A 72,089-nucleotide genomic window follows, 5' to 3' on the forward strand; every position below is an offset into this window, starting at 1 on the left:
TCAGTCTCCTTTCACGAGTTTGAAAAACCACTCCCAGCCTATGCCTTCAACAGGGACACTGCAGGGAAGCAGTTCAGGAAACACTAGAGTCTTTCCAGGATGGACTGACTGTTGACAGAAGACAATAAGAGCAGTTTCCATTCTCCTTACTCTGGGAGTGTGTGTGTGTGTGTGTGTGTGTGTGTGTGTGTGTGTTACTGTTTCCTTTTCCTGGAAATTTTTATTCTGAATTTGATCCCAAATTTGTCTTTTTCAGTATTTCACTTTTAAGATATAAACTTTGTTATGATTTGTTTAGACCACTCGGGAAGGGAGTGGGAAGCAATGAAGAGTTCACCCATTGCACCCTTCTGACCCAAAAATCCTGGTTTATGTTTTTAAAAGGTCTCCCTTGCTGCTGTGTGCAAAGCAGACTAGTGTGGGGTAGGTTTAACTGCAGGCAAAAGCATTAGGAGGCTGTTTCAGGTAAGAGACCAGGGTGGTGAGGGCTTGAATAAAGGCCGAGGAGTTGCAGAGAAATGGACAGATAAGAGAGATATTTTCAGTGTCAAAACAGCAGGATTTGCTAATAGATTAGGTAGAGGCAATTATGGGGAAAGAATCCAAAATGATTCTGTCTTAAGAAAATTGATTGGAGTTGTGTCTTTTACCAAGATTGAGATGATGAGCATGTTGTTTTGGTTTTCTTTTTGTTTTTGCAGTGCTGGGGATTGAACCCAGGGTCTCTACTGAGCCACACCCATAATCCATAGGTTGTTTTGTGTTTGTTTGGTTTTTTTTTTTGTTGTTGTTGTTGTTGTTCAGTTAGCGAGTGCTAATCAAGACTTTCACTTTGGAAAGAAATCTTTGGGATGCCCATATAGAGATTTGAATGGAGTTATGAAAAGACAGCTAAGCATACAAATTTGGAACTCAGGTATGGAACGGCTATAAATTTAGGATTCATTATTCATCCTGTCCCCAAACTTAGTGAATAATAATCATTTTATTCTGTTCAGAGATTGATTCTCTGTTACCTGAGAATTCTCTGGAATTTCAGCGAGAGATGACTCAAATGGCTGGAGCATGAAGGAGGATCCAAGGTGGCTTTTCCCTCAGCTGTCTTGTCCCTAGGTCGAAAGACTAACCAAAACACTAACATGCCACCTCTTCAGCACAGCCACCTTGGGATGTGTAGTCCATCTATTTCATGCCCACTTAGGGTTCCAGGCCCAGGCATTTCCAGTGACCAAGGCCATGTCCTTGCACGTCCTAGCTTGGGAAGTCACACAGCATCCCATCCTCTGGGCACCAGGACCTACCCAAGTTCAAAGGAATGGACATCAACCCTAACTTCCTACTTGATGGAGTAGCAAAGAATTTAGAATCATGCATAAAACTGTCACAACTTATTTATCATCATCATCCAGCTCCCTCACTAGAAAGAAAGCTCTATGACACAGGGATCATTGTTTTGTCCACTGCTATAGCCTGACATAGTAGTTACAGATCTTTGGAGAAACAAAACAATAGGATACCTGTGTGGTGTATGTAGAGATACATAAAGAAAGACTTATTTGGGGAATTGGCTAATGTGACTACAGAGGTCAAGTCGTCCCATGTCATGCCATTTGCAAGCAAGAGACCCAGAAAACTGGTGGTATAATTTAGTCTGAGTCTGAACCCTAAGAGTCAGGGGTGGGGGTACTGGTATAAGTCTCACAGTCTGAATGTCTCAGAACAAGGAGGTGTCATGTTCAAGGACAGGAGAAACTGAATATCCCAGCTCAATAAGAGAGAGTAAAAATTTGTACAGCCTCTGCATTTTTGTCCTTTAAGGGACCTCAGTGGAATGAATGTTGTCCACCTACATTAATGAGATGGATCTTCTTTATCCATTACACTGATTCAATGCTGATCACCCTCAAAGACACACCCCAAATAATGCTTTATCAGCTATCTGGGCATCCTTAGCTGAGTCAAGCTGATACATAAAATCACACCTCAAAATACAAGCAAAGATGTGTATTTGTTGAATGAACAAGTGAGGGATATAAAACTATGAAACCTGATTAGGCAGAAAGTATTAGAGGAAAGAGTACAAACCTCCATAACAAGCCCTCAGGGGTATGTCACCACTTAGGGGTCTGATAAAGGAAAGGTAACAAAATTCTTTCCTACAGAGAATCTGAGCCCTTCAGTCAGTCAAGGAAATATGGCCATCTAGAATCCATGCTTCAACCTCTGCATAATGCAATATCTGGGGCACTGTATTCTCTAGCCTCATAGCCTCAAGTGCCTCAAGTGCCCTTCCTCACAACCACAGGCTATGCCACCAGCATGTGAAGTTCTAGGCCCTAAAGGCATTTCTTCAATTTTGGATTGGGATGGACCAATTCAAATGTATGGATTGAGGAGACACACATGAGCAAAGAGACTCCTTGTGTTTCTAGATAAAATCTGGGGAGAAAACAGATAGGATGTGGAAAGGGGACGAGGATGTCAGGGCCATCTCTCCTCAACTACCAAATTCCCTGACACAAATCTGAGAGGCTGAGAATTCAAAACTTGAACCTAGCCTTCCATGTTTGCTTTAAAGATGTACATATATCAAAGTAGGGTGCCAGAATATATTTTTACTTATCAGTTGATTAGTTTGATGAGTATGCTAGGCCAGATTTAATATAGCAGTTTGCCTAATTTATAACTTTTAATATTTAGATATATATAATTTGTAGGTAGACATTTGTGAAATTATACTGGGTCCTATAACTGTCAGAGCTGGATATAGCTAGATGGAGAATCTGCAGTGGAAGGGACAGTATTGCTATATCCAGAAGACAGAATATCAGAGACTCAACTCCAATCCACGTAAACCCTTACTGCACTTGCAATTAAAATTTGCTAAAATTAGATTATGTTGCCACCAGGGAAACTGTGAGAATGCCCTAATGAAATCATGATCTAAACTTCCAGGCTTTTCCAGATATGATTAACGAAGAGGAAGAATTTAGAATGCTTTCCTATTTAATTAGAAATTTTATGAACTAGGAACCCTCATTTAAACAGCTAGGCATAAATATCAATCCCTGCATTTTGAGAGGATACATAATTTAAGTTTTAAAATTCAGAAGTCGAATGTTTATGAAAATCAAGTCTATATTACATGCTGGTAGAGCTGGGCTGATCACAGAGACCCCTTTGTCCACAGGAGGGTCTAACACAAGCCAGGTTTACTTTGAAATGTGTTTTCAGCTGAAAGTTATTGCAGTGGGTTTTGCTAGAATTGCAAATTAAATTTCAGGGGAAATGATCTCTACCCAGGAACGACATGCCATACAAAAACTCTTTGATCCTATACCTGCCACAATTTTAACTACTTTCTTTTTTTTTTTATTGTGGAACTTTCCAAACAGAAATATAGGTTGTACAATTCAATGATTATCATCATTTCCTTCCATTTGTTCTGTTTGGTGATAACTCTACAATAGACTCAAATACAATCCTACTCTTTACTGAAGGCACTGACGGGTTTTTCTTAGTTGGTTTTGCTTTTATTTCTTAACTTTCTTTATGTGGCTACTGAATGAGATTCATGGGGTTTTTGTTTGTTTGTTTGTTTAATCATCCAGAATGATGAAAACTTGCTCCCCAGATGGACATCTGCAGATAAATAAAGGCATTCATCCTTAGTTATGGATTTTCACAGCATTCATGTTGGCCTCCCTTTTCCACCCATTATTGCACAAATGTTTCCATTGTTAGCCAGAAAGGAAAATGCTTGGGGGAAGAAATGGAAAAGGTGACATCAATTTAACATAGCCTTTTGGAGTTAGCACAAAACGACAGGACAGCAGGAAGCAGTTCAAAAGCTTCCCCTGACAAGAGAAACTAAATGATTCTGAGAGCTGCTCCCAATCAGGCATGGTATTGACAAGAGACCCACTCCAATAATGACCTATGGAAGATTGCATTCTGGCCGCACACAGTAATTTGTTTTTCTAACCAGGGCATAGTGGCGGGACATTGGAAGACTACAAGGTCCCTGTGTAAATGGCAGTCACACTGCGAAAACCAAGGACTAGCCTCTTCTATTGATTTAGTCTGCTAAAATAAAACCACTTAACTGGGTCTGGTGACAGTGACCTTCCCAGGTCTCCATTACTGTGACAAGATGGTATCCATAAGCTCTTCCACCAACCTGGTCCCACCCTGTTCTTCCCACCTGTCACGAAGTGTGGTCTTTTAGCTGTGACATGTGAATGTCTTTCCCAGAGAGAAAGTCTTCATCACCTTCAATGTTTGCTAATGAATGCGGATGGAGGGGGCAGGCAGGAAATGGGATAGGCTGCTCAAGTTCAAGCAGAATTTAAATCTGAAATGAAGCCATTAGGGCAAGAAGGACAGAAAAGGAAGGAAGGGTGTGGAGATTCAAGAGGACCTTTGGCTTCCTGTATGAGACTGATTTCACCCAGCCGTGGGGAGAACAAATGTGTAGTAAGGAAAGTTCCATAAGGTCTTCTGGCCTCCAGGGATGTCTGAGCCTGCCAGGGCAAGGCCTGGTTCTTTCAGGTAAAGAAAGCCTATAATCTTTTCAGCGGCTGCAAGGGCTCAGACAGAGCTCTGTGGAGAGGCGTCAGGAGTGTCCTTGTTTTCTGCTTCATCCCTCAACCCTGAATGACTGAGGGTCTGGCCTGCACTCCGGACTATTTGGAAGCCCAGAAACTGAAAAGCCCCCAAGGAAAAGACCTGAGAAGGTCATTCATGGAACTCTGGCAAAAGGCTTGGTCAACTCACAAAGGCTCCTTATAGGGTTTGGGAGACAGGCCAGGGAGATCTAACAGAACCACCTCCCCTACCCCTGGCAGCTTGTCACTATGCCACATCCCTCCCTCCACCCAAAGGAAGCCAACTCCTTTCCTTCATCCTCCTTCCAAAGGCTTTGCATCTCAGAGGAAATGGTGTGGCATGCTGGCTCTCTCTCTCTCTCTCTCTCTCTCTCTCTCACACACACACACACACACACACACACACTCTCTCTCTCTCTCATATCTTTCTTTTCATTTTCTCTTCTTCCCTGATTGAATTTGCCTATACTTTCCTTGTTTCTAGTGAGGTCACATGCATGTTCATTTCTGGATATTTCTTAAATCAGAGGCCAAGGTTATTTGCATATATGGAAGAAAAGATTCAGTTTTATCATTCTATTAACTGTGTACCTGGAAAAGTGGGTATTTCTTTGCAACTATAGGAATGAGCTCAGTTCATTTTCTACCCAGCTTCTAAACTCGGTCCCCATGCATGAGACATCACAAAGAAAACCCATCACAGATACCCCCACCCAAACACCCAAAGTTACATAGTTATTAAATCTGTATATTATAAACTATTAGAAATAAATGTAGCTACCTCTGCTTGGTTATGCTTTCCTGGGGTATTGCTGTTGATGGCAAGATGTTTCTCCTGAGTGCTGTGGGAGAAGGGTGGAAAGGGGATGGGAAGCTTTAACATGTGGTAGATGGGAAGAGGTTTGGCCCGGGAGGTGCTCAACTGCAGCTCCAGTTTTTTGTGGAGCCATTCTCTGAGAAGCCACCATGTCACACTGAATGTTACCAACAACCTAAACTAGATCTATGGTCAAGGACTTTATTATAGGTAAGAGCCTGAAAATATTTAAATACATTGCAATTGTTCCATGTTGGCATTTGTTTATTTTTAAAAATGTTGCCAGTCTAAACAAATGGAACAGCCTAAGTAAGTAATGCTCTCTAGTTTTGTGACAAATCTATGATGTAAAATAAATCTCAAATTTGAAGAAAAAGTGCAAGGATTCAGTAAATTCTTCCAGTAACTAAGTTCTGACTAGTTACTAAGAGTAATCAAGTACAATTCCTAGGTGAGTGCTGTGGTCTGGGTCTTAATATTTGGGTCCTTAATGCCAATTCATTTAATGTAATCTTAATCTCCAGTGTGATGGCATTGGAGGTGGGGCCTCAGGGAAGTAATCAGATTGTGAGAATAGGGCCCTCTTGACTGGGATTAATGCTCTCATAAAAGAGCCAGAGAGACCCTTCACCCTTTCACCCTGTGAAAACACATCTAGAAGCTGCCAATTATGAACCAGAGAGTGAGTCCTCTCCAGATACTAAATCTGTCAGTGCCTTTATCTTGGATTTCCCAACCTCCAGAAAAGTGAGAAATGCATCATGGTTGCTCATAAGCCACCAAATTTATAGTATTTTTACATAACAGCTCAAACTAAATACGACAGTGAGTAAGGAATACAGCAGGATCTGGGAGACTTCGGCAATTGGAACTTTCTGTGCTGAAGAGAAAGGACATGGAGAAAGCAGCCATAGTGCTGTCCTCCAGGGGCACCAACAAGGAAGGGGCTTTTAGAGAGGAAAGAATAGATTGAATGGGTTACTTCTCTCAAGACTATAAAAAAAATGACTTAGAAATGTGACAAAAGACACCAGGACAAACCAATACTGGAAAGGCCTCATGAGAAACCTGTTCTGGAAACTGGGCATAGTGGTATACACCTTATAACCCTAGCTACTCAGAACCTGGGGACTGGGGTGAGAGGATGGCAAGTTCAAGGTCAGCTTGGGAAACGCAGGGAGACTCGAAGGAAGGAAGGAAGGAAGGAAGGAAGGAAGGAAGGAAGGAAGGAAGGAAGGAAGACAGGGAGGGGGAACAAAAAGAAACCTGTTCTGTTTAAGGAACTCCTTGGTGACATGGTCACATATTGCAGTCTTTAATTAATTAATCAAGTCTTTCCTAAAATTTCCTTTGGAGTATGGGTGGGTGATGTGTCCAGGTCACTGGCAGTTGGAACTTCTCAGCTCAAACAATATGGGCTGGTCTCATGTCAAAGAATTACGAAGAGATGAAGAAATCAGAGAGAAACTCCAAGTGAAAGAACTATGTTATGTGAAGCCTCTTGCTAAACAGAGGCCCTATTCTTTTTTTTTTTTTTTTTTTTTTTTTTTTTTTTAGTTTTTTTTTTTTTTATTGATTGTTCAAAACATTACAGAGCTCAAGACATATCATCTTTCTCCCACTCACAGTCAACCCTTTCTGTGGAGCTTCTCTGGCCCTAAGGGGTGGCTGGGCTGTTATAGTAAACTGCAACTCCTCCTTTCCTGCCCAAATTCTGAGAGCCAGCAATCAGTCTCTTCCCATCTTCCTGTACCTGGATGAAGTTAGGGATCATCTAAAGAAAGTTTTCTGGGGGTGATGCTGTAAGTAAGAATAAAGAAACAGAGGAGAAATGTTCCTTTCTATTCATCCCACAACCTTTTCTTGCTTTACTAGGGTGTGGTTTCCAGAGTAAAATTTAACAGTGGGGCTAATAGAACTATATATGAGAATACAAGTGAGGTCATAAATGACAAGACAAAAATGCTACATCTAATGAGGCATGCACTAACTCCAGATGAGGGTTCCAGTTTGAGAAGCTGGAGCTAGGGGATGAGACATGGTCTAATGAAAAGCTCTGCCTGGAGGGCTGGAGCCTGGGAGGGAACTCTCCTTAGCAGAGTAAAATAGCTACATGGGGAGGAAACTTGCCAAATAAATATTTGGGAAGTTTGTTCTCTGAGTACGACAGAGATTCTTCCTTCACTCCCCTATGAAAGCTTTAGTAGTATCTTTATGTTCAGTAATGCTTCTTGCACGAATAGATTATCTTTGGGTAATTTCAAGTGGCATTGAGTCTGAGGTCCAATTTCAAAAGGAGCATCTTCTTGACTGGTAAGCTCCTCCAAAACTCCATTAACATGGAGACTGTCTGGCTGCATGCATAAATCGATAAGCTACTCCTCTATGGACCCACAATGCTGGGTTATGACTTTGTAACCCTTCTCAGAAAAGAGGAAGAATCTAATTCCTCAGACTTGTGACTTGCTTTGCCAATGAAATATAGTGGAAAAGATGGTATACAAATTCTGAGCCCAAGTCTTAAGAGATTGTGCATGTTTGTTCTTGGTGCATATGACTTTTCTTGTGCCTTCACCTCCACCATGAGAATTTGCCCAGATTGCTGGAGGATAAGAAATAATGAAAGCAAAGTTGCCCCAGCAAAAGGTAGTCAAGTCCCACACATGGGAATGAGCCCAGTCAAGACCCACATAGCTAGCTGCCTAGAAAATCCGTGGGAGCATAAATGCATTGCCGTATGCCGCAGAGGTTTTGTGTGTGTGTGTTAGGTGTTGTCCAGGCAACAGAAGGCTGACAAAGGAAGCAGAGAAAATGTATTTCATGTGCGACATTCTGGGTATCAGATCAGCAGTGAGGAGGAAAAGAACAAGAAACCGGGCTACAGACCAGGCTGCAGAGGGCTAGCTAGATCAAGGGCTAGGCAAAAAAGAATATCACCTGCATTTGGATGCTGGAAGAGAGGGTAGCGCAGGCAAACATATATCTGAAGGAAGTGGATTGGGCACACAGGACTCAGAACTGGACCTAAACATGGGAAAGTATTGACTGTGACCTTAAGCAGGAGCATGATATGTGTTCAAACATATCATAGTTGGGACCTGCACAGACTAGACCTCTGGGCTTCTGAGGTATAAATGGAGGGTTGGGGGTCCAGGCAGACTGTCAAGCAGAAGCAAGATCAACAAACTGAGGTCAGGATTAAAAGTTAAGGAATCGGAAGCTGGGTCTTCTATACTCCTGGCTTACATCCATGATTTCAACATACTTCAAATTGAAAATACTCAATCTGGGATGCAAAAAATTTGCAACTGCAAAGAACATGCACAGGCTTTTTTTTTCTTATTTTACAAGCAATACAATATGACAACTATTTTTGAAGCATTTTCATTGTATGAGGTATTATAACAATCTAGAGATGATTTAAAGCATGCAGAGATTTAATGTAAATACCTTACAAAAAATGCCATTTTATATAAGGGACTTGAGTATCCACAGATTGTAGTAGTATCCAATGGGGGTCCTAGAGCCAATTTACCCATGGACAACTGGATTTCATCAGTAATGTAGATGGTTTTGTTTGGGGTCAGCTCCAGGGTTCATGAGTTCAGGGTCTAAGCACTGGGCTGATTAATGAGAGTGTGTGATGTCAGGGTCCCTAGCAGGGAACATGGTCCTGAAGTTTTAAGTCCATGTGCATGTGAGTAAAAGTCTCAGGATCTGTCTACATAAGGGGCTCTTAACCCTTCAGTGAATCACTGGGAATCCCAGATCCACGTAAATCAAGGCGCCAGGCTTTGCCCTGGACCTCCTAAATGAGACTCTCTGAAGGTGAAGATCTTACAGGTTTCTTTTGCAAAACAGGTAAGAATCTGATCCTGAAAGAAAGAACCAGAAATGGACTTTGGGAAGCCAGCACCTTTGGGAAATGAGATCCTAACACTGGCTCAAGGACCTTGTAGTCTGCAGAGAGATGGTTACTCATGGGGAAGTCAAAGAAGTGCCAAGAACTGGGAGGCTTCTGGCACACCTGTGTTTACCTGAGTAAAATCAATTAACCACTCAAATATTCCCTGTAATATTCACTTCACTCATAATAAAGGTCAAACCTGCTTTTGACACATGATAAATAATTTCAAATGCTAAAACTGATTTTAATACCAAAATATTTGGAAAAAGGGGTTATTTTAACACTAGAACTAGTAAAGGGGAATTTTTTTTTTAAAACTTGCAAAAAGCATACCTCTTGGAAAATGTCTCAAAAACTCGTTACGCATACATGCGTTCAGCTTTTGCAGACAAATTTTCTGAGGAATCCTAGACAATTCCCTAGCAGAGAAGGCGTCTGATGCGCTAGAATCCATCTGCATCAGAATAAATTATTTCTGTATCTCATTAACATGACAAAATTGAAATACTTATTAGAAATTTGGTTAAAGTATGAGAATTCCTCAATAATACAAATCCTTTGTAGCTTCATATACTCTGAAGCTATTGACCATAGTGATTTAAAAGAACAGCAACAAAATTACTTTTTAATTGTCTGCATTGATGATTTGTTAAAGGGTGTATAAAGGAAAAGCAAACTGGTTCACATAATGTGTATATAAGGAAAGCTCATGAATTTAGTTTGTGGCCTTTTATATTTTGTTCCACTTGTAACACTTCATGGCACTTGGCTTGCCAGACACTGCTATAGAAATACTGATTTAAGTAGTTATCATAATAACCCCCTGAGGAAGGCATTATTATCATGGCCTTCATTCTGGGGGGATCGGAGGCTCAGAAGTTGAGTAACTTGCCCTAAAATTTCCATGCAGATGGAGCCAAGCTTCAAACCAGGTGTTAGACCTGCTCCAAGTTCTGAGTTAACTGCTACACAATGTCCATTATCTTTTTACCTCTTACCTACAAGAACATAAAGACAGTTGGGCACAGTGGCACACATTTATAATCCCAGTGACTTGGAAGGCTGAAGTAGGAAGATCACAAATTCAAGAATAGCCTTAGCAATTTAGTGAGGCCCTAAGCAACTTAGTTAGACCCTATCTCATGATAAAACATAAAAAAGGCTGGAAGTTTAGCTCAGTGGTAGAGTACTCTTAGATTCATTCCCTAATACAAAAAATAAAAATAAAAAATAAATAAAAAGGAATGTAAGTACCGAATCAAGAGGAGTTATCTATAAATCAACTACCTAGAGAGGATGGTATAGGAAAAATGTTTATCTGGGCTGGGGTTGTTGCTCAGATGGTAGAGCACTTGCCTGGCACAGGCGAGGAACTGGGTTGGCTCCTCAGCATCACCTAAAAAATAAAACATCTACTAGAAAAAATATCAAGAGAGAGAGAGAGAGAGAGAGAGAGTTTTTTTCTTCCTGCTCCATAAGAATAAATGCGAGACAAGAGGTTCCATGCCAACTTCAATCAGTCACTTTTCTACTGGAGTCTGGGGGATCTCCTCTGCTCCTCAGCTTCTTCCTTCTCTCCATTCCCCACCCTACTTTAGTCTTCATTTACTTTACTCAGAGCCCCAATTGTTCCCCTGCCTCCGGTCTGATCCATTCTAATCTTCCTGAGCAGACCAGTTTCTAAAACACAAAGCTGTTGTCTACTCTAACTCAAATCTCTTCAATGTCACTGCTTTATGTTGAAGAGTCAAGTCTGATACAAAAAGTGCTTGCTTCCTACTCTTGCCAGTTCATTATCCTATTCCAAATCCGCCACAATAGGTGGTTTCTTTCTTCCACATGGACATTTTACCAAGCCACATTTAGCTGTCTACCATTTTCTCTCCCCTGATTATTTCACTCCTGGAATTTCCTCCCCCTTCCAATGACAATTTGAATCACCAACCTTAACCTAGCTACTTCTAAGATAGCCTTCAAAGCCCAGCTCACGCATCATTTCTTCTTCCTCCTTGCCCTTTCTCAATCATGTGTATACAGACACAAGCATTCTTATCCTGCACCTTATCACTACTGATTTGTACCTACAAAATCCCTCCTCTAAAAACTCTTCAGCTCAGAGATACTCCATGTGAACTTCATAGTAACATCACAGGGAGCAACTTCTCAGACCCCACTGAAGACCTAACAAACTAGAATTTCTAGGTTGGGGTCTGGTCTTTTGATTCTTCTGTGTGCTATCAGTACAGTAGCAATGCACTGAACTTGCCACCATCACACACACTGCCACATCTTATTGGTTTCTGACTCCCTGGTCAGCACCTTTGACTGTCTGGGATGAGGAAAAGGATCAATAAAAGATCAATGAATGAATGGATGGTGAGTTAATCCTCTAAATGATTCATTAAATCTTTCTCTTCTTCGAAGCTAAATTATGCAGGAAACACTATAAATATTCTTTGGTCCACTAGCACCTACACATATTCTTAGAATTGGAATTTGCCTTTAAGAGTTGAGATCTATGACAATTTTTAATTTTGAACTGGTTAAGGATCAGTGTATTGGGCCAACATTATAATAAGGGATACTAAAATAAAGTGAAGTTAGAGCTGTTCAAGACAAACACAAAAACAAGAATTCCGTAGTATGCACAGAATGTCTCTAAAGTACATTTTCATCTATTCTACAGTATAGCAGAAGGTGGTGCCCTCTGCTTCAAGTTTTAAAAGATTATGTGAGCTACCTTAAATAATCAATATCTTTCTATATACTACTTTTTGCACATAGTAGTTTAAGAAGGAAAATGAAAATTGGAAAACCCCAAGAATGCTATGTATCAAAATATTATCTCAGACCTTTTTAGTTCCTCTCATCAGTGTTCATGCTACATGTTGCTCAGATATATTCCAGACCTTCATGTTAAAATTAATAAGGCCACTGATGTGACTTTAAAAAAAATCACTTTTCTAAATACGATTTCACTCCTTTAAAACAACTGATAAAACAAATGATGTAAACGAGATAAACTCTTAAATATAAAACTGTCCAACCAAAGTAATAAAAAGTATATCTTAATTTTTGAAGCAATATTCTGGACTGTTGTCACATCAAGTGGAAAACAACATCATCCTAATGGTAACTTTTAACATACCTGCTCTGGTCACTACCAGCAGCTTGCAGAGAAATATATAACACACATTTAACTGCTGACTTTTAACTATGTAGCTATGTCCTATATACAGACCTGTTTAAAAGTAAAGATTTGACAAAGCAAAGAGCAAACTGTTTTTAACCATCTTGAGGTTAGAGACTTTAGATGACAGAGTATAGATTAGCATCTACTAGTAAAAATATGTCCACTGGACATTCAAGTAGAACGGCAAATAGAAAGGACTGGGGATATAGCTCAGTTGGTCCAGTGCTTGCCTTGCCTCCTATGCATAAGGCTTTGGGGGGAGGGGGAGATAGAGATAGAGATAGATATAGATAATCTGAGAGAAAGGCAGGCAAATAGAAAAAAAAATCATTATAAGGCATTCAGAGCCTGCATAAATAGGAATTATATCCTGCACATCACATTCCACTCCCCAAAGAAGTTTAGAAAAGGCTACCAAGGGGAGATACCCATGCTGGGAAAATGTACCCATTCTTTAAAGACTAATTTGTAGCTGTTGGTATCTTACATAACTTGACATATAATCAATGGTAGTTGATTCATCTCTTCAGAGATTCATCTCTTCACAGTTATTTCCATCTTGCCTACCTAGCAACATCTTGGTTGAGAAACTTCGACAGTGCTAACATTAATTATGGAAATCATGAACAACAGAAATAAGTAACTAAAGAGTAAACTCAACTTTTAAAAAAATTGTCCAGTATTACTGTTTCTTGACTACAAAAGACTTGTAGAGCAAGGGAAGTAGTTCATCAATAAACATAAAGGACTCTGAAAAGAATGTTGAAATGTACAAATTAGAAACTCAAAAAGCATGCCCATCTTCTATGGAAGCACCTCAAAGGACTCAAAACCTTGCTCTGACAGATTTTTCAGGACCACCTGCTTGCTTTGGCTCCTAAATTCTATACCATTTAGTTCCTCAGAAATACTTTCCACCTTCTCTGTTTTCTCCCAAGTGTTAAGTTCCTGATTTTCCCAGACAAGTCAAACAGTCAACTGGGAAGAAAGTATAATTTCAGCTGACTTGTTGATCTTGAGCCCCAACAATGGAGGAGGATCATTCCCAACTGTCTTGGGATAATAAAAACAAACATATGGATTAAGTTTAAACAGCAACAGAAAAAAGATAATGGCTAAGACTTTTCTGGATTAAAGATCTTTGCAATTCAGGTTGTAATTGTGATTAAGCTGATGAGAATGGGGAATTCCTTTCTTCTTTGGAATAATTCCAAAAAATCTTTTGAGTAAGTGTATGCTGTAGAAATTGAAACCCAAGAAGATGAAGTGGTTAACTATATAGGGATTTCACAATAAATTCTATCAGAAAAGCATCAGAAAGTGGCAGAGAAAAACAATGTGTATGTAGACAATTACGAATGAATATGGGTGTGTTGTGTGTGTGTGTGTGTGTGTGTGTGTGTGTGTGTGTGTGTGAACAGAATGAAAAACTAATTGAGTATATAACTATATTCAAATTTCTTGTATGTCACTTTATCTTTTTTTTTTTTTTTTAATTCCTAGACTTAAGCTATTTCACACTGAGAGAAGCAGCAGCACTGGATCACATCGGAAGCCAGATGCCATCGAGTACAATACCCTGGTTAGTACAGGGAGATCCAGACATTTGATCAACTATAGCTTCAGAATGCAAGCCAACCACAAATTCCATAACAGGAATATAAATGCATCCATTCACTCCCTCTCATTAACTTAACAGTCAGGCTTTGAACAATGCAATTGATTAACATATCCATTGTTCTCCTATGCTTTTGCCTCAAAATTTTTACTTCCTTAGGGATCAAAGATATCTGAATACTTAGCAAATAAATGCTCCTACAAAATAATTTCTGTAAAATATAGTGGCACCAAAAAGTGCCAGAATGAAACTTTTACTATTTCAAGGAAGTGACAAAATGCTAAGAAAACAAATTTATGAACCAGTTTTATTTTATTTGCATTTAACATGAGTATACACATTCATGTGTCTAACAAGATCTGCACTGTTACATTAAAAATACAGTACAATAACATTCAACATGAGGTACTTCATATTTATATATTTTTCCTTCATAAATAATGTTGTAAGCTGCTAAAGTCAAGCACTGATGCATAAGTTGCTACAGTGTCTTGAGTTAGCTGAGCTTATTAAACACCTTAAAAAAAAAAACAAAAAAGACAGTTCAGTGCAATAATTATGTAGAAATTAGACCATTTACTTAAATACTATTTTAAGATATGCTTAAAGAATGTTACATTAGAACTGCTAGCCTAGTTACCCTTTATCCCCAGTATGAACAATGACAAAGACTGCCAGATACATTGGGAAAAGCATCTACAGCGTACTCTGTTTAATAAAGTTGTGTTTATACACTAGAGTTGCCTGTCTTGTCAGAACAATGGTTTCTAATTTTAAAAGCTACAAAATTCAAAATTACCAAAGAAAACAAAGCAAGCACATTAGCTTTCATTCCATTTTGTTGAAATGCAGAAAGGAGACTTGGTCTAAAATATATAATTTTTTATTCTAAATACAATTTTCAAATTTTATCCACAGGCCAATCAGATGGTGAAAGTGTTTTGGTTTTTTTTTTTTTCCTTTTTATTTTTCTTCTCTTAATTGACAGAAAATTAAGTTCTTCTATACCCAGCTTACAGGATTTCATGTGGCTTTCGGCAGCCTAGCTGTGCAGAGGGCAACTCACGTAACAGGAGTGCTGACAGAGCAGTGAAGGAATGACCCCACTCTCAGGCAGTCCATCACACTCACCCTCTCAACTATGAAATTAGTGCCGAGTAACATTTCTTCTCCTCTGGCTTCACGTCAAGTGCCTTCTAACCAGTTTTACCATTTTGCATGATAGTTATGAGTTACTGAAATGTTTAACCATAATTTTAGAATAGAATCTTTTGCACAAGTATTTTTAAGTGAAAATTTATCTTTATTTCATTAATGTTTTGCCAAAACTACAACCTGTCATGTCCATAATAAGAAATAACTGTTAGATAATTCTAGAAAGCTGTTCTGGCAGTATTCATCTATAATCACCAGTAACAACTTTCAGTCAGCTATGCTAACAGACGTAGGTAAATGGCAAAAGTGATTAAAACAGTTCCCATAATCCAGTGTTCTCCTCCATCAGGGACACTCGCCAAAGGCGACAGGCCCACATCTACAGAGAAAAAAAGCAGCCCAGAAGCACAGTGAATAAGCAAGGGCAGTCACTCATTGGGCCTGGCTGGGGACAGCAGGGGGACCATTGTGTCCCACCTCTCACTAACCAGGCAGGGAGGAGGGAATTCCTGAGTCGGCAATCGCACTTGCATGCGCATGGGCACATGGGCTCACAAGCACACACACACCCCAGGACTAACTCCTGGCCCCAGACAAGCCAGTTTCAGGCTTGCAGAGCAGGAGAAGGAGGCGGCCAAGGGACCACACTCTAGGTGGCGGAGAAGCCATCTCAGGATCACACTGAGCAGAAAAGCTGCCCAAAAACACATGGATTCTTCAACTGGCAGTGATCACACTGGGCACTGCTAGGGTCACAGGTACCAAACCAACAAAAGCCATCACTGAAGGAGAATTTTTTAATGAGCTTTTCCTCCTTTGCTTACATTAGCCATAGACAAATAAGAGAGCCAGATGTGCTGCTGATGCAGTGAATTCAGGGACAACAAACTCTGTTACTCCAACCAATTTTTGAAAACCCTGCAGGCATATATTGGCACTTTAAGGTGGCCAGAGGCCAGATTCTAGCAGTCCAGAATGAGAACAGAACTATAATCAACAAATAAAATAGCATATGGTCAAAGATTAGATAAAGTATATTTCAGATTAAAAAAAACCAACAACAAATAAAAGTATTTTATGACATTAACAATGTAGTGCTACAAAATCAGTTGTTACTCCATTCCTCTAAAGAAATGTTTGGTCCTCTTTTAAATGGGGGAAAAGGGATCAGGAATTCTATACAGTACGATTTATAAAAACAAGCAAATGATAGGGACCCAAAGCTATGTGGCAAGAAAAGAGTACCTTTTTCAAACACATTATCAATTAAACTATTTGCAGTATGGGATTTTTTAGGTTCTCTTTTAAAACTTTTACTGTAAATTAGCAGGCCTGCAATTTTTTTTCTATTGACAATAAACTTTTATAATTTCATTACTTCCAAAAGAAGTGTTCATATTGTGTTACCTTGTCTTCTTAAAAGAATATAAGTCTCCTTTGCCTATAAAACAAGACTTAATTCCTTAGTTTCTTATTTTACACTGCCATTTTGAGTTAATGTATAATAATCTTATTGGTTTAGGATTAAAAAAGCAAAGCAAGAAGCAACAACTTTAAAAGAAAAAAATGTAAGAGCCAAACATGAATACTTTCTACATTCTAAATTATTACTTATTATAAAGTAAAATTTCTCTCAAAATTATACACTGAGGTTTATCTGGTTTTTTTGGGGGGTGGGCTTTGTTTAAAAATAACTCTTGATTGTTATTATTTTAGACTATTTCCATTCATCAAATAAAATCCAAAAGGAAATTTGAGGTGATCCAAAATTTTCTTTAGAGACATGAAACTGGGAGGTCGGTGGGGCATCTCAGAGAGCATAATCTCCCCAGGTGTATAGACGCAACTCTGAAAACCACAAAGCCTTAGTAAGAACTTGGCTCTTTTAAGCATATAGTTAAAAGCGGAATGCTGCATTTTAGCCTGTACATAATTAAAAAGGGTAAAAGAAATTAGAAACTGCCTACCGCTTCATTCATAACAAATTACCTGCACTGATCACATATCTGCAGATGAGCTAAGCATCAAGCAAGGAGGGGCCAGATGTGCACCCGAGCTCACACTGCTTGGGGAAGTGAAGCTTTAAGCATAGAATATAAGTTCAGGGATCTGCCCTCCCTGTACCCCAGTGCCATTTGTGCTATCTGAGGAGCATTGAAACTGGACAGTCACTTTGCCACACTGAACTTCCGTCATGCCTTCTTGTCCAAAGTAGCTGAGTTCATTGCCATCCAGTATCACACTGGCTGTGTAGAAGGTGTCCGGCTCGATCTGCACAGGATACTCAAACCACACAGGGAAGGTATTGCTGGATCCATCTGAGAAGTACTTGCTCAAGTTCTGCCCCAGGACAACACCCTGCCGCTTGAGTTCAATCTTGGCACTGTATTCTGCAGAACCACAGCTGGAGCCATACAGCCCAAAGCCTGCAATAAATACTCTTTTATCAACAGCAAACTGGATGCTGTCACAGCGACCCCGATAGCGCCACTGGTTGCTCCTATAGGCACAAGACTGGAAACGGTGACAGCGCTGGGGGACAAGGCCCTTGCGGGCTTTACTCACAAACTGCAACTCTGGCTTTTTGGCCGCAGTGTACCAGAGGAAGATGTCATTGGTCTCATTGAGAGTTAATACTCCGGACTGGGCAGCACCATTTGCAAAGTCATCAAGGGCCATTGTGGGTATGCGGATCAAGTACAGTGCCTTTCCTAGGACCTTACGTTTATTTTCAATGCTCAAGGCTAGATCTTGTCGCTGGCATTCTACTTCAGCCCAGTTGAGAGCTGCCTCAAAAACCACGATTTCTTTGGCATTCAGAGTTTCCCTGCGGAGGATACTTTCTAGTGTCTGGAAGTCGATATCACAGAATCCCTCAGACTTGAGAGCTAACTCAGCCTGGGCATCGATTACCTCCCAGCAACGCTGGGTCAGATCAGGCTCCTCGAACAGACAGCTCTGAGAGAGGAGCACACAGGCATTCTTGGCGCTCAGGCTTGTCTCCAGGAAATTAACACAGGCTCTGGCAAGGTGAGGGACAATGTACTTTTTGGCAGCATACAGTGTAGCCAACACTGTGTCAGCAGCCAAGTCAATTTCATCACAATAGATATATCTGAAAAAAAACATACAATATATAAATGGAATTTTCACAAAATGAGCATGCTCAGCAAGTAGAGAAGCAACTATTTTCACATTTGTTCTAAGAACATCATCTTATGTGACACTTATTATAAACATGCTTAAAGAAATATCTGAATATATTTATAAGTTATTACTATCTCAGCTCAGTAGTAAGTTTGTATCATGAAAGGCATTAACTTAGTATTACCATTCTGGCCTAAGTTTCACATGCTATATATAGTGTCTTCTCAACAAAAATAGAAGATACTGTAACTATTCAAACTTGACATCAGAAAAAATAGCAAAATTGTATTACATATGTTATAATTAGATAAAAACAAAATGCCTTTACTACTATAATTTCAGCATTAACCCTATCTTGATGCTTTTGGATTTCTCCTAAAGAAAAAAAAAAAAACTGATACTAAATATTTTTCAAATAGATCCAAGTTCACAAATAATCAAATATGGACTTCAATTCTACCCTCCAGGTTACTTAGAACACAGCAGGCTCTGTGCCAGTTCATTTGTTTAATTCAAAACTTCTAAATTCCTCCCACATATATTCTTTTCACCTTCAGAATTAAAGAATACATTTTTTTCCATATGTATTAATTAAAAGACAAAATGGGAAAACCTAAATGTAGAGTTTCTATGTCAATAAACCACACTTTGTGGTATTTTAGAGGATAGTGATAGTTTTTCAAAATAGAATGTGAAAGTAGAAATTATCTGCTTCTGGTAGATGGTTATGGTTAACATAAAAAAATAGAAATAATAACATTTACCTTTAACTTTTTCTAGCTAAAGTGCTAGGTACTTTATCTGAAGTCTTCCTGTATTTATTTTATTTCATCTTAGTAAAAGACACGTAACTCAAAAAATCAGCAATACCTTCTGTGAAAAAGTAGAGAAATTCAAGTATGCAAAAAGAAAAATGTCCAGGATCACAAATGAAACCTGCCCTTTTGCTCCTAGGAAGCCCTTCTCCTCTCTGATAGTCTAAGCCAGATGCCATTTGACAATACACTTGCAGCTCAGTTCTGCTTTGACCAAGAGCCAGGACTTTGGGAAGGATCCTGGAACATGGTGAGTAGGTTTGTAACTCTTACCCTGTAATTGTCAAGGGCACAGTCATCCCCTTGACAATCTCTTCTCCTGGAATACTGGCTTCTCACCCACAATGTACAAGGAAGGAAACCTGGTCATCAGTATCACAACTATGGCATGGCAGCCAGAGGCATCTTACAGCATCTCTGACTCCTACCACTTTATGTGGACTGTGTGTACAACTTTAAAAAGCTGTATTAATACATGGTCTAGGTATACAACTATGAGAAAAGACACTTGACCAATGCTGAATCAAATGAGTTAGGTGAGATGAAGCTCTTGGCCATCTTGCTGCTTCCTAATTATGCATATGTCTAGAACAACTCAACAAACTACTTGGCTGTAGTGAAGCCCAAAATGCTGAAGTATTGCTGCATCCTGCTCTGCAAGAGAAAATACTGTCAAAGACACTGAGTTGACTTCCTCTGATGGAGGGTGGGTGAGAGGACCCTTAGAGGTAAAACTGATTTCTGCACGTATTTCTCTAAAAGACCACAAAGATTAAAATTGGTGGATTAGTTTAGGTTTTGGTGCTTCACATGCTTACTTGCCTTTCATTTCCCTATATTCCACTGTGAAAGTCCTAGTCAACAGCAATTAGATTTCAGAATTTTAATATGAATAAAAAATACGTTTAAGCTCTAGAACTATAATTTTTCAGCAGGCAGTAATAATACATAGCAACATTTTAACCATTAATGGGAACATTGTCCAACTTGTTGACCCACTGAATGATTTTTTTGAACAATAATTTTATTTATTTCAGTGAAATGAAATCCCTAGAGCAGCAGATGACCTTGAACTCAATCTTTAGTGTCCTAGAAATGAATGCAGATTAAGAGAAAGCATATAAATAATATTTAGAATAACACTAAATTTTAATAACAGGGTAGATTATCACACATTGTCTAGCACTGGTACACAGTGCAGAAGATGATTCGTGTATCTGCTTGACATATACTGGAAGCTACAAAAGACCCACTAGATATAAAGCTAATGTAAATTAATATTACATATACTTTTGTATTTCTAGATTACCAATTGAAGTTTTTCTGTATACATCTACATGAAATCATAGAAAACGATTTATAACTTCCAAAAATTTCTCCTCTAATATCAAATGCAAATGCTTCTTATTCTGGAGAAAGTGTCCAATTTTATAGAAGAGTAAGTGTACCGTATTTGTGCAAAAAGATCGGACTAAGTCAACAGACAGCGAATTCTACATTTGCTGTTAGAAGATAACAACTCAGAAAACGTAGAAGTCTTCCAAATTGTAGTGTTTAAATAAGGTATATAATTTCTGGAATTGTGAAATAAAAATGTATTTCTTTGAAGACTTCTTCACACATACTGATTTCAGATAGAACATGTGCTATTAAACAACGCCTACACCTGAAAGTTATTTTTCTTTAATTACAAGCCATTAAGAACCAAATTGCTATACATGCCACTTGCCCCCACATCCTGTGCCAAGGTGTGGATAAATGCTTGCATCATTCCACATGCTTTCCAATTAAAGATGAACAGCAGTTTTCTCCAAAAACATGTACAGGATAAGCAGCACCCCCTTTCTTCATCAGAGTCTCCTTTTTTTGTTATGCAGAACTTACATTTAACTTTGAAGCCAGCAGGGTACAAATATAGCATAAACAAACTCTTTCCAAACATAGAAATAATGCTTACTTCAGCATGGCGAGAAAAGCAGCAGGTTCGACATCTGGTATACGGATTTCATCTTTGTCCTCGGCAAGTTCTCCGTAAAACATCGCATGGAACACAGAGCTCCCAACAGCTAAGACATACTGTGGAGAAAGGGAAATCTTATTTCATGCACTAAATTGAAAGTGTTTTCAGCAAATCAATCCAGAAAAACAACTCTAAGCAATCAGGTTTAGTGGGCATAGAGTACCTAAACCTGTTCCTTTGAAAAAAACAAGATACAGGGTATTTGGCAGGGAAATATAAGATGTTCATACAACATAGCTTCTATGCTAATTATTTCAAAGCTTTCAGAGATTAACGCAGGGGTCCCCTCATTGCAACATAAATACAATAAAAGCTTATCTCACTATTTCTAGGAAAGGGGTCAATACATGACTTTCCTAACCTGTCACAACAACTTCCCAGGGCTGGAGAGTTAAGAGGGTATGTTTCTGTGAGAGATATAAAGCAGTATAGTAGGAAACAATGAAAAAATTCAGCGTGGTCAAAGCCCTTTGGATAGGGTATGCTTTCTCTGTAACTGGGGGAAACATGCACTGCCTGCCATCGGCAAGCTGCCCACACCAAGTTCCAGGCTGACTGAGAGGGTCCCTTTTTGTAAATCTCAGGACAAAACCGGTAATGCAGCTGTTGCTTACTTTGTGTCCTGGCAACCGCTGAGTCCCACCTGGTGGCCCAACCACAAAATGTACATCTGCCATCAAATCATTATTGAACATCACCGCATTTCTATAAACAGAGGCAATTCATTAATTCACAGCAGCCAGCATTCTTAATCCCTTTCTCCAACATAAAAACCCATAAAAGACTCACAAGCTAAGCAACAGTTTAGTAACTTCATAGCAAAATTTAAAAAATAAAGATTGAATCTAAACAATTGTGTTTGTAGTTATTGCAAACACACAGGAAGTCGCAAAAGTTTTTTTTTTAAGTTATACAAACTTTTCACAAGGCTAAGGACAAATTAAAGGTTTCTATTTTTCATGGCCTATAGAATATAACCATGTCACTTAAATATTACAGCTTGCAAAAACATTTTTGTCTAAGAGGAAAACAGCTGTACTGTTTTGGAAAAGATACAAGGCAGTTTTCCATTACCAATAAAGCTTCTGGGAAAAGAGGAAACACAGATTTGTGTTAAAATACATTACAGGTTGTTCAAAAGCACAAACTTCAACACAGGAAAACTTTTAAAGTACATGTGCTGGCTCAGTACTTACCTTTCTCTAATGGTGGGATAGAGACCCTGCCAGTTGGGGGCCGGGATCAGGTTGTTGTTGCTGAGATTCTGCTGGTGGTACTGCTGGACAGTGGTGCTGCTGGAGTTGGCTGGTTTTTTCCGGGGAAATATATCAGCAGCCATCTTCTTCTTTTTTTTAGTCTTCAAGGTAATTATTTCATAACAAACTGGGGGCAACTTGCTGCTGCTACTGCTAGTGCCGCTGCTGTTATTTGCTTTCTTTGAGCTTTTCTTGGACCTGTTCTTTACCGTCTCTGGAAGCATCAAGAAGAAGGTGAGACATTTCATGTTCTTTTCCTTGTCATCTACCATGAGTACAGTATGTTTCTCTTTACAGCTAGATATCCCAAACTGGTTCAAACATCAAGGAAAACAGGCTGGCCGGAGCCAAGATGTTAACAGAAACCAACAAGCTGATATTTTGCTGCTTTTCTCAGCCAGGCAAGGTGACCTTTTCACTATGTTGAATAGAAACTGGCTTTAAGTTTTATCCAGTACTGGGTCTGTTAAATACATCCCCATCATGATTCCTGTTTCTCTTACTTGCTCATAAAAACAACCGTTTCCTAGATCACCTGAAAATGCTACACTGAGCGAAGACGACAGGCACAGAGCTGTAGCACTTGTTTTCTGAATTAGGTTAGCAAGATGTGCTGGAGCCGAGTGAGTCTGTTCAGCCAGCTGAAGTTGTGTGGTGAATGGATCGGAGGAGAGTAGGTATTACAGCCCTGCAGATGGAGTCAGACAGCCAGTGCTCGGAGCCAATAGCTGAAGTCACCAATCATGATTGGACCAAGCAAAACAGTGACACCTATTGTAACGTGCATAGTTCTGATATTAAAGGAACAGCAGTTGTATTCTCTGTCTACTGTATATTTAAATAAGATAAACAATGTATGAAATATATTTGAACATAGGAAGAAAGGAGTTTATGCCCACAAATTTCTCTTTAGTTAGAATATACATTTTTATTTTTTCAGCTAAACAAGCAGATCAAATTAACAAAGCATAGGACAGACAGCTATTTCTAGATTTCTAGTAAAAATATTTTTTACAGCAGCATTTAGTTTCAAATATTTTAGACAAAATCCTCTATAGTCTGTAAGTTTAAAAGGATTAACAATAGCAAAACCATATTAAACATATTTATTACATCTGAAAGAGGAAGGAGGTTGTTTTTCCTTTTCATTTTTCAGTGTCTTTAAATGCAAGTTATATTCCAGTATAAAAGAAGAGAACTAAGGCCATGTGTTCATTTTACCTTCCAGTGTTCTCTAGCTCCTGTCTAATGGTCTTTAACAGGACTCCCAGGTCACAAAACATTATTAATTAAGATAAGATTATACCAGTAGGCTGAGCTGCACTGAAGCCTAAGACAAATTCTAGATATAAAAATAACATTCAAATGAGATAAATCTGGTAATCAGTGTTTAAAGGCTGTAATTCACTAAAAATATGTCAGATGGTGCTCTGTTCTGGATCTCAAAATTCCAACTTAACTGTTATTTTCACATTTAATCTTGTTATAATTTTAAAGAATATAATCTACAATTTCTAACACAGAGCCAATAGTAAGGCTATTTAAGATGATAAATGTCTGATGCTACCTAGTTAAAATGCAAACAGGTTCTCTCTGCTTTGGATCAGAATATAAACTACTGTATGGTTTTCAAAAATATGAATCCTCCAACAATTTCTAGTAAAAAACAAAACCAGAAACACCTGCTGTAGAGTCTTCATATGCATATTTATTTGTAAAGAGGGACTAATGAAGATATTTAATCTCACCCCTATCTATTTGGATTATTCTCTTTGTGGGAAGCACGTCAGCCACTTGCTGCCCCCCACAATCTAATGTACCCTCCTCAACCACAGCCCTGATTGTTGCATTTTATGTAAGTAATGACTAACAAAATGAGAGCTTAGCATACGAGAACTATTAGTGTTAATATTATAATTAGTAATCTAATAAAGATAATTCCAACAATTTTTTAAACTCCCAGAATACTAAATTAAACCAAACAATATCCTCCTTTCTGTCATTATTATTATTCTAAAAACTATTTCAAAGACACTGCAGAATACAACTGTGTAAAGAGAGCCACAATCTTTAGCATAAGGTTACCCATCCCAATTTTATATGGACCCTGAGTGCTGCTAATTTATTGCAATTATTGTATTATCAATCACAGGGCTAATATATCATACATCTATACATACAAATGACCTTCAAATGCATTTTAATGAACAAGGAGTTTAAAAAAGCACCTGGAAAAAGGCATGAAGAAACAAGTAGGCTCCAATTCAGGTATCTACTCAGAATATGGTTAAAAACTAAAGGATTTCAATTCTCCACTGCTACTGAACTTGGATCATATCCCTCCTCAGCAAGGCCCCACCCTGGGAAGGCCCTTCTGACAGAAATTCATCTCACAAATCTAGTGTCTGGCTTTTCAGGTCAGAAGTAATCAGGATGGAAAGAGACACCAGCCACTTTGAGGAGACATCATTAACTGGCAGATGAATGAGACAAAACAGAAAAACATACAACAGCAACATGGAAGGCTTTGTAGTTCTTATTCATTTTGCATATAGCTCAATATTCACCACAAAGAGAGCCTCTAAAAAAAATATGGCTTTTGCAACACTAAGTTGAAGGAAAAAAAGAGTACATGCAAATACTTTTAAGAAAGAAAATCCTATAACATTTAGAAAATGATCTTTCTGAAATTAAATATTCTAGTTATGTGGAAAATTAAATTTTGTAGAAAGGCTTGAAAATGCCAGTTAAATGAAGTAGTGCTAAGTCCGAATCACCTAGAAAAGTGCTGCCAGGAGGGGTATTATCAATTTTCACCCAGGTGAATGTTGGGACAGATGAGAACGGCTGTTTAAAATCAAGACAACAGGAGCTGGGGTTGTGGCTAGCATGCGTGAGGCACTGGGTTTGATCCTCAGCACCACATAAAAATAAAATAAAGGTACTGTGTCCACCTATAACTAAAAAATAAATATTTAAAAGAAATAAAATCAAGACAACAGAAAAATGATCAGACAGCTATCTTTTCTTGCCACAGTAATAAGTCGGGTAATACAAGTTCTTGCTACTAAAAGTGTAGTCCCAAGATCCAAAGTAGCATCTCTCAGGAGTGTTTACTGAAACCCACAATCTCAGCCAGATTCTGTATCAGAATCTGCATTTTAACAAGACCCTTCACATTTATAAATGGTATGGAATTCAAGTTTGAGGAAAAAACTCACAGAGAAACTAAAGACATTATAGTGCCTTCCCAAAGATCCCACACCAACATTTCAGCTCTCAAGTGAATGAACAAAACAACTCAAACCATTTTAATTTGATTTTGAAATAAAAATTAGCCCTTCATATCTTGTTCTGAAAGTCCTTCTGGTTAAATGTCAACATTTTAGGAATAGGGGTGCAGACAGCCAATTGAGAGGGCTTAGGATATCTGCTAATCCTATGGAAAAGAAGCTTAAGATCAGATTATTTTAAAGGATAATGACAGAATTTATTTTAGTGGGAAAAAACAAAGGATTCAAAAATGCCAAGTGTGAAGCAGATGAACTATCTTTTTAAAATAATCTACTTCACAATTCTGTTTCAAAAAATTAGCAATGCAGCAGGGTAAAATTAGTAACAAAGTAATATGGTTCAATCCTAGCTGGACCACTTGAAGTAACATAGGGACAGCAGGGATTTAAACAAATCATTCAGCCTTTAAGGGCCTCAGTTTCCAGTTATAAAGTGAAGAGGTTCATTTACAATAAAAGAGTGTTTCTCATCTAATAGATGAGTTTCTCCAACTTTATACTCAATCCATAGTAAGAAGTACATTTTATCTTCTCACAGTATAAACACAAACACATAGATGCATACAAGTCAAAAGAATGAACAAAACAAAATTTACTCTGATATTTTCTACTTTATTCCTTTGTTTTGTTTTGTTTTAATCTTGACCCATTCAATTGTTCTCATGATCACAGTTTAATAAACATTGATCTAGAGTATTTTGAGGGGCATCACCAAAGAGTTTACCAACCAGAGTTTTTTTCTATCAAGAATTTGGACCAAGAATACCAGATGGAAAAGTAAGGCTCCATCCACAATGGGGTATCCATGAAACCTTTCAACCTGCAGGTAAAATTGGCAATGTGCATTTATTTTTCTGGAAAGAGTGATGATAGCTTTCATCTATCCTTTTGAGTAATCCATGGCACCTAAAACAATAAAATCTCGTGAAAACTCTAGTATTGATTTAAATATACAATTTTATGACATATTCTCCCTTGATTAAATATAAACAGTTGAAAATCCCATCTATTCAGTCTATAACCCAAACCTATCACATACTGGGTTGAAGGATAGTAAAGGATAACAGCCTAAGACCTACTGTCAAATTTTAACTCTAACATGTCTTTCCAACTAGCATTCCATCACTTGTTCTTACACTTACACTTCCTGGATTTTATAGCTGCTCTGAGATACAGTGAATCTGCCTTAATGAAGTAAATATCTGATCAAGAAACCCACCAATCTTTAATGAAAGCATTCTCAAAACATACCATGCTGATTATTATTGCATGTTGTGCATACAATAGGAAAGATTAGGAACCAAGCTCAAAACTTGTAAGTTAATAATAGTGAGGTTTCAGTTCAGCTTACAAGCACCTCAAAGTTAAATCACCATGATCAATTTCATTCAATTCTCAATAATGACAAAATTACCAATAGAATTTAAGGTCCAAAAGAAGGTTTGCAAGCTGTCCTACCTTTAGTACAATTTTACATATACAGATTGGGGACATGAATGAGATTTGGAATTGAAAGGGATTCTAGAAATCATGTAACACAGCTGTTGGCTCACAGATAATGCAAGGGGATATCAGAAGTTTGTAAAGATTGGTGAAAAGTCCACAATTAAGTAGTGGGGCAACACCTGGACTAGAAGGCAGAACTGCATGCCACGTTCTGTTTATTCCACTCAGATTTTCACTCACAGTAATCAGTCCATATCCTTACACAATGTTCTGTTTGTATTTCTAATCTACTGTATAAGAAAAATACATGTGCAGAGTTCAGAGATGAAAATCATGAACATGTACCATTCACAGCCCTACAGGAGCACACTACAGGAAAGAATGCTGAGACACTTTCTGGAAAGAAACAGGAAAGAATGTAACAGGAAGGAAGAGCCAGGAGGAAGCCTAGTGAAAAACAGAAGAGGCTCTCTACATAAAATGAAAGTTAGAAAACCAATCATTCACAGTTAACATCAAGTTCTACATCCACAACTCACAATACTGGCAACTCTTGTTTAACTTGCTCTAACTCTGGACTCTGTCTGGACTTGTACATGGTTTACTATAAGACACCTAAAAAGCAACAGCAGTGAGGTTAGCTGAGGTTTAAACAGGGCAAAGCAGAATAAAAAAAATATCACTTTAAAAAACGATTCATTGCACATAACAAAGTAGTTTTATCTGATAAATCAAAATGAAATAGTATTTTGTTTTCCTTATTTTTCCTTTCAATACTAAGCAAAAGTTAGTTATACTTGTTGATTTGGGAGGTAAGAACATAAGTGACAAAATATTGGCAGTTCATAAAGATAGTATCAGCTGCTGGAAAACAAACTATATGCTTGCTAAATTTGGAAATAAATATCAAGCATTGGCAGCATATATAGTGAAAAAAAGTAAGAGCCAAATGACCTTAAGGCTAGTAACTTAGGATCTGTGAGTCCCACCTGCCAAATGGGTAATTATATCCAGCTCACCCCTCTCATGTTTACAGTAAATGCAAAATTATATGTTTGTAAAAGCACTTTGATAAAGGTGGAAAACACTACAAAGGTAATCTCTATTAACATTACTTGTGATGCAACCAACAAAAAACACAAAACCCCAAATAAATATGGCTCCCTATCCTTGTACTCTTCCAGGCTGCATAGCTCAAGACCTCTCTCTCCAAGCCTACCTCTTGCCCCATCTGTAAGCCACAAGGGTCCTGAGTGGCTATAAATCTTGCTCTGATTTTGCAAATGAGGGTCAATAATCAAGATGCATTGTTTTATGTTTTGATCAGGTCCACACTCAATGTCTGAATCCTGTAGCATTATTTTTAAAGCTAGACTTGGAACCCACATTCTAGGCCACTGTGGACTTCAAACCACAATGATGTCCTGGTGTACCTACCTTCTGACAAAGCCCGAAGCTTCAAGCAGTCTGTCTAGCCAGCCACTCTATAATGTCTATGCTAGCAACTCAATTTGGCCTCTCTCAACAATGAGCCAGTACGAACTATAACGCCAAGAGTAATAACTAATATAAGCCTTTGAGCATGGCATACCTACCCAGAGCTGTCTACAAGGATGAGGCTCATGGTTCAGTTTTACCAATTCATCTTCTTATCACAACACAGACCTCCAGTTAATCCTGAACTGTACTTTTTAAATTTAGGGAGAAAAATGCCTAAAGTTAGAATGGGACAATTCTCAAGAGGCAGGAACAATGATTCTTTTTAGAATTCTATATGCCACTTAACAAGATATTTCATGATTACAGCTCTTAAACATACTGTGTCTCAGGTTGCATCTTGTTTGGAATACTAAACAACTCATCTAAATTCCAAATTATTCTCTTTTATATGTTAAGTGAAATGATCTTGAAAAGGAATATTTAAAGTTTATCATGAGAGACTCTAAAGATTGCTACTTAAAAGAATAAAAGTTCTTTAAGAGTTTAAGATACTTCGGTAAAAAAGTAGTCAACCAGAAATTGTTAGATAATATAGATGATCTTATAGATTTCCTCAAATATGTGATTTCTTTTCTGATTCTGGTTTTCAAGGATTAAAGAAACTATATAATATTTGGCAGAAATAATAATTTAAAAAGTTTCCTTTATATTTAATATTATGATTATGACCTTTACACAACTAAAGTGCTATGTGTAAATATATGTGCCATATTCTATTGATTATATACTTCCCCACAAACACACATACATTTTAGCATCTCTGAAATTAGGTTTTAGCTTATAATTGATGGCATCAACTGAATATAACTATTAGGATTTTTTCCCTTAGTGTACATAAAACAATGGCATATCTTATAACTAATGGCACTTGACAGTCAGTGAAATAAGGAAAAATTTATGTAATTCAAAAGAAAGAAAGGAATTTCTTCTTTAGGTTTGTTAATTATTCCCTTAACCAAGCAAAATGATGGCTCAGAATTCTGGCTGAACTACATTAGAATAATTGAGCTTTCATCAAGTAGTCATTTGATAAAGTATATAATCACAATTCTCAATTGAGACTGCTACTATGACAACCGTTGATATGGTAGAAAATCTAGATGGAAATCTCAAAATGAGAACTTCCATTGCTAGGACTAGTAAGAATTCCAGCATTAATATAATCCATTTCTAATACTCTCCCATAGCACACAATTATACACATATATAAAACTGATTCAGAGTCTATAGCTTTCTGGGCAATATTTGCTGAAGAAATTTATCAATCTAAGATTAACTTAAAACAACTTCCTATAAAGCATAAACCTAGAGCTAAATGAGTCCTTAAAAGATACTGAGTACTTTCAAACTTCAAACAAATAGAATCTAAAAATGTTAGTTTAAAAGGGAGAAATATTATCATATTATAATGATCCCATTTCATACATATATCGACTTTCTGTTAGGTACTTAACACAGTTTAACTAAAGAAATGTCCAGGGCTCAGGAAGTCTCTTCTGAAAAGTCTTAAAGGGAGATCTTCTGTTCCAAAAGGAGTTATATCCTACTAGAAACAGCTGGAACAGAACAACCTCACCCAACCATTCTGTGGCTTTTTCCAAGTCATTTGCTTTAGATGACAGAGGAAGAAAATCATGCGTTTTGATCAAAGAAAACAAGCTAGTTCCAAAGATACTGTTTACTTTGGCTGGTGATTTTTTTTCTGATATTAGGAAGATAATCAACAAGAACATTTTCACAATCATATCAAAATCCAAAGCCCCCGACTTATGTACTTAAAGAATATCTTACTCTGCTTGGGAAAGTCACCCCTTTCCAGTGAGCACATGCAATGGAATAAAGATTGTAGCAATCTCCAAACCACTAAATATTCTGTATCAGTCCTGACTATTAGTGAAATTGCAAATGTCACAGTCTATTTTTTTCCAACATTCACAAATCTTAGGGAAAAACCTTTATGAGAAATCAAAGATTCCAAATTCAAGTTAACTATGTGTATTGTTAAAAGTTAGTCACCCAAGGGTGCTTAGAAAAAAATTTTTCTCCCATTCTTCTACTTATCCTCTGCCTCCCCAAATACCTGAATGAGACAAATAACTTTAGATTTTAAATTGTTCTGAGAAAAGGCAAGGCTAGAAAACTCTGAAAGACATTTTTTTTAATTTTAGCAACACTTCACAGAAAAGACCCATTATGATTTTTTATTTTGATTATCATAAGGGTCTCACTTAATTAGTACTTAATGAAACATCATCCTTCATTTCTACAATGTATGTGATTAAAATGAAACATGGTAATTAAAGGAAAACAACACAAGATCTAAATCTAAGAGGTCTGCTATGCTGAGTGAGGTATGAAAAATACTACTGTAGGGAAAAGAAAAAAGCTGTGAAATTAGAAACTACTTTTACTTTCAACTTCCAACATATCTTCTCTTAAGTAGATACCAACAGATGTAATCAAAGTCATATACATTACTAAAATGAGTAAAATTATTCCCCAACAAAAAACACTATGTGGCATTAGAAGCCTGTGACAGGGTTAATGTAGAAACCAACTTCTGGCAAAAACTCAAAGTAAAATCTCTCCTGAGTCCAAATTAAAAAATGGCTTATGCTACTTGTAATTAGTTTTAACCTATATCCCCTGGGCATGTTTTGAAGGACCCAATATTAAGGTACAGTGTACTATAAGAGCTGGTATAACCTTAACTATATCAATACCATGTAACCTTCAGAGACTCTTCCCATTTGCTGCAGGAAATAATCTGGCACTGATAAAGTACTCCTTTGTTGCTCTCATCCCTCACACTGTTGAAATCAGACTTGAAGCTGAGGAGTTTATATACTTAGCTTGACTTCATGTGTCAGAACTAAAAGAAAATAAGGTATTCCAAACAAAAATTAAAGTCTAATAATATATTCAGCAAGTCTATTTTTCATTTTTGTAATTAAGATCTTCTATTTAAGTAGGCCAGTACTTGAACTACCCAGAGGTATAAAATAAAATAATCTAATTGCTCATAAAATAATACTCAAAGTTGTCTCACTTATAAAGTCAAGACTATTCATGGAGACTTGATATTAACTTGGGTTTCCCCAATCTCTATATCACATAGACACAGGCAGACAGCCTTTATATGTGGACCTCAACTCTAATGAGCAGACTAAAAACATTATAGTCAAAATACTCCTTCAAAGGGTGGCAACTCAACTGTCGGTACTGAAATTTTGTTTTAATAACATAAGCAGCAGCCATTTCTTTAGTTAACAGTTGCATGGACTTATACATATAAGATCCATGCTAATGATGATAACTGGAACCAGACCAAGAAAGAGCAGAGAGTCTCTGAATATAGTTTATATTATAGAGAAGAAAAAGCAGTGAGGTTGGCAGGAAGAAATGGAGCCATGTGCAGAGTGAGAAACAGTCCATTTTGCAGGGTAGGTGAATAAAGAAGACAAGTCAAAAAAAGCTAATGCTGACTGGAGCAATGACAGAGCTCCATAATGCACAATTCGTGTGGCTTACCCTCACTGAGAAAGCTAACATTTGAGTCAGTTTCCTCTTCTATAAGTAGGTAGCTGTGGGATGACAGGATTTATTAAGAGTTTAGTACAGGAATCCTAGTTGATGTCAGTATTTGCTTAAAGTAATACCCCCTTATAGAATTTAAAATAAAACATTTTTCAAAAGACCAAAAAGAGCCAGGTACAGTGGTGCACACCTGTAATCCCAGTGGCTCAGGAGGCTGAGGTAGGAGGATTGAGAGTTCAAAGTCAGCCTCAGCAACTTAGTGAGGCCCTAAACAATTCAGCAAGACCCCATCAATAAATAAAAATGGCTGAGGATGTGGCTCAGTGGTTGAGAGCCCCTGGGTCCAATCCCCCTTAGCATTAAAAAAAAAAAAAAGAAATATCAAGTGCAGAGAGTCTCGGAATATAGTTTATAGAGAAGAAAAGGCAGTGAGGTTGGCAGGAAGCAATGGAGCCACGTGTAGAGTGACAAAGAGCCTGTTTTGCAAGGTAGATGAAATCAAGAAGAAAGTCTCTGAATATAGTTTTATAGAGAAGAAAAGGCAGTTTAAACTATGTGCAGTGGCAAAGAACCTGCCCAAATCTAAAGTGTACTTTGTGATGCTCTTCCTACAGAGGTTATCAGGTGAACTGAGAGTGGGCTCTTCTGCATGCCAAATGCATGCAGACAAAGCATCTACCCAGAGAGGGTAAATTTTATCTCACATTTCTCAATGAGGGGAAGCCACTTGACTTGCAATGCATTTTGGATCTCTGTGACCCCACTCCAACTCACCATCAGTTCTCTTTTGATTTGTTCTTGTCGTTTACTCATCCTGTAACCAGACAATACTCTCACATTACAAATGGTTCCATTGCTTTATACCATCTTCACTGTCTTTTCTTCCCTACAAAACCGCCTATTGAAAGTTTATGTGTCCTTCAAGATGCGGTCCATAGGGTAGAAACCTCAGCAAGGGGACTAGGGTTGTAGCTCAGCAGTAGAGCGCTTGCCTGGGTTTGATCCTCAGCACCACATAAAAATAAAGTAAAGGTATTATGTCCAACTAAAACTAAAAACAAACAACAAAAAAAGAAATCTCAGCAAGGAAGGTTTCCTGATGCTTCCAGACTCTCTATGGACAACTGCAATACTTGCTCACATTCTATTTTTCCTTATGTTGCCTGACAAGAGTGTTCATTATCTGAGGACTACACCCTATATTTCCAATGGGAGCTAACAGTGCCACACCCACACACCTGGCTTTTCATTGGTTATATAAGAAAAGGTTCAAACCCAACACTCCAAGTCCAATTAGCACTCTAGATTGCATTTGTGGAGTGCAGCTAGTCTAGAGATAAAATTGTCTGAGACTGAGGTTTATAATATGTTTTAGTTGTCTGAGTTGCAAGTTTAAACTATGTGCAGTGGCAAAGAAACTAGATACCTATTAAATGTGTCCTGGGGCTCTCCTGAACATGTCTAAGCACAAATATAGAATTATAATACTACATTCATCTTGCAGCTAATCCAAATGAAAATACTTAAAACTCAACTTAAAGCAAGTCCCTACATGTGCTCAAAGTAAGGCTTCATTAGAAGTCTAAAATTCAATGTAATGTAGATATTCAGAGAGAAGTATGGGTTAACTAGAAATAAGAATCAATTACCAGGACAAAGCTGCTTTTATCAACCAACTTCAATTCATGGTCTGGCATATTTATTTATAACACAAATAGAGAATTTTGGTGATTTAATGAACTGGAAAGAATGAAAAATTCTCAGTAGCTCACATGAAAGGAGTAAAGCAGTAATATGAATAATCCCTAAAAATGGATAATTAAAAAGACTTTTTATGTGGCTCTGAAATGTGTTTCGTCTGTATTTAACATTGAATGGATGAATTTCCACTACATTAGACACACCCAATCTTCAAACAAAGTAATAAAATAGGCTTGTGTATACAGGGCAGTCTACAAACTCATGCTTCCTCTGCAAACAAATGACACTGCTAGTATGGGTGATACCTCATTTTAGATGGCTGCAGAACATGGGCACAAGCAGCAAAAATACACTATTTATATCTCTGCTTTACTCTACTAAAAACCAGAGTGTAATCAGGCATTTGACTTAAAATAATAACAACCACCACCTCAAATTCTCAACTTCAGTCTATAGTCCCTTACAATATTGTATCAAAATAACTGGAAATGGTAATATCAATAATGAAGTACCTAAATATTTTGGGCATGGCTAGAAAGTCTCTGGTTGGACTACTGCCTTTAGCAAAGGAAACTTGTACCACCAAAAATGATTTTAAAAACCATTAGTAGTGCTGAAAATGTAAACAAACTGTTTTAAAGTCACAGTATGAGTTTTATTTTGGTCAAAAACAAAAAAAATAAAACTGTTTAAATGTTCAAATAGCAAATTCAATTAGTTAGAAAAGTTTTTTTCTTAGAAGGTAGGATGAAGTAAATATATTGTGAGTGTGCCTGTAGGATATGTGTATGATTTGAAACCATTAATCATTTTAAGCAATTCCGAACTTCACCAGTTAAAAAAAAGTATCTGAAGTAGGCACAAGTGACAGAATCCTCTCAGCAACATCTGGTCCTAGTGACATGACTAAATGACCTCATAGGAGGCCCATTTGCTTCAAACAGAAAGACAGGGTTTTCTTCAGAAGCTCCAAAACAAAAGGACAAGTTTTCACTATCAATGCTTCTGGTTCCTTAGCCAATTGAAGGTCACCCCAGGGAACCCTGAACAGCTGAAGGGAAGACAGGCTCAAGAGCCCATCCAGTCACCTTTTCTTCTCCATTCTTCACCATTCCCACCCACATGATGGGGGATTTAGGCAAGTAGTTGAAACAGCCTGAGTGACTGAATGCAGATTAGCTACTGTACTTTACCAAAGTACTGTTTCTTGAGGAATCATTGGGAGATGCATCAGTAAAAACTGTTTAATTTATTAAAGCTCAACCCTTGAGTACATACCGTCTTAATATTCTGTCACGAAATGGGGAAGCACGCATAAAACATTTCTGATGAAACTGAAATAGAATGGCTGCCTTCTATTTCTTCTACTGAGAAAAGACACTTGTTCAACTGTTTGTGTTACGAGTCAAACCAGTAGCTTTTTAAAAACATCAGCGTCACTTAAGAGAATAAAGTGTGCTTATTCAGACTGAGGTATCTGGCAGACATTTTCTCAACAATGAATGAAGTGAGCCTGTCACTTCAAGGAGAACTGACAGTATTTATTGCTGATGATAAAATTCAAGCTTCAACCAAAAATTAGAATTTTGGGAACCTTGATTATGAAACCAAGAGTCTGACAGCTTCCTAACACTTAGACTGTTCTGATGGAAGCAGTGATAGTAGATGAATGTGATTTATTTGATATTATATAATGAAAAGTGTCAACATCTGAAAGATTTGCATTACTCAGTGAAATAATGTTTCCTAATAACAATGCAATTACTGTACAGAATCATACACTGGTTTAAAAAAAATCCATTCAAAGTACAAACAGATCAATGGATTTTAGTACAATAACTGTACAAAATGTTCACAGATACAGTTTTATATTCCACATGCAATTAATCCAAAAAACTACCACTTATCAAGTTTGGGTGAGGTATCAAATATACACAATTATCTGGAAAGGCTTTAAAGTATTCCTTTCTTGGGCAGGGGATATAGCTCAGTTGGTAGAGTACTTGCCCTGGGCACCACACACACACACATACACACACACACACACACACACACAAAAAAAAAAAAAAAAAAATCCTTACTTGTCCAGCTACTTTATCTGGATAGGGTCAGATTTTCTTCATATGTTTCAACCAAAATAGCTACTTATTTTTAAGTAAATATTTAGAATTTTTATATTTCAATTTCTACTCCAGTAAAGATTAATAGGTCTGACTCCCACAAACAAGTTTTCTGGGCTTTTCAAAATATTTCAAAGTACAGAGGGTCCTAAGACCAAAATGTATGAAAACAACTGATGCCCAGATTCATAAGTAGTTTGGAATTTATTGGTAAAAACTTTCTTAAAAAACTACATATGATCAGGGCCAGGGACAAGTTTTTACACATACCTGTTTTCCTATTTCACTCAACTAGAAAATAAGAACTAATTCTTAGAGCATAATTTCCAACCATTTACTCCAAAATAATTTTTTGTACACTGTAGACAGACTGGAGGACGCAAGAGAAATATGACAATCTGTGCCACAAAAACTAACATCAGCAGTCAGAGCTAATATTCTGTTGTTCATTACACTGTGTGACAGCTTGGCACTGCCAGATCTCAGAAGATTCAGACTATGAAATGCAAGATCATTTTAATTGATACCTTAAGTTGTTTTTAAAAAAATTAAATAAGCTTTTGAGTAGACTTTATTTCTATAAGCTTCACACACACAAAAAAAAAAAACAGAAACAAATATTTTTCTACACATTGCTTTCTCCTATACGAAGCAGCAACCTCTGCTGCTCTCCAAAGTAAGCATGGCTGTCGATGCTCAAGAAAATTTTTTCACTGTTTTTTCATTTAAAGAGACACATCTGATAGAAACTGCTTCTCCCATCAGTGTCATTTTATTATCTACCTAAATATTATACTGATACGATTGATAGTAGATAGTATACAATATCAAAACATTCTAACAGATTAAATAGAAGAAAACTGCTTGTTGGACATAAGGTTAAGACTTTGAAAAATTCCAAAGAAAATATTTCATCTACCAGCAATAATTTTTCATTAAAAATAGTCTTTTACTTACAAAGTTGGTATTGAAACATTTTCTCAGCTTCACTCTTCAAAAAATGTTTGAGGTTGTGCATCTTAATAGGATTCTGTTTCTCAAATTATTGCACACTTAATAATGATATCATGTTACAGAAAGACTGTACAATCAAATATAGCTTGTCCTGATTTGGGGCATTTCATTTTTTTCATAATCCAACCCAAACATTATTATATACTGACATCTCTAATCCATACCCACATGGTCACATAACTTCCTGACTAATGTTGATAGAGTATATGCCAGAAGTCTTTTGCTAACCAAGAGTTCAGGATTGATTTTGGCATTCTGATGAGACCTTCTTAACTTTGGTAAGATAAAGTCTCTAATAAAGTAATCCAAAATTTCAGGTAAGACGGACAGATTCCACAGGTCTCGAAGAAATACTGATTAAATGGTATAAGTTAACTAGAAAATATACTAATTGCAACAAAAGAAGTTAGACAGCATGTATTAAATATGTGCTGAAATCACCAGAGCGAGTGGTGGGGAAATCTACCATGCAAGACTGACCATGACTGCACAGTGTACTCTTCCCTCCACTCTCTCTCTACATTCAGGTAACAGCTCACCTTCCAACAGAAGCACTCCAGCTTCAAGCACATAGGTGCCCTATATCCCAAGGTGGGCACACTCTGGGATGCAACCCCACTTACAAAGGGGTTGGGGCAAAGGCTGCATAAGAGACAGCAACAACTGAATCTGTCCCCTTGAACAGGGAGGTGCTTCTATGGAGCTTCTCACCATTTTGAATGTTGGTAATAAGATTATTTGGGGAACAGTAGTCTGCTCTAACCCCAATTAAGAATTTTATCAATTTTCAGACTTTCTACAAACATAAATAATTCCCTGAAAGCACATTAAATGTAGTTTGACTTTATTATAATTACATTCAACTCTCAAATACATTTTCCATTAATGCAGGTTATGAAATAGGTGGTGGTCTATATTGTAAGTCCTTCTCTGTTCACAAAGATTTAAAATATAATTGTATCTGAGGGCCAAAATAAGTCCCCCACTACTGAGTAGATATGTTTGCTTGTGCTGGATAGGCAAGATCACTACTTCCAAACAAACAAACAAACAAACAAAAACAGATGAGTAGAAGAAGCAAGGGAGCAATTCAAAAGAACTAAAACACTTTCATGAAGACAACAATCATTACAGAGTCTCTAAACAAAATGTAGAACTACAAAAACAAGGTCTTTTTTCCAAATGGGCTATCCAGTAATGTAGCCTAAACGATAGGAAATGCAATCCATCATCAGAGAGTAAGGTCAACACTTTCCATTCAGACTTGGCCCATAGTAGTGACTATTTAGGATTCAATACAAAATAACTTTTTAAGGATGTGATTTTCAAAAGTGTGAGTCTTCATAATAGCAAAACAGATCTAATCAGAGTTAAAAAGTCAAGACAAATTCATCAGGTAGACTGAGTCAGAACAACATGCTTATGAAATTTTATTTCTGTATGGTAATAATGGCTAAAATGTTTACATCTCTAATTGAACAGGGGGCTTTTCTTGCTCATATACTATCACAGAAAAATTAAGTAGAAATAACATACATGAGGAAGTAGATACACCTTGAAAAGAATAGTAGAATTGAAAATTTTCACATTTTTGTGTTTAGATAACAGTTGTAAGGCTTATACATTTCTAGAGATGCATTCATCATGATTTTTACTGTCTAAACTTTAGTTGCTTTATCTCTAAAATAATTATCTTTGGTCTTATAAGAAACACCACTTAGCTGCACAGCAATTCCAAACAGTACAAATCATTCAAATATTTCTTATTCTCTTAAAAAGGAAAGAGTCTGAGTTTATGAGATATTCTTGGATTTGAAGGGCACGAAAAGAGACTAGAAACACTTTAAGTGCAACTTGAAAAATACTGCTATAATGATTGCTATAGGGATGACTCCAGTATACTCTTGTCTGTGAAACAGAAGGAAAAGGACTGAAATCTTTGATTTTGTGGATTTAGTATCATGTTCAATTATGTGCCTTTCTGGGGTCTGAAGAGTTTCAAAATCACCTTATAGAAATGATTTCAGTTAGAACCTCACAGGGAAAAAGGCTTAAAGGAGACGTGAACGATGTCCTGAATACTAAGAAAGAAGAAAATGATTACATTCCACTTTAAGAGATAAATGCCAATGGGTTAGAGAACAAAATATAGTTCATTGATATTTAACAGGGAACCCAGGCATACTGTAAAAGGCTTCTCAGTGATATCGCTATCTATTATTGATTAAGCTAAAATCTGAGAGAAGTTTCTAGAATTCACAACTGAGGCTCTTCTGAAAGTTAAGTGTGACCTGGTCCTACACATTAACACAGCTTAGTGCTTTACACAGTACCCTATTTAAATCTCATAAGCATTCTCTGTATCAGTATCACCATTATAAATTTTACATGCCCTGGAACTTCTCCCTTACTGGTGAGATACTAAACCACTGGTGTTAGATTCACAAATGCCAAAAGATTATGCATATACTGCTTTCTCATGAATTCACTGGGGGAAAAAAATGAAGGAAGACTATATTCATTCAAAAAATATTTACTGACCATCTTCTATGTGCTAGGCACTTTGGGGACACATTAATGACCAAACATGAAATATTTAACTGGGCACAGTAGTGCGTGCCTATAATCCCAGCAACTTGGGAGGCTGAGGAAGGAGGATTGCAGGTACAAAGTCAGCCTCAGCAACTCAGCAAGGCCCTAAACAACTTAGTGAACCCCCATCTCAAAATAAAAAACCTGGGGATGTGGTTCAATGGTAAAGCACCCCTAGGTTCAATCCCTAGTATAAAAAAAATAAGAAAAGAAAAATTTGCCTTCATGGAGCTTATAGTCTAGCAGGGGTAGGGGAGAGAGACATTTCACACACAAAAATAATAATAAAATAATGTATCCTATTAGTGATTTAAAAGGTAACATATAGTATAGAAAAAGAAATGGCAGAGCACTGCATGAGAGATACAGGCTACACCTGGCAATTATAAAGTGAAGACTTGAAGATGAGGGAGTAGATCGTGAACATATCTGGAGTGCGGGATGCAGGCAGAAGGGAAGCCCACAAAGACCTAAAATGGGAATATGCCTGCCATGTTCAAGGAAGAAGGAACCATGGCTGGAGTGGAGAACATGAGGGAGAGAAGTGGTGGAAGAGATCACAGTTAGCAGGAACCAGATTGTATAGGACTTTGTGACTCTTAAAGAATCTGGCCTTTTTTCCAAGAGATCTCTAGAAGGTTCGGTTCTTTTTGCTATTTTATTGGTCTGTGGTTGTTGTTATTTGTGGTACTGAAATGAAAACAATCTGACTTAATATTTTAAAAACATTACTCTGGTTGTTATATTGCTAAAGAGAAACCAGGGAAAGAGAAAGGAGACCAGTTATTTGTTAGGAGGCCATTGCAATAATCCAGGCAATAGATGCTAGAAACTAGGGCACAGATGCTGGTAGTAGAGGTTAGAAAAGTGGTCCGGATTTACTCTGAAGGCAGGATTCTGGAATCATTTATGAAGACAGTGCAACAGGACTTGCTGCCAGCCTGGATCTAGAAAGAGAAAGAGAAGAATCAGGATGACCCCAAGCCTTTAGGTATAAACAACTTGGAAAATGAAGCAGGATGCAGGTGGTGAAGGTTTGCCAGAAAGATCAGAAATTCCACTTTGGTACAGTTAAGACTGAGTTATATTTTACATACCCAAGTTACTTGAAAGAAGAAAAAAAAAGCAGTCAGCTCTACAAGAGTTGGAGATATACATTTAGTAGTCTTATGCAGCTACATGGTATTTTATTCTAGACTTGTGGTTATCTGTGCCAAGAGCTTGGCAGGAGCTGAGCCTTGGTCCTTTACAAATTAATAGACTGGGTTAGAAGAGAAAACTAGCATAAATTTTAAAAACAATGGAAAAGAGGAAATCATCAGGCCAGTGGTACAGAAGGAAAAGCTGAGTGTGTGGATCCTCAAAAATCAATTGCAGAAAGGGCATCAAGAAAGAAGGGAGGGAGCTAGGGATACAGCTCACTTGATAGAGTGCCTGCCTTGAAAAAAAGAAGGTATGACCAATTTTATAAACTGATATAAATAGTATAGATGAGAAATTACTGTACAATTTAATTTAGCAATGTGAAATACTGTCTTTCAAAAAAAGCTCTGGTGACTTGTCTTCTACCCACCTTCACTCAAGATGATTACGCACTGAATACCACATAATGTTTCAATGTTCTCATGAATTCATTGTTTCAAGAATTATCCCCAAGGAAGAATTTGATCCAGTTTGATATTTGAGACTCTGGTCAGTAGACTTATTAAGAAGTACCAGTGATAAAATGCTGATGCCAGTGGTCATTTGCTAATATGTAATTTACATCCCTTAAAAAACAAAAATAATTTTAGGTAAAATTGGAAATAAAAGGATAAATTTCCTTTGTCCTGATGAAGAACCATGATAAACCAAAAGCCATTATTTTTTTCTACTGCTGTGTTTCCTATTAAAGAACAACACGAGTTTGTATAATATCATCATTACTATTTGATAATGTTCCAGAAGCATTTTATAACATTACAGAACGCTAACTCTACTGCAACCTGCCATAAAACCAAAATAAAAGGTATAATTATTAGGAAGAAGCAGACAGAAGTGTCATTATCTGCAAATGATTATATAACTAGAAAACCCAAGAGAATAAACTGCAATGTTTTTAGAATAAGAGACAGCTATAAAATAAATACATAAAATGAACAACCATCTTAGCCTAGCAATAGCCAATTTGATAAGCACATCAAAATAACAACAACAAAAACCTGAATACCTAAAAGGAACCCTAACAAGAAATACATGGAGTGAGGCAAAGAAAACAAAACTCATTCAGGCATGGAGGTGCATGACTGTAATCTCAGTGACTCAGGGGGATTGCAGGTTCAAGGTCAGCCTCACCAACTTAGCAAGGCCTTAAGCAAACCAGTGAGACCCTGTCCAAAAATAATAATAAAGAGTTAAGGAATGGGGCTCCATGGTAAAGTACCACTATGTTCAATCCCTAGTGCCCCCCCCAAAAAAAAAAGTAAAAAAAAAAAAAAAGAGCAGTGTGACTTGCTCTACTAGATTTCTATATATTCTAAATCTAAGATTAAGAGGATTTGGCCTTAAAATTAGAGATCAATTGTGTAGGTGAGAAAGATCTAAAACAGAAGAAAAGATATTAAGATTTAAATTTTTATGAAGTAAAAAACACAAAATAATGAAAAAAGGATATACAGTGTGACAGAATTAGCAAATGGGAGGGAGCTTGATAAGATCAATTCATCTCCATATACAACTGTACAACTATAGAATTTTAAAAGATCTAATGTTTCCCAAGTTTTTGTTTCATTTACTTCACCTCTTGGCTTTCTAAGCATAAATGTTTATGAGAAAAAACAATAAAAAAAGATATAAGATAAAAGGCCTGACCACATAAAAACGGTTTTGGTTTAGAAAATACCATCAAGTAAATTATAAAACAAATAAGGAGTTGTGGGAAAGGGAGAAAAAAACTCTACAGATATGATAAAGTCATAGTAGTTTTCATAAGACAGGTATTTTCAATCACCTTTAAAAAAAAAAATCATTTAAAAGTAGCAAAGTACCAGGACAACTCCCAAAAGGAAAAACAAGAAAGCAAATCACTAATTTCATTAGTTGAAAAAAAATTAATTACAATTAAAATAATATCAATTTTATAGAAAATCAGGAAGGATTAAACACTTAAGTGCTGAGACAGTGGGTAAAAGAATGTGTCATGGCATAAGCAATTTGGCAACAAGCCTCACAGTTCACCTCTGCCCAGGAATTCTGCTGTAAATCCAGCCTAAGCAAGTCACAGGGAAGCAGACTCCAAGCAAAGGTATTTATCTCAGCTCTTCCTGCTTAACTGAATCTACATCCTAGCCAATCTCGATTAGCCTTCCTATATTTGGTTTATTCCATCTCACCAAAACTCTATAGCGTGTGAATGACTACTCTTATCCCCAAAAAAGGAGATTAAAGAATTAGCTGATTAAGGTCACTTTGACAAGAGGTGGACAACCCAGGTTTTGCAACCTGAAAATTTAATACCATATTCTCAAACAGTAAAAATGGAAATAAAAAAAAGTATAAATGGAAATAACTAGGCATATCCATCATTAAAAACTCTATTTTCAAAGGACTTAAAGGAAACATCTGTGATATAATATTAAGTAAAAAAGCAGTTAAAACTATATGTAAAATTAAAATGCTGATTTTGTTACAAACCATGTTTATGCACACAAAGAAAAAGGGCCAAATTGAAGCATATTGTCCAATTAACTCATTGATTTCTGGATGATATGACTGTTTGAAGGATTTCAAAAAACAAAATAAAAAGGCTGAAACATAAATAATTTATTTCTGCACTATTGTACTCAGAACAGTTTTAACAATTCTAAGATAGGCAAACTGAAATTAGATGACTACCAATTATCTCTTTTGAGCATGAAAGAACGAACACTTCTTAAAAAATTGATCTTTGTGTGTGTGTTGCAGGAGGGAGGAAATAGGCAAATGCTTAAGACTGTGCCTTTCCCTTTGTTAAGGTATAACATTACACACGGTTTAACTTTGTAAAGAATCTGGGGCAGAGTACTTTCTAGGAACAAAACAACTTGAAAATCTGATACTGGCATTTTTTGCCACAAATTGTCCAAAATTTTTTGTATAGCTGTAAGACATTTCACTTTTCAATTGCTTACATATGTTAGGGCTTTAGAAAAATCATGCACACAATTTTTAGGTTTGTGTACCTGAAAGGAAAAGTATGAGACACAAACTGTTTCTACCTCATTTTGGAACTTGGTTAAACCAGTTTTGGGTGCAAAGATTGAGAGAAAAAATATTCTGGGAAGAACAATATAGTGGCAACCAGTATCACATTATACAACAGCAATAGTTCTATAATTATCTTAGAAAACCTGAAACTAGATATGCTCACCCTTATCTGCACTGAGTGTAAGAACTGAAAAGTAATGTAAAATCTTCAGAAAAGAGTCCTGTTTAGAAACTCAGGGGCAAGAGGGCCTGCCCACTTCCCCTTAAGGACCTGTTGCTATTGAAACCCACTGTAACTCTTCAGGTACAGTATCTGATTCTAGAGAGATTCTCTCTAAGGTTGGAATATGGTAAAAGAGTGGAGCTCAGGGAGAGGAGTTGAGAAAAGGTTAAAAGAAGAAGCCCCATGGCAGTGGCAAGAGGTCATAAAAGGGAGCCTAGTAGCCCAAGAGGCAGAGCAGCAAGGTGTGAGACCCAGATCTGAAGAATGAGATCCATGGAAAAAAAGAGGGTAGAATAAAGTGACAATTTATTTCTTTCTTTAAAGAATTTGAGAGGAACTGCAGCTTCCAGAAGGGAGGGGTCCTGAATTGATCACCAATGAATAGCTACTGTCTAGAGATTTATGTAATTCCTGGAGGTAACCTTTAAAGCTATTGGTTTATGACCTTTGGGGAGGAATCAGGATGTTGATCATGTGCTGTTCACATGCTTAACCACAGCCCATCAGACACTCTGTATCAGGAATTGTTACAATGAAGCTCCAACCCTGTCTGCCTACCAAGTTTCTAGCTCCTGCTCTTATTCGGGCTGTGAGTAACCCTAACTGACATTAGGGTATTTGGAAGGTGATCATCTAGCTTCTGCAGGATAAATGGGAGTGTTGACTGTGGCAGTTAGGGAAACTCTTCAGTGGGTCTATCTAGAGGACCTCAAGAATGCATCTGGGGCTCCTTCTTTAGTACCACCTGAAGTTTGATTGCTTCTAGGCAAGAAGATTTCATTAAGGCATTTATTTAACATACATGGACCTGAGACCAAAAGTAAACACACCATAGCTAAGAGGACAAGTAAGAGCCATAACCATCTAAGTAGTTGTGCCCACAGTGATGTCCAAGTTACAATCTGGTCAGAGTTTTGTTAAGTGGACCTGAATCTGGCCAAAATTGTTAACATAAAAATAACATTCTTCTTGAAAATACACAAGTTCTCCCAGCATGGGTAGTCAAAAGGTCCAGGGCTTGATAGTAGGACCATCCCTGCCAAAGGGTCTACCTTTTGGGTTAGTTTTTGCACCCTTCCTCTTAGCCAGCTGGGCAGGGACGTCCTAAGGTTCCTCCAACAGCTACCCCTGCTGTGCCTTCCATTCCTTATATCAAAGGTATTAATTACAGGGAGAGCTGCAGGTATTGCCCTTTTGACTATAGAATAGCTTTTAAAGATCAAGGATCTGAGGCATCTTAGTTTCCCCTGGTACTACTGAAATTTCTAGGGCTAGGTGGGCCAATGAGCAAAAGACTGTCCAGACAGGTGGCAAGAAAATATATGCCTTATCTCCACAAATGAAAAATAGACTCTATTCTGGCTCCAGGTTTATTTGGAATCCATACTGAAAAAACAAAGCAGGGGGTTTTTGTTGAGAGCATCTGGAGCCAGAAAGTTCTTCAGAAATTAAATCATCATCAATTTTATTCTAATTGAATAATGTATTGGCCCAAACTCCAATAATATGATTTTTTTTTTTTTTGGTAGTACTGGGGATTGAACCCAGGGCCTTGTGCATGCAAAGCAGGCACTCTACCAACTAAGCTATATTCTCATCCCCAATAATATGCCTTTTTAAAAAGAATTTTTGAGAGGAAAATGGTAAAGGAGGTCAGTTCCCTTAAAAGTTCCTGAACTCCATCCTGCTGAAAGACTGGAGGTGTTAACTTTGGAACAGGAGGCTTTACAGGGAGGGGGGAAATTTAAGCTTAAGAATAATTTTTTTTTTTTTCCGGGGCTTACATGTAATTGACTATATAGGGAACAATTATACCCTCTGTTGTGGTGTATATCACCTCAAATGTCCAGGAGCGTAGTAATGTATTTAGAAATCCCAAGACAGGTCCATCAGATGGAGTATAAGAAGAGTTTTCAAGGAAAACCAGAAATGTCAATTAGGTGTTCTTATGAAGCTTACTGAGCCCAGAAAGGGTCACAGAATCATTATTGATATTAAATTATTTGGCCTGGCTCTGAAAAATCCTCTTCCCATGCTTTTTTTTTTTTTTTTTTTTTTTTTTTTGTACAGGGGATTGAACTCAGGGGCACTCAACTACTGAGCCACATCCCCAGCCCTATTTTGTATTTTATTTAGAGACAGGGTCTCAATGAGTTGCTTAGCGCCTTGCAGTTGCTGAGGCTGATGTTCTCCTGTCTCATCCTCCCAAGACTCTGGGACTACAGGCATGTGTGACCAGGCCCAGATCCTCCCATCCTTTAAAAAACAGTCTATTTCTTGATTAGGAAATTATTTTTCATATTGCATCTGAAGTGACACAGTGCAATTTAAGTTTTTCCAAGCCTCCAGAAGGGCAGGGATAATTCCAAGTGATTTTCTTCCACATACCCAACTATCAGGTAAGTAAAAGGCAGTAGCCAAAAGTTGAATCTATCATAATACAGTTCCCATATCTACATAAAAACAGTATGATAACTATTATCCAATATCCTGACACAACCATACATTTTCACACCTATTCCAAGAATCAAGGGCAACTTATGTTAGTCCTACTCCCAAGAGCAGTTATCCAATTATCATTTATCAGACCCCAAATTCTCAAGGGCACTGCTACTTGTATCTCTTTCTCTGAACAGAAGTTTGAAATTCTCCAGTGGCTCACAGGAGTACTAGTTGGTGTCTTTTTCTCCCTGGGGATGCTTACCTTTAGGATTTTCTGCTGGTTCTCCAATCACTTTAACTGCTGTCAGAGAAACCAGGATTACTTGTGAGGGCCCTCCCTAGGCCTAAAGATGGAGAGAGAGGGGAGAGACTTGACCAATACTAAATCTCTAGGACTGAACAGCAAAGGACCATAAGGACCAGTATTTCTAACGCATGCCCCTGAAAGTTTTTGTAAGGTATTTTAGAATTTGGCTAGGGCTGGTATGTCCTGTATTTGTGCTATTTCTTTGTAAAGCAAGAAGTCATTATTCGAGCAGTGGAGGGCAGGGGAAGATTGGAGGAACTTGAATTGGGCGAAGGGGGCATGAGAGCAGGAAGGATGGTGGAATGAGATGAACATCATTACCCTAGATACATGTGGTGTGACTTTACATCTTGTACAACCAGAGAAATGAAAAGTTCTGCTCCATTTGTGTACAAAGAATAAAACTACATTCTGCTATCATGTATAAATAATTAGAACAAATTTTTTAAAAAGTCATTAGGGAGGAATGGTAATCCATGTAACATTTCATTGGGGCTTAAGCCTAAAGTCTATGGTGTGTTCCTGATTAGTAGTAAGGCTACAGGAAACAAGGTAGGCTACAGGAAGTGGGTTTCTTAAGCTAACTTTCTAAGGTATCTTTTGAAGATATTGTTGGTCTTTTCCACCTTTCCTAATGACGTGGGCCTCCAGGCACAATGCAAATGTTATTGCAAACCAAGATGCTGTAGATACACTTTGAGTGACAGTTGCCTTGAAGGACAGGTCCTTGTCACTCTGTCAACTTCTAGGAAGTCCAAACCTGGGAATAACTTCAGAGACCAGGATTTTTATTACTTCTAAGGACTTTTCCATCCTGCAAGGGAAGGCTTCCACCCAACTGGTGAAAGTGTCTACCCAGACCAGGAGATACTGCATGCCTCTTGATTTTGGCGTAAGTGAAATCTAGCTGCCAGTTTTCCTAAGGATATTTACCTTTATGTTGTATGCCTAAGGGAACTATCTTTTTATTGAGGAGATTGTTCTTTTGACAAATTTCACAGGCTTAGTGATCTGGTGAATCTGAGATTTTTGCCTGTGAATAGCTTTTGTACCATGTGATGAGTTTTGTCTATGCTCAGATGAAAAAATTGGTGGAAGGCTTTAATGAATTCTCACTGATTGGCCTCTGGTATGACTTTTCTATTTGTTTGCTACCATCCTTAGTGGTAAGGAGAGTATTCTTGTGAGAGGGCCCACTCTTTTTAAGTTCAGAGTACTGAGGCTGCATCTCTAAGAGTATTCCCAGATCACAGGTGCCTCTATTGTTCTTACAGTTAGCCATTCCTTGGCTGCAGCTGTAGCAGCCTGATCAGCTAGTTTGTTGCCTTCCTTTGTGATGACCCCTACAATATTTTACAGGGACTTCAATTGACAGAAAAAGCATTTGTCAATTTCATTATGGTATTTAACAGGAGATCCATTAGTTGTCAAAAAAAAGTCTCAGGCTGGGGTTGGGGCTCAGTGGTAGAGCGCTTCCCTGGCACATGTGAGGCACTGGGTTCAATCCTCAGCACCACATAAAAATAAAGGTATTTTGTTCACCTACAACTAAAAAAATACATATTAAAAAAAAAAAAAAGAGTCTCTCTTTCCAAAAGCAGCATGGGTATAAAGAACTAAAAAGGTATACTTGGAATTTGTGTATATATTAACACTTTTATTCTTTGCAAATTTCTACAATTCTTGGTGAGAGCTATAAGTTTTGCACACTGAGCATTAGCACCTGGTGAGAGGACTGAGCTTTCAATAGTTAGTTGCCTCTAAGGTGACCACTACATATCCTGCCTTATGAACCCTCAGCTCCATAAAGGAACTTACATCTGTAAAAAAGAACTAGGTCAGGAGTTTCTAGTGGGGGTGTCTTCTAAGTCTTCCCTAGCAGCATAGGTTTGGAGTACTACTTGTTCACAGTTGTGTTCAGTTTCCTTTTCCTAAGGAAGAAAGATGGCTGTCCCTACAAAGGGACAGGTTTTTAATTGGACAGCTGATTCTTCAAGTAATAGCACTTTGGTACCTGAGAGCCAAAGACTCCCTTTGTCCTCTAGGAGTCTTGTCACATTATGGGGAGTAAGTACAGTTAAATCTCTTCCTAACATCATTAATTTGACAGTCTTGGGGATTAGAAGTGCCACTGGTGTTACTGCCCACAAGCAGGTTGGCCATCCTTTGGCACCTAAGTCCAATTCTTTGATCAAGTATCCCACAGGTGGTTGTATGGGTTCTGTTTTTGAATCAGAATTGCTAATGCTTTCCCATGTCTTCCATAGACATGTAAATAAAAAGTCTGTGCAGTGGGGAAGCTCAAAGCAGGTGCTTGAAGTAGTGCCTTTTTAAGTTGGTTAATGACCTGTTCGGTTTCCCATTCCCAAAGATGGGTATTTGAGCTTTGAGTGTTTTTTTTTAATTAACTGATAGAGAGGACGGGCTATTTGCCCCATACCCTGGAATCCATAGTCTACAAAACCCTGTTTTACTCACAGCTCTCTTAGTTGCTTCAGAGTCCTAGGCAGTGGGAAAGAGGAAATAGGTTTAATCCTTTCCTCTCCTGATATTCAACACTAATCCCAGGTATTTGACAGACACTTGGCAAAGCTGGGCTTTAGACTTCGAGACCTTGTATCCTTTTCTGCCAGAATATTAAGTAATGCTTTGGTATTCCTGTGTGAGATTTCATCTGAAGAAGCACAGAGGAGAAGGTCATCCACATAGTGAAATGACCTCTGTGGATGGCTGAACTGGAAAAAATCCTGAGCTAAGGCTTGTCCAAACAAGTGTGGGCTATCTCTAAACCATTAGGGTTAAATAATCCAAGTGAACTAAGTAGACTGGTCAGAGGGGCTCTTTAAATGCAAACCAAGGCATCTTTTAAATCTAACATTGAGAACCTTTCAGAGTCCTGTGGAATTTGAGATAACAAAGTATAAGAATTAAGGATTGCTGAGCAAATGGGGACCACGGCTTCATTTACCAACCAAAGGTCTTATACTAATCTCCATTTCCCATTGGGCTTTTGTACTCCCAAAACAGGAGTACTGTAAGGGCTACTGCAAAATTCAGAAGGCCCTGTATTCTTAAGTTATCTATTACAGTTTATAACCCTTTCTTTGTTTCTGGTTTTAAGACAAAACTGTTTCTGATGTGGGAAGGAGATGGGACCCTTATATGGATTTTAACAAAAGTTGTTCTTCTCTTCCTATTTTGCCCATGCTTCTGGATTAATATTAGTCTCCATCAATGCTAGACAGAAAGTTCCTCCTGGTGCCATGAGAATGGATGGATACACACAGACTAAAATGTCCTTCCCCAATAAAAGAGCTGAGCTCTCAGGTGTGATTATCAAAGTAAACATAAAAAGAATGCCATCCCATTCATAGCAGAGGGGTCTTGAGAAGCTTCTTGTAAGAGGTCTTCCAGACATTCCTTTTACAGTTACAAGAGTGTTGAGACAAGACCAGGACTTGAAAACAGGGCAGAAAATCGGACTTCAAGTCCAAAGGGAAACTAATTTCCTCTCCCTCTATGGTCTTGGTCACTCAAGTTTCCCTTATGGACATGATGGTTCAAGAAAGGGGAGTCAATGAGAGACGCCCTGGGCCTCCTCAGTCCGGCTGCTGGACCATCAATGAAGTGTCTGAATTAGGGGACCTTCACCTCTAGGTACAACCAACTTCCAATAGTCCCCCTTGCAAACAGTACAAGGTTTGGGAAGGCGGTCCCCCACCCTTGACTTCCATGGTCAACCCTATTGAAGTATCCTTCCTGTCCACAACCAAAGCAAGCAGAGGTAGGCTTCCTTTCTCCTGAGCCTCACTTTGAGTTGACCTACTCTGTTGTAGTCACTAGAGCCACTATCTTTCAAAAATTTCTGTTCCTCCTTCATTTAAGTTTCCTCCTGATCGCTATTGTAAAAAATCTTACTGGCTATTTTAAGAAGATTGTCCTGAGTATTGTCAGGTTCTAAGGGAACTCTCTGGGGTATCCTTTTGATGTCTGAAGCTGACTAGGTTATAAAGTGATCCCTTAAGATCAATTGGCCCCCCACAGACTCTGGGGTCATGCTGGTGTATTTGGTCGGAGCCTCCCTAAGTGTTTCTAGGAAAGCAGAGGGGGTCTACCTGAGCAACCTGAGATAACTTAGAGTAACCTAAAGGCTTAGTGTAAGTCCTCCTGAGCCCTTCTACAATACAGGAGCTGAAAATGTTTCTTTCAAGTCCTCTCTGGATCAGTTAGGATCCCAGTGGGGATCATCTTGGGGCACTGCTTGTCTTCCCTCAGGGAAGTGTTCATTTCCTTGGCCAGTCAGGAAATCCCTGTTCCCATTGGTTGCATATATTTCATCCTCCACACACCTCAGCAGCCTGTAGGGCAGCCATCTTTTCATCTGGAGTCAGGGGTTCATTGAGAAGCCACATAACATCTTTCCATGCCAGGTCAAAAGTTTGAGTTAGTCTCTGAAAAAACTCTAAACAGTTGTCAGGGTCATCTAAAATTTTCCCTAAGTCAGCCTTTGTCTGCTTTAAACCATGTAAAGAGAAGGGAACATTCTCTTTACATGCACTGTGGTAGGTCTCCCATCTAGGCCCATACCTGCTTCTTACAAAGGCAGAAGGGAGGAATAAATACAAGGTGTTATCTTAGGGGCCTTGGGCATATTTGGGGTCCCTGATAGGAAGGGCAGTTACATGGTGTATCATTCTTTTTTAAAAGGGAGATGTCCTTCCATGATTTGGTCCTAAAGTGAGAACAGCAAGAAGTTCCATATCTATGTAGCATTTGTTTTTACATAATTTGGGGTTGTCCCTTAAGGCAAAGAAGGCCTGCACATAAGGGACTTCAGACCCTTTATGTTCTTGTTTGCAAAACAGGTCTAACTGTAAAATAGTGTTATAGTTGATATTTCCCTCTGGAGGCCATTTTCCCCATACTCCAGGTTATACTCACACGAGGCTCCTGTACAGAAAAATATCAGGCATTTCTTTTTTACAGTTTGTGGGTCAATCTGATCTCAACTATTTAAGATACATTCTAAGGGTGTGTGGTCAGTAGAGGGAGTAATTCCCATCTGTAAATCAAAAAGGGAAGGACAAGATGTCCCATTATTCCTTTTGTCTCCCAACCAAGGCGTCCCCTGGTGTTCCTCCCCTTTCTCATGAGTGAGCAAGGTAAAGGAAGGTAGCCTATCAAACTGGTCACTCTTACTGATGTGGTCCTGAATCCTGTAATTCCCTGTCTGTCATGATAAACTTTGACCTACCTGTGTTCGGACTACCACTAGCTGAAAGACTTCTAGAGGGAGAACCAGTATGAAGGTTACTCAAGGGTTTCTTTAAGGGCAAACCTCAGTCCACTGACACACACCAAAACCCAACACCTCATGCATCAGATCAACAAGGTCTTCTCAAAATACCAATATGGTCCCATCAAGATAATCTCCTGCATCTACCAGGCCCTCATTACTCAGGCAAACCGAGTCTCAAAAGAATCAGAGCCCATATCTGTTCAAAAGTCCCCAAATGACCACCACATAACTGGGTGAACAAAACAACCATCATTCTAGGCCACCACAATGCAGGCAACACACCAAATATATGCAACCAGAGATACACATCTGAGAATCAAGCTTGCTCACTTGAGAGCCCCATCCAAACACCACTGCGGAAGTCCACAAAATGAAAGTCCATTCAGACTTAACACAGGTAAGGCAACCATCTTGCCTGTACCAGCCCATTAGAGCCTCTACTTCACAAACCCATCAACACTCAGATAAAACTCCTGGACAAACATATCCAGCCCCTAGATGTATATACCCATCCAGCCAAACACACCTAGAGCATTGACCATACTGCAACAATCCAAAACATAGGCATCTGTTCAACCAGTCATGAAGCAAACATTTAAAAGACCCCAAAACAAGTATAACTCCAACCTTCCAAGCCCCAGCCTCCAAAGCAACAAAAGCCCATGAGACACACACAAAAACTCGCCCTGACAATTAACAGCAGACCAATGCTCCAAGAAACACTGCCATCCAACAAAGAACTAGACCCTTTCCTGTACCAGCACACCAAAACTTGACCCCATAAAAATCTCAAACAATGTTAACCAACTGTACTAATTATAGCCAATTAAATCACATATACAAAATTTTTGAGTATTTACCTTCCACAAAACATCCACAACTTTCTTAAACATTCTATAGCTTGTTTACCTCCTTAGTTTTGTCCTTATCATACAATATACTTTCTCTTCAACTTTTCCTAGCAAAATATATCTCCATGCCTATAACTTTCTTTTATTTCTTTCCTTCTCGGTGATCCTTTCACATCCTGAAATAATACTTATGAAATTCCCAAACATTACTCCCTTCCACAACACAAAGCGCATTAATAATAAAACAGCCCAAACTCCCACATTCCCTGCCTTTTTCCACAGCCTGGACAATGTTCTGATAATGTTCTGAGTAATATCCCCAATTAAGGAGAACATATAATTGGGTCCCTTCTACGAGAAGAGATGCATGCTTATTTGACTATGATTAGCTTGAATTATATCTTTCATCCTAGGGTCTAGCCTAGGAGCTGTTAAGAGAATTAAGGAAAAAAAAAACTGCAAAATTGGTGCCTATCTCAGAAGCAATTACCAAGGATATGATTGGGGTTCCAGCTCAAGGACTTGAAAATTCCCAATAGCCTTGATGGGGGGGAGGGGGCTAAGAGCAAGAGATTGATTTTTAGCAGAGGAGTAGAGAAAGAGACAGATTGTTGGGTTCATGGTCTGCGAATTAATGAGTTGCCTCTTTTCCAAAGACTTCAGATCAACCAAGTCTTCATATCTGAATCCAATCTGCATGGAGTGTAAGTGCCCTCCACCATGGAGCAGAATCTATCAGAAAGTGAAAGAAGCAGAAACTTGAACAAATAGGTTGACCTGGTTCCTGTTCCACAGAGAGAAGCTGAAGTAGAGCTTGACCAACATTCTTCCCTCCAGACAGAGGGGACTGAGTAAACCTCCTCCAATAAGCCTGTACCCAAGTCTTTACACCAGCCACGAAGCTACTAGTTTTGTCAGTGCATTATACTCACCCTTCCCAGGAGCCCCAAGGAGTCCCCAAATCTGAGACATCCAGCAGCAAGATGTAGGTTCTTTGTCTCGAGGATTCAAAGAATGAGACCCACGGACAGAATATATTTCTTTCTTTAAACAGAGAGGAAGTGCAGCTCCCATAAGGGAGAGGTCCCAAATGGGTCCCTGCATATCTACTGTCTATTGGTTTATGTTATTGCTGGAGGTGACCTATAAAGCTATTGGTTGATGACGTTTGAGAAGGGGAGTTTCTTCATCCAACCAGAGTGAGACACTCAGTGACCATGGGGGGGGGGGGGCTCCAATCAGGATGTTGATTAGGTGGTATTCAGGAGCTTGTTCACAAGTTATTTGGCCCCTCAGATACTTTGTACACTGGATGTTGCAACGGAGGTCTTCCCCCTCTGCAATCAAGTTTCTAGCTCCTGCTCCCAGCCCCAGCACAAATTCAAAAACATTTAGAACAATGTTGTGCGCACCAGAGTCACATTATATTCTGCTTCGCTCCCTCCCTGGTGGGAAACAAACCACCCTTTGTGAGTTCCTATCTAAGGAAAATGAGCTGGAATTTCATCCCATCAATTATAAACTGAATGTCATTACTTTGTAAAACTCAAGTCTTGACTTCCGCCAGCAGTTCCCAAACTCTTCAAAATTACCTGGGCATCTTTAAAAAAAAAAAAGAAAAGAAAAAGAAAAAGAAAACTACCTTGTGCTTTAATTGGCCTGGGCTGCAATTTGGGCATGCCAGAGTTTTAAAACTTCCCAGCGATTCTCCTGTGCAGCCAAGTTTGGAAACTACTTACTATGTTAAAGGATTTGCGAGGTGACGGGGAGTATTTTCAAAATAAATCGAAAAAACAAATATCTCCTTTGGTCTTTTTTAAACTAATAATAGAATTAAGATAGTTTTCTCCAAGCAGGCACAGACAATAGGTTGCTTGATAAATAGGAATCCCCAGCAAACTCTAACAAAACTTTCTTTGATAGTAGTAAGACAAAGCAGCATAAGACTTTTCTTCCCAACAGAGCAAACATCCTTCTCACCAAAACACCAAACTTCTACATCTATCTAACAGTGAATGAACTACAAATGCCCCTCTGAACTTGGGAGGACGCTCTCCTAGCACCAGAGGGAAATCAATCCCCGCAATCGCCCACCATCTCTCGCCGAGGTCCTGCGAGGACCAGAGCTGAGCAAGCCTTGGGTGTCGGTCTGAAGCACCCAGCCACACACCTGTCCCCCTAGACCCTGCAGGCAGCGCCTCAATAAAAGTTACTTGGGGGAAGTTTGCTCCCTGTGCGCCTCTCCGGGCGAGGGGGTGCGGCCGCCTCCCCGCTGCCCCACCTGCAAGGCTCCAAGATTTCCTGGCCGCGCCCCCTCCTAGGACCTGCTCCCCCACCCTGAACCTGAGCCCCCTCCAGAGTCGAGCACCCAACTGGCTGGAGCCCGGGCGGGTTCGCCTCGCCCTTCCGTGCGGTCGCTGGGCTGCAAGCAGCCGGCCCTGCCCCTGGCCCGGGGCGCCCCACCTAGAGCGCCCTCGGGAAGCCCGTCGGTACGGCCAGCGCCTCTCGAAACGGGGCGAGAGTCCCAGGAGCCCATGCATGCCTTTGGCTCGAGGTGGGCCGACAACCCGATGCCCCCGGCCCGGCCCCGCCGCAGTTGGACACTCCGGCCGGCGGCCGGGCGCGCGCCTCTGACCGGGCGGTCCAGCGCTGCGCACGCGCGGAGGTGCCCGCCCGCTCGCCCGCGGCGCCCTCACTCACCGCCCAAACTCTTCGTCGCCTCGGGCGTCGTCGCAGCTAGCCACCTCGGCCCGGTGCCGGCTTCTCTGGCTCCGGCCGGGGCACTCGGGGATCTAGCGCCCGGCGGGCTCGGCGAGCACCCGCACGCAGGGCACGCTCCCCGGGACCGCGCGCGCGCGCGCCCGTGCGCCGGGAGAAGGCGGGGCGACGCGCCCGAAGGAAGCCCTGGATACAGAGCATGCGCAGTGCCTGCTTCTTCCTAAGGTCGGAGGAGTGGGCGGGGATCCTGGACCAGTGCAAGGGAGAAAGGTGGAGGGGAGTCAGCTCTTTTCGTTCATAGGAAGGCGTCTTCCTCCTCGTTTCCCTAGTTTCTGTTGTCTTCTCTGGTTCGTGTCACAGTTAAGGTATCAAACGTTTATTGAGCACCTACAGAGGCAGGATAGGGCATCCTCCTGCAAGGGGGGATAGATTGTATTTGACTTTGGGACTCTTTTTAGACACTGATTTCAGTGCTTTTTGAACAGATGAATAGAGATCATGCATTACCTAAAACTGCGAACTTTAATCCCACTCAAACGATCTGGAAACTTCACTGAGAACTTCACTGAGAAATGAAAGGATAAGCAGAAGCGGAATCAGCAGTTAAGTTCATCTGGCGAGAAAGATGAATACAAAGGCATTAATTACCAAAATGGGCAAAGAATGTGTGAACCCCTGAGTCCTCTTGGGAGCAAGTTTAGTCCGACTGTTGTTGACAATGAAGGGTTGAAAGGCTGGAAAGGTAGTTGAAGCTCATCTGGAAATAATTTTTAACGCTTAGTTCAAGACTAAATGCAGAGTTGGGGAATACAAAGTGAAGACTAAAGACTCAAAATGCCACAATATATTGGAATATACTATTGTCATGGTTATAAATAGTAGAGCCTTAAGTTCAATTGTTTGCATCAAAAACGGAAATGATGGAAAAGTTTCTGGATTGTGAAGGACAAGGTAACTTAGTTTTTGTAACTCCTCTTTTTACAGAGTTGTCTATCGTGACAAGCATACATCCCATTAGAAGAGATGGTCATCTTTGGTTAATGTTTATATCAGTGGCTAAAAGACACCTCTAAAATATACAGCCATGGTCACTAAATGCTTCTTTTAGCATGAGTTTGTCTCTAAAAGAGCATATTTTTGCTTAATTGAAAAACCATTACTTCCACAGACATCTGGGCTTTGGAAAACAAAAACCACTTTTATACAGTCCAGATGCCTCATAATAAACTGTCTATTAGTATCCAAATATCTCTGAGTCCTTTACTGTGCTCATCTATAACATAGGATTATAACATTTAACTTGTATAATGGTGACTTTTTTGTGTTAATTTGGCTAATGCATGGTACCCAGATGGTCAAATGTTATTCTAGATGTTTTTTTAATAAATGTATGCTTAATCTCATCTGAGATTAACATTTAAATCAATAGACTTTGAGTAAAGCATGTTACCCTCTATAATTCATGTGAGACTCATTCAAACTAATTGAAGGCTGTAAAAGGAAAGACAATCTCCCCAAAGCAAGAAAGAATTCTTCCAGCAGACACAGTCTCTAGAATACAAGTCTTTCCTGGGTTTCTGGTCTGACAGCCTAACCTGCAATTGCCTAGATTGCCCAAGTATATGGACTAATTCCTTAAAATAATCTCTCTATATATAGACAGACATATTCTAAAGAATGTATATGGATATACATATATATGTACATATAAATACACATACATATATATTAAATATGTATATAAAATACGTGTATCGATATACATTTATGTGTATCTAGAATATGTATTTTTACACACACATACATATATATCTCCTTTAGAATATGTATGTAGATATATACCTTTAGATGTGTACATATGTCTACATACATATTCTATATATTGAGAGAACATATATACGAATATATAAACATATATTTATCTCAGGAGAAACGGGATAATATTCTAAGAATATGTATACAGATACATATTCTGTAAAAACACATACACATGTTGTAGTTTGGATCCCTTAATGTCTTCCAAAGGCTCACTGTTGGAGTCTTGATTCTCAGATGGTGAATCTATTAGGATGTGGTGGAAAATTTAGGAGGTAGGAACTAGTTGGAGGAAGTGGGTCACTAGTGGCATGACTTTGAAGGATGTATTTTCTCCCTAGAAACTTCCTCACTCTCACAATTTCTCTCTCTCTCTCTCTCTCTCTCTCTCTCTCTCTCTCTCTCTCTCTGCTTCCTGGCCACCCTGAGGTAAGCAGTCTGACCACACATTCTTGGCACCATGATTTTCTGCTTTGCTTCAGCTCATAGCAATAGAGCCAGGTGACCATGAAACCTCTTAAATAAAAATTTAAATCAATATAAATCTTTCCTCTTCTGAGCTGATTTTCTCAGGTGTTTTGTCACCAATGATGGAAAGCTATGTAATGCACATCTATGTGTAACATATATGTATCTGTTACACACATCCATATTAAAAAAAAAAAAACAGCAGGTCCAAAATGGAGTCATTCATACTAAAGTTCCACATCAACACACCAAAACCTGAGCTAGTTACTTATATGATGTGACCTTCTGAGAAATTGGGATGGAGATAAAAGCCAAATGCAATTGAGCCAAGAAGATTTTGTTACACCCCTATAAGAAAGTAACCTTAAAACAAACAGTCCTCTATTTGTTCCTTGTTCCTTCTTTTTCTACCAATAGTACTCACCCATTCTGATTAGCACCTTGGAGCGCCTTTCTGTTTCAAAGGCTGGTTGCTGCTCAGTTCATGAATCGCTGATAAAAGACAATCTAATCTTTGAAACTCAACTTGTGGAAATTTTTTTCTTTGGTGCATATGTATTAAAAAAAATACATTCTTTGGGCCCTGTTTCTATGGAGAACACTGGCAATTTTACCTTGGAAGTTTATTTAAAAATATGTAAATTAATTCTGATCTGTAAAACAAGCATTATAATCTTTAACTTGTAGGTTAGGAAAAATGAAATAAAAGCGGGTAAAGCACCCAGTTCATAGCAGGGTCTGAATAAATGGCAACGACTATTATTTGTGAATGAACAGTGAAGGCAATAACTGAAGAGAAGGGAGAGGGCACTATGAAAGCATTTTTCTCAGTTCACGTACAATATATATGTAAAAAAATAAATGTGTGTCTCTAGCTCTAGCAAACTAAAAAGATGATACATATGTATGTTTTAACCACTTGCAAATAAATTACCTAGTGAGCCATTGTAACAGTGGTCCATTTTCTATTTTGAATGTAGCCCTTGCTGCTCAGCCACCTGACTTACTTTTAAGAAGACATGTTTCTCTTCCTCTTTCCCTCCTCCCTAGTCTCTCCCCATCCCTAATCTCAGGGGAAACAGGATTATCTTTCTTCCCCAACCTAGGCAGAGCTATCCATCCTTGAGAACTCACCTATCACAGAAAGGAAATAATTCAGACTTGGGGATGGTACCAGAAGGTCTCAGAAATTATTATCTCCTGAATTAACCAGTGAATTACGACTCAGAGAACACATGGAATGTAGCCTTTCAATCACCTCTTTAAAAATCCCCCTGTTCTTGCTGATGGGCAGAATCACAGCCTCTGGGACAGGAGTCCCCTGTATTTTTGCTTTGCTAGCAAAGCAATAAATTTTTTTTCCCTTTTTCTCAAACTCATGTCCTCATTATTGGATTGGCATCAGGGACTAGGAATCAGCTTTCTATAACATAATTAACCTAAAGATAGAGCATAGCTATATTCTAAAACACCAAACATGCAAAGCAGAGATGTGAATCACTTCTGAACATTTTATTCTAATTCAAGTTCCAGTTCAATTCACTCTACTTGCTTCTAGGAAGGAAAAACCTAAGAAAAGCTTACTTTTGAAATAACTCTCAATCTCCACAGAAGAGTTGCATGATGCAGCATTCAATCCATTTCAGTGTGCTTATAGAATCCCTTCTGAGGAAGCCTATAGCTATAGAGAATATGCAAAACAAATGGTTAAAATATTCCATTTTTCCTAAAAATATCACAATTTATTATATGCTAAGCAATGTTCTTGTTCTCAGGAAATTTATCAAATGGCCTAAGGGAAAAACATAACAACAAGTAACCATAACTATAATTTAAGGCAGAATTGGACAAGTGCCATAAGAAGAACATGAAGGATTTGGTCGAATGTACTTCATGTAGATAGGAGCTGGGAGCTCACTCTCCTGATTATGGCTCCACTGTGGTTCTCAACTTTGCATATTTGGGTTTGATGAAAACCAATGAACCACACCAGAACTTTTTAAAAAGTTTTTAGCAAAGTTGATAAATATAAGTTAGCTTTCTCATTCCACTGACATTTACTTTTGAGCTCAGAGGATATCAGAAGAGAGGGTAAGACAGGAGAGGCACAACCCATTCAGATCTAAAAGCTTTCTTTTGTTCTGTCTCTCTTTGTGACTTTGGCTATTACATTTAAAGGAAATTTAAGTATAGAGTAAAAATAATTGATAATAAACTTCATGTCTTCATGGAATTTTATAAGAAAAACAAAATGTAAAAATAAAAGGCAAAATTGGGGTTTATAATAGGACAGTGAGTTGGAAACCACTATGAGTAGAAAAAAGTTAACATATTATATTAGTTCTGTGACCAGTGCTGCTATGAGGTGACACTCTTTTTCCTTTTAGCTAAAAATAAAATATTCCATTTGTGGAATAAACCAACTCCAGGACTGACAAAAAAAATAATAAATTATTTGGGGGAAAATGAACATCATTTTAGTAACCTTTAAGTAATAAGGATGATATTTTTTGCAGAACTTGTGAGTATATTCATTCTTTGAGTTTTGCCACAGTAACTGGGATATAAATTAATCTAGGTTTAAAGGAAACCCTGCACTAGAAAAAGAAGAGTTTTAATAAATTGAAAAGGGATGCCTGTAAGCCATGGATGATAATTATCATCTGATGAATAATAGTGGTAATAATAGTAGATGTGAAATAAGTTAAATCATACCCTGGCCCAGATTTTTTTTTAATTACAAACACAAACCATAGAATGGTGCCTTATATACTTAACTAATGTGAAGGTTCTAAATGGTTTTAAATTAAATTTAAAACACAATTAGCCCTATACTATTATTGTGCAGTCCTCTTCTTTCCATAGTGTTTTTTTTTAATTAATGCTATTCAAAAGCATTCAAACAGATCAGTTTCATAAGAAGAATGTTATCTCTTTACTCAATAGAGAGCAATGTGGGTACTTTCTTACCATAAGAATATTTGATCATAGAAAGATCAAACTTAACAAAATCACTAGCAAGTACAGTATTGATTATGCTTTATAGGTTCTCTGTCTCCCTCTTTCCTTTAGTATTTTAGCAAATTGACAAAATGTGATTGATCAAAACAACATTTCAACAAGATGATTTTTGCACATTTTAATTATAGCTATATCTCAAATCCTACAAAATCTTTACTTCAGTGCAGCATTTACAATATTAAATTGAATATACTCATAAAAATTAAATTCACAAATTATTTTGCATAAGCAAAAATTTTAAAAAGGAAATTTTTAAAATTTTTTAAAAATTTGCTTAAGCAGAAGAATCTCTGTATTGTGTTATTTTTTTCTTTTTCTTTGAAAAAGAAATTGAACCCAAGTGCGCTTCCCTACTGAGCCACATCCCCAGCCCTTTTTAATTTATTTTTTAAATTTTGAGAAAGAGTCTCACTATGTTGCTTAGGTCCTCAATAAGTTGCTGAAGCTGGCTTGAACTTTTGATCCTCCTGCCTCAACCTTGTAAACCACTGGGATTACCTGTGTGTGCCACCATGCCCAGCCATTATTTTTCCTTTAAAGATGAACCTTTATAGAACATTATATCCTGTTTTTGTGAATGTAAACATGAAGTTCATTAAGCAAGTTCTTGTAAAACTATGTGAACATTAAAATAATTACTTCCATTTGTCATATTTCTAGTTTAGTGAGGCAATCTAGATCAGTGTTCTTTAAAAGAAATGTAAGCCACAAATGCAAGCTACATATGTAAAGTTTCTAATAGACATTTTTAAATGAAACAGGTATAATTAACTTTAATAATTTATTTTATTTAACCTATCAAATATTTCATTTGAACTTGTAATAAATATGAAAAAATATTACTCATATGTTTTATATTTTTCATACTACATCTTCAAACTCTATTATTTTCATGTAGAGCTTAACTTATTCAGACTAACCACATTTCAAATACTTACAAGGCATTTGTGACTAGTGACTATCACTTTGAATATTGCAGATGACTAAGTCATTGGTTACCACAATTGGCTGTACATTGGAGTCACCTGAGGAACTTGTAACTTTTTTTTTTTGTATCTGTGCCACTGTATTTGGATACTACTACCTAGACATTTTGACTTTTTGAACAACTGTTCAGACTATTCTAATACATACATAAATCTGAGAATCACTACTCATGCATTTTTTTAAAAGAAGCACATCAAGGTTTTCACATTAAGAATTAGTACAAATTATTCTTTTTTTTCTTAAAACTATCATCATTTGAAACCATACTGAAATATATAGAAGTGGATATAACATATATAGCCTACATGGCATATGTTTATCGCTAGTACATTTTATCACAATTACTAATTGCTTATAATATTCCAATGCCTTGGTTAATCTGGGCATAAATTCAAATGTAACATGGATAATTCCAGACCCAGATATAATCTCAATACTTGATTTGAGCTTTTGAATAGGGATACTTGTGTATATTTTTTGGTCATGGAGGAAAAAATTTTCCTCTGCCCTCTTGAGTTCTGTGTTTGGGAATCTGTGAATCAAACTGAAATTCCCAAACAGGAAAATAGAGTTTATCCATATACACATGAGAATGCCTAAAAGGAATGAATCTCTAAAAGATTTGAGTTTTTATGCATAATTTTCAGGGAAACTGTAGAAAGGACTATTATGGGAGAACAGATGGATTTATAGGAAAGCCCATGGGAAATACCACTATTTATTTCTTTTTATTTTTTTTCATTTATTCATTTCATTAGTTAATTTACTATTGTTTGAGACAGTCTCACTATGTTGCCCAGGCTGGCCTCCCATTCCTGGACTCAAGTGATCCTCCTGCCTCAATCTCCATAGTAGCAAGGACAGCAGGTGTGTGCTACTGTGCTTGGCCAATGGAAAATGAAGGCTCGTGACACTGTTACATCATACAGGTTGCAAGTGGTTTTCACCATCTCTTGGTTTATGATGATAAAACTCCCCCCAATGAAGGTATTCACAGCAACCTCGTTCCCAGAAGTTTCTGCTTTTGTTGTGATAAATGGAGCTCTGAGAAGGCTTCCTTCTGTTTCTGCTAATTCTGAAATGTCTTTATTATCAACATTAATCAACATTTTCCCCAATTATCAAGATTAACTCCAATTCTGGGGTCTCAAGTGGGCCCCATAGTTCTCTGGATTCTTTTTTTTATATATAATTGTTTAGCAAATCTCCTATTAGACACTGTGTTTCTGACAGTGGCACATGAAATCTTTCTGTCATGACTACATTTATTTGATGTATTAACTATTCTATTCCATATCCCTCATCCTAAGTTAAAGAACTGACTCTCATTTATGGCAAATATTTCTCATCTTCTTTTCTCCTCTAGTGAGTATTGATTATCTATGCCTAATATATCAGGTATAGCTAATTCTGCCGAGTAGCAAATCATTCCAGGATTTGGTGGCTTTAAATCAATCACCTCAAAATTATCTAGGAGACTGTATTTACAAGATGTTAAATCCAGTGGTGACCTAGTAATACTTTTTGATAGCAAGAAAAAATTCTGGTAGTGGAAAAGATATTGTTAAAGTTCTGGTACAACTTAGAAAAAAAAGTCAATTTATTTTCCATGAATCCGAGTGAAGCAAAAGCCAATAGTGATTAGTGGGAAGTACTTTTGATGTGGGAAAGGAAGTAAGCTACTTTGGGAAATAAGGATGTTATAGAAATTAATATTTTAAATCTTTTGAGGATTCCCACAGGGCACTGATATATTTTCCAAAGGTCTTTGTTGTGATGAGCTATGGAGGGTTATTTTCTAAGTGCCAATTTGTGAACATGAGCACATGTGTACCAAGAAAGATCTGAAATGCAAGAAACTGATTTATGTGAAGCTACTTGTTTGCTTTTAATGTCCTTAATAATCTCATCCCTCATGTCCAAAGGTATAAATAAAGTTTGCTACTGTCAAAAAATCAAATCAAATCAATCAATCACCTCGCCAACCTAAAATACAAGTCAAGGCATACCAAGTATAAGAACAAATTTTTTTGACGCCAAAATGAGGGTGGTCATCAGGGGAGAAAACAGGAATTCTAGTTGCCCAGAATAAGTACTTCCAAATGGTGTTTGAGCAGATTTTTTTTTTATCTGAAATGTCCTTATTTTAAATTGAAAGAACAACAAGGAGATTATGGAAATTGCATTGTTCAACAAGAACAGCACAGGGTGTCCTCAGTCATTTACGTTATACATTCCAGGTTAGAATTGTGATAAGCAGGAAAAGACTTTTTTACTGGGGTTATTTATTATGTTTATGGCGTCAAGGAGTCCACAGAAACCTGCTGTGCTAGGTCAGAATGACCTAGATGACTGTCATATTTCCCCTAGGGCTAAAGAATTTTGTGACTTTGTTATTGTGACATTTTAAGTCCTTTCTCAATCTTTATTACTTTCCTCAAATCTCTGGATCTGCTGGGTGGTTCTGCTTCTGGGAAGATCTCCACCAATCTCTCAACCATCCATAGTTAGATGGTGGGTTGCTTGGAGGCTGGTGGATCTAGGACAGTCTCAAACAAGACAACTCTTCTCTGCTCCATGCTATCTCACTAATCTGAGATTAAACCTGAGCTAGCCTTCTGAACAATGAGAGACCACCTGGAACAGAAATTTGCACCATCACATTTTCAAGCCTGGATTGTATCAAGTTTCCACTGTCTTCTTGGCCAAAACAAGTCTTGTGGGAAAGCCCAGAATCAGTGCAGAAGACATTTCCAAAGGGAAAGGATATAAGAATTAGTACCTTCAATCTAACATACATGGTGTTTTCTTCAATTAGTCCTGTCATGTTTTATTCTATTTATTTTTAGTTACTATCACTCAGAAATATTATCTTAATTATTACAGTACTGAGTATCTCTCCTTTTCGTAAACTAGATCTCTCCTTCTCTAAGTTTTATGAGTTTTCTTTTTCATTTTTAGGATTATTCTTCATAGTTCAGTCACTTTTTACACTTTTAAAATCTCCTTTTAAATTTGCTTATGTGGATGGATAATAAACACAATCTTTGATCAATTAAGCAAACAGTGAATAGGTGCAATATGTTTAAAAGACTTTATGCATTGCCGGAGGTTCCAAAAATGTTTTAAGTCCTATACATTTTGTCAATATTCTAAACCTAATTTCAAAAAATAAATAAATAAATAAGTTGTTCATCATATACAATATGGATAAATGTTCCCTTCCTACCTGCCCATTGTCTATTCAACATTTGTGGCTTATGTGAGTATTTCTGATTGTATTCCTTCTCAAATGACTCATTGTTTAAAACCTTTCCATATGTGCATGGCCCTGGGTTTGATCTCCAGTATCTTACACACACACACACACACACACACACACACACACACACACACACCTTTTCTGGTTGAATTTTGAGAAAAACAGGAAGAGTTATACACAGGTTCTTAAACCCAGGCATTACAGTAAAAGATATTGTATTTTATCAATTGGCAAAATGACTGAACTTTGGTTTAAGAACAGAACAAGTTGTATTTCCTTCATAAGGGTCACTTATTTGGCATCTGGAGTTTCACAATCCTCTAGGATTTTTTGTGATTTTTTTTCCTTTAAGCAGGCATTGTAAATTATTTGTTATGAGATTAGAACTTTGTAAGAGTAAACTATAGCTCAGAGAGCTTGGAATTTCCAAGCAACATTTTGAGCCTCCATGAGTACATGTCAAAAAATAAACTAAGAAAGCATGACCTAGTTATATTATGCTGTTTGCCCTTTGAAAATGTGTCTCCCTGTGTAAATTCTCATAAGAAAGAAAAGACTGAGTCCTCTCCTGTGTGGCTGGAGAAGGCATTCTTTCTGATCAAATAATAATAACTTGCACTGGAACAAGCCCTGTGGACTCTGATTCTCCCAAGGTTACCTTCGTGAGTTTGAGGAACAAAGGGATTCAATGTGATAACAAAACGCTATGTCCCTCAAGACTGCCTTTCTTCAGTTTTCCTCAGAACCAAGCACGAACAGAATTCAAGTGAAAGTGGTTTATTTGGCAGTGACCCAAGGAAACACTGGTGGGGAGTAGGGAAGTGAAACAATGAAGTGGAGGTAGCCAAGTTACCAGTGTGGGCAGCTGGAGCTCAGTTCTGATGGGGAATGCTGGGAGCTGGCTTAGAATATATGGCAGAAATGTTCTGATGAAGGGCCAAGGGAGCTGGGATCATTACCCACTAACTCCTGTTCATCAAGCCACAAGAGAGCTATAATCATTATCTACCAAGGCCCATCCATCAAAGACTATGGGTTGCTATCAGAGAAGCTAATTTCCCAGGACCTTCATTCAATTCCTGCTCATGAGCTGAACATGATTCTGTAGCCAGAAAATGAGGTAAAGAATCTCAGTTGCTACCAATTGGAAGTCTAGTTCTTCCACCTGTATGAGCAAAGGAGTACCAGGATGCACTAAGTACAGGAAATGCTAGAGACATCATGGAGTCCCTTCCCAGAAAGACCTGAATATCATCTTCAATTCTCTTCAGAGATTCCCTTTCCCCCCATATTTACTTTTGCTACCTTCTCTGATTGTCTCAAAACTCTATACCTCCAATAGAGGGATGCTTTAAGAATGAATACACGAGATAGCAGCCCACTATTTTTTGAGAACAAGATGGCAAAATATAAGGTTTACCAAACCATCAGGTTATGGGCACAACCTCTGAGCAAGACTCTTCACATCCAGACTACTTCCAGACTACTTTCTAGAAGAAACTATACAAAGGTGTAATTGTAGCAGATCTGAAAACAAGGGTATTAGCAGAGATCCCTGTAGAACAATGATTCTCACTGGAGGAAATTTTATACCTGGTCTCACCTCATCATCACCCCCCAAGGAGATATTTGGCTATGGTTGGAGACATTTTGGATTTGGTTGTCACAGATAAGAAAATGGTGTTACTGACCCTCAGGAACCCTGGTATGCTTAGAGGACAGGATTGCTCACCAAACACCCTACATGGCACATTAGCATAAACTTCCCTGCGAGTATTTGCCATCTCCAAAGTTCCACAGTGATGCTGTTGAGAAAAACATCAGTGGGAAAAGAGGAAACTGCAGGTCATGCATCCCAATTTCCTCTCCAAATCATTACGCCCAATTTTTACTCTAATAAGCAAAGTTTCCTTTGATTTCTAAAGGTGAGTCTAACCATTTTGGGAGGCACAGAAGAAAGCTCATTATGTTTTTTGAAACTTTACTAAATCGAATAAGAGAGTAGCAGTCTGACCTTTCAAAATGTTTCCAGATGCTAAGCACTGGATTGAAATGCTAAATCGAAAGAACCAACTATTACTGATTAGTAGTGCTATGGCAAAAAGGGCAGCTTTCTTTTGATGGAGTGAGTCATGAAGGACGGAAAGATACTGACACTCAGTGATTAATTTCTGGAAATGTGGTTGAACGAATCAAATTATGTATCATTTGATGCCATTAAATTTGAGTTCCTGCATTATATGTAGACCTTTTGCTTTTCAAGCATTCTCAGTGTGTGAAATTGAATGTGCCATTTACAAGCTATCATGTAATTTTCTGTTTTCTGAAACAAAAGCAACAATCTGGGTACATTAAAGACCATTATATAATTGACAAACCTGCTTTTTAAAATTTGATCCAAAACACAATTACTATCATTTGCCAAATGGAGCTCTACCTTAACAGTGCAAAACCATTTAAAAAATTAAGATAACTGTGTTTTGTTTTTGTTTCTATAATACCTTCCATGTGTATACATTCTTGTAGTTTACAAAGTTTCTTTTTTTCATGCCCATTAACTCACTTAATTTTTAAATCAACCATACGAATAGAACAGTTATCAATATCTCCATTTTAACTTTTTTTAGCTCCTTGAAGGAGCTAAAACTTTTGGATTGCAATTGGCTGACTCACAAAAAAACGACAACACAGAGTGTCAACTATTTGTATCGCATCATATTACATTGACTTGATGTTGAACTTCAATTTTAAAAATTTTATGAAGTATTCCATACATATAGAAAAGTATACATGAACTATAAGTGTTTAACACGAGGAATTTTTCATAAAACCCCTGAAACCAGCTCTCAGATCAAGAAGCAAAGCCTGACCATCATCCCCAAAGTCTCTAATTGCCCTGCTTAGATGCTGCTGCTTCCCTTAGGGGGCAGCCAATATTTTTACATCTGACAGAATGTATTCATTTTGCCTGTTTTGAATTACATATAAAGGGAATTATATGGTGTGCACTTCACTGTGACTTCTTTTGCTCTTATTGTTTGTAAGCTCCATTTGGATTACTGAGCATGGTCGTACACTGCTGATTGTCATTGTCACATACTATCCTGTGTGAATATTTCAAAATGTGCTTATCCGTTTGATCACTGGTGGACATTTTTGTTGTTTCTAGTGTTTCCTATTACAAACAGTGATGCTATGAACTCATAAATATCTGATAAACACAGGTACATATTTCTCTTGTGTTTAGACCTAGGAGTAGAATTGTTGGGTCAGAGGATATGCATATACTCCACTGAAGTAGACATTGCCTAACTTACTCCACTTAAGTAGACATTGCCTAATAGTAGTTAAATCAATTTATACTCTAACCACTATGGTGTAAGAATTCCTGGAGTTTTTTTTATTTTTATTTTTATTTTTATAATCCTTGCTTATACTTAATATCATCTGTCCTTTTCCTCAGAGTTATTCTGTGAGGGTATCATCATGGAGAAATTTTGTTTTAACTTTTGGAGCCCAGATATTTTGGCATCACTTGCCTACAGGTTAACTGATTTTGATAATAAAACTTTTTTCTTCCTAGCTCCCACCTATGACTCACTTCAAATCCATCCATTTATTTCAGATTATGCATAGAATCTCTAGGAACCTTCTTCTGGGGGTTGTCTCTAGTCATTTCATTTTGGTGCCCATAAAGCATATAGACCAGTGCTTGCGTCAATATTGTAAATGCCAAACCCTCTGAGTGAGTACTCAGCATATGCCAAGAGGGATTTTGCCTAGTACTAAATACTATTGCCAAAGTCCAGGGCTATTAAAGAATATTGTATGGACTCAGCTTGACCTGACCACAGCCCTCTTGAGTAATAACCACCACAACTGCCCCTGAGTAACTCTGGTAAGTTTTCCCTACATAATTTTCCAACACACTGTAAATAAACAAAGCAATTACAGTGGTATGTGGAGCTTTATGACCACACTCTGGTGCCTGGTGCTTGGCTCTAGTATTATCTTGAGATAAACCAGGTACATTATGTCTTGAATGAAGTTGCTTTTTGTCACTTTTATAACCCAAATTTTGGGTAGTCTACTGGGTCTTGATGCTACCCAGGACTATGCCTTCTATCAATAAGTTCCCCAAAACTCCACTCAGTGAAATCTGCCTCTTTCCTCAGTCTCATGGTAACTCAGGACTTATACACTGGGATGAGATTGTTCTGGAACAAACACATACTGTGTTCCATTCTGTTCTCACCTCTTGAGAGCTAAATTCCATATCCCACTAAAAATGTTTCTTAGATTCCAAAGTATTACATCTGCTTCCAAGCTCTGATCCAGCTAGCCAAATCCTATTTGATTCCACATTTCAGTCCATGCCTCATAACCTTCTGTCTCTGGGTTCATCGTTCCTGATGGCTGGGGATTTGTAAAACGCAGTCTTTACTGACTTCAGCATCCATCTCTGTTTTTCTCACTTCTGACCCAGCAACTTCTCTCTAGCTTCCCATGAGTGGGTGCCCTCCTCTCAATGGTTCACCTCTCACAACTGCACTTTCTGTCTTCATATCAGATAGCATGGGATAATATGCTATAAAAATATTTTCAAGTAAGTAGGATAATTTGTATGTAAGAAAACCAGGAGCTGTCCATAATATTAGAGAAGTATCTCTGCACTCTCCTTAGATACTTCGCAGAGCTACTCAAGAATGTCAATCCCAAGTGTAACAGTGGTCTATTTTACGTTTTGAATGTAACCCTTGCTGCTCTGCCACTGCTCCTTATATTTAAAATGGACACTTTTTTTTTTTAATCTTTCTCTCTCCCTGTTCCTCCCTAATCTCTCTACCTCCCTAATCTCAGGGGAAACAGGATTGCCTTTCTTCCTCATCCTAGTAGGAGTTATCTTTCCTGGAGTACATACCCACCATAGGAACAAAGTAATCCAGAATTTGGGAAGGATACCAGAAAATCTCAGAAATAATCATTTCTCAAATTAACAAGTGAATATTATAACTCCAACAGAAAAAATGTGGAATGGAGCCTTTGAATCACCTCTTTAAAAGCCCTCTGTTCCTGGTGAGGGGCAGAATTACAGCCTCTGGGACAGGGGTCCCCTGTGTTTCTCTTTTGCTAGTAAAGCAAATCTTCTTTTTCCTTTTTCTCAAAACAATGTCCTTGTTATTGGGTTGACATGGGGACAAGAACTGATCTTTTGGCAACTGCCAGGTCATGGAGGGAAATCAGAGCTCATTAAGTTGTATACATTCTACTTTCAATGCTTAGGCCCCTAGTGTCCTACAGAGCAGCCAATATGTATAAGGAGGGACCGCTATTAGAAGACTTTGTTTATTATATTCTCTAATTCTAGCTTTGCTTTTATTGATTTGGTGGATTGTCAAATAGCAGTTTATAAAGAACCACCTCCAAATTGAGTGGCTTAAAACAATCAGTATATAGGTAGCTCCTGAGGGTGAGGGTTAGTGATTGAGGTTGGCCTAAACTGGGCAGTTCTAATCTCTGTTGGATTTGCTCACATGTCTGGATTTGTAACTATCTAAAGCTTTGGGTGGGAGGGCAGAAATGACTGGTCCCCGCTCTAAGTATTTTTGCCTTCTAGCTTTGAGGTCAGCAGACTAGCATAGGCAGGTCTTTGTCTAGGTGATGATGAGAAGAATGAGCAAGCCCAGTTGTGCAAGGGCTTTTCAAGTCTCATAAAACATTACACTTACTGACATCCAGGTAACCTAACAAATCATGTGCCTGGAGCCAAGAGTCAAAGTGGGTGGTACAGAAAAGTTAGATGGCTGGAGGCATGGTACAGAAAGGGTAAGAATGGGATTATTTTTGTACTCTATTGTACCTGGTAATCTTAGACAAGATGCTTACTCTTACTAAACCTCAGTCTGCTGTCAATAATTTGAGGAGTACTGGAAGCCAGAATCTTCTCCCAAATTGTTCTACTGATTTAAAATATGATAAGTAGGTTGCAAAATCATAAGTTCTACCAAACTGTTAAGTGAGGTAGATGACTTATCATTAATTATTATTATTAGTAGTATTGTTATTATATTGTTATTATATATTTACATGGTTGGCTTTAAGCAAACTCCGAGGTGAGTGAGTTTAGCTCTCAGTGCCTCTGGCCTCACAAGTGGTTTCAAGTTTTATCAGGTCTCCCAAATCTTCCATTATAGTAGTCTACTGAAACACACAGAATGAATGAGTGGATAAAGTTATCAAGGAAATGGGTAGTCAATGCTCATCCTTTCTTGCATACAGCCAAAGTGAATTGAATAACTTCTCTGCACTAATCCTCACCCTATTCCTATCAAGTTACACAAATGCAAAACAACAATAACAAAACACTTCCAAATAGAAATTTTATTACAATGTATAAGAGACCATATATTGCCAATTAACGTGGGTTCTACCAAATCTTCTTAGAGGAAAAAAAAAGAAGTTCCCAGGAAGACACTTTGGAGCTTGGAGAGATGAGTGGAAATTTTCCAGGCCTGTGTGTGAGTGTGTGTGTGTGTGTGTGTGTGTGTGTGTGTGTGTTTGGGGGTGTGGGGTGGGGGGTATTCCACACGGAAGCAAGGGTCTGCATAAAAAAATGTGTCAAAGAGAGGTAACATGTTAGAACATTGTTCAGTAATGATGGAATTTATAATAGGTCATAGTGTGAAAATAAATAAAGTCAGACATGAATTTTGAGGGCAGTAAGGTATTTAAAT

The 72,089-nt window shown here is 38.0% G+C and overlaps 1 protein-coding gene across 4 annotated transcripts; it reads right to left on the reverse strand.

Annotated features, from left to right (window-relative positions):
* Positions 1-14,435: 14,435 nt before the first annotated feature.
* On the reverse strand, positions 14,436-55,920 carry Btbd3 (BTB domain containing 3). 4 transcript variants are annotated; one of them, XM_005320474.5, is made up of 5 exons: positions 55,785-55,920; positions 22,476-22,749; positions 21,894-21,984; positions 21,217-21,335; positions 14,436-18,412 (listed from the first exon to the last, which is right to left on the reverse strand). In XM_005320474.5, exons 2-5 carry the CDS (start codon positions 22,616-22,618, stop codon positions 17,380-17,382), a joined length of 1,386 nt encoding a protein of 461 aa, XP_005320531.1. In that variant the 5' UTR covers positions 22,619-22,749; positions 55,785-55,920; the 3' UTR covers positions 14,436-17,379. The 4 variants fall into 4 exon arrangements, with proteins under 4 accessions (XP_005320531.1, XP_040132352.1, XP_005320529.4 ...); XM_040276418.2 differs by having other exon boundaries at positions 22,476-23,306; positions 55,785-55,903; XM_005320472.5 differs by lacking the exon at positions 55,785-55,920 and adding an exon at positions 54,017-54,176.
* Between the last annotated feature and the right edge of the window lie 16,169 nt (positions 55,921-72,089).

Source organism: Ictidomys tridecemlineatus, chromosome 5 (assembly GCF_052094955.1).
Source record: "Ictidomys tridecemlineatus isolate mIctTri1 chromosome 5, mIctTri1.hap1, whole genome shotgun sequence".
NCBI classification, from domain to species: Eukaryota; Metazoa; Chordata; class Mammalia; order Rodentia; family Sciuridae; genus Ictidomys; species Ictidomys tridecemlineatus.

Coding starts and splice junctions, on each gene's coding strand:
- Btbd3 (XM_005320472.5), bottom strand. CDS start 54,158: ATGGGAGCTGCACTTCCTCTCTGTTTAAAGAAAGAAATATATTCTGTC. Junction 21,985..22,475: donor TATCCCACCATTAGAGAAAG/GTAAGTACTGAG, acceptor CTCTGTTTATAG/AAATGCGGTGATGTTCAATA. Junction 18,413..21,216: donor GCTTTTCTCGCCATGCTGAA/GTAAGCATTATT, acceptor GTTTTTTTTCAG/ATATATCTATTGTGATGAAA.